Source organism: Condylostylus longicornis, unplaced genomic scaffold (assembly GCF_029603195.1).
Source record: "Condylostylus longicornis isolate FDR11 unplaced genomic scaffold, ASM2960319v2 ptg000048l, whole genome shotgun sequence".
Taxonomy (NCBI): domain Eukaryota; kingdom Metazoa; phylum Arthropoda; class Insecta; order Diptera; family Dolichopodidae; genus Condylostylus; species Condylostylus longicornis.
Window position 1 is genome coordinate 23,002,569 of NW_026578017.1, and position 72,089 is coordinate 23,074,657.

A 72,089-nucleotide genomic window follows, 5' to 3' on the forward strand; every position below is an offset into this window, starting at 1 on the left:
GACATCAAAAATTTGGAAAAAAAGGACTGTAGATAACGGTAAATTTGAACGGCCGTTTTGTTTTTCTAAAGTTTAACTATAGTATATCGCGGTAGAGGAAGCAAGCCACTGCCTTTCTGCGTTTGCAAAATTTCAAAAATGCTTATGGTTTCATTGCAACAAATAGTTAAAATAGGCCATTTTTAGTGCTTTGGGGGGGTATAACTTCTAGAAGGGGGGAGATAGGTAAAAATTTTGTTCTACAAAAATAAGGTTCTAGTAAAGATCTATGTACGTATTAAATTTCAGCTTTGTATCTTTAAGAATGTAGAAGTTTTGTAAACAGACACACGGCAGACGGACGGACGGACGGACGGACGGACAGAGTGAAACTAATAAGCACTTTTTTTCAAAAATTTTTTGGAAAAGTGCTAAAAAATTGAAAAAAAACTTAAAAACAATTATACGTAAACTGGAGCATTCAAAACTTCACACAGACACCATTTTTCTTTCAATTCTAACATTTGGAATTAATTGATTCTTTTAATTAATTTACGATATACTCAAAATTTGCATTAAAGAAAAATGTTCCTGTTAAAATTATTGTATGTTAAATATTAAAATCTATAAATTTTAACATCAATTCTTTTACAAAAAGTTTCAATTGTTTATTCTTATACAACTCGATCTCGATAATTGGGACAAAACTTAAATTTATATCCGCTTGCATATTATATTTTATATATGTTTGTACCTTATATGCAAACGTAAATAATCTCAAACTTTAAATAATGTACTTAATGTTTTTGAATTTGTGACAGAGGAAAAAAGAATAATTCCATTATTCAAGAACATTTTGTTAACAAGGAAACGAAAACTATCACATACATTTATATAAAAATAGGACATTTAGGAAAATATATGAGAATTGTTATTTTATCAGAGTGTAAATCATTAGTTTAAAATTTTTTTTGAACTATCCATTGAATTTTTGGAAAATGTATTTATAAGATACAAAAAATATTGATCAAATTTTCATGTTCACTTAAACTTGTTGCAAGGAATTTAAAAATTATTCAAATTTTGGAGGTCTTTTGCAATTTCACACGAATTTGGATAAATTTTCTTCATATAAATCTTAGCAAAACGTATTATTAACTATTGAAAATAATTTTAGAGCCTGATCATATACCCTGCTCTTTTACTCGCCAATTGAGGCGAAAATGAGTGAGTTGTTTTTGAAGGTGTGGTTTTCAGTCGATAATGTGAGAAAAAGTGCAAAAATCCAATTGATAAAATAAGTAATCTTATTGGAATATCCATTAGAAAAACAGAGAATTCTGATTTGATTGTGAATAAAAAGTGTGACGAGAAAATGCGGAATACACGTCTAGGCTGTTAGTGTTTTTAGTTGTGTAAGGTCATAGTTTTAAACATTATTATTTCTTAAAAAATTTTTGAAATTGGTTAGTGGTATTAAAATTTTTTAATTTTTACTGTAATAATTCTGTATTGAAATATTTCGAACGTCACTACAGTAATCTCTCGCATAAAATCAATTCCGATATGTAAGGGTCCGATATAATTAAGTCTCTAAAATTTTTAATACCACTTGATCATTTTGAATTATTTAAATCTCGCTTAAAAGGAGCTTTTTTTTTTAAAAGAACAACCCAGAATTGAAAAGTAAATTTTTCTTAAATTAGGTATGAACCTCTATTTCGAATCATTTCTCTTAAAGTCGTAAATTTTCGTTTCTATAAACGATTTTAAGCAACAGAAATATGAATTATGAAATTAATTTTAATAAAATGAAAATTTTAAAAAATAACAATTTTCGAAATATTTTTGTTATAAGTTAAATATGAGAAAATGCAATAGAGAATGCAATAATCATTCCTAATTCTTGAAAAATGAATAAATTTCGTGCATACAATTATATAAATTTGATTATATTCGGGTATTCCCCTATTTCAGTGAACATATCAGAAAAAACCTACATTCAGATTCAATATTATTATTAAAATTAATGACCAATTATTTAATAATCCCTAATTAATTACTGAATTGATAAATTGAAGTTGATGTTGAGTCTGCGTATCATAAATGGCAGGCACTCTAAGTTACTGGTAAAAATTAATTATATTTTTTGTGTTAAATGGCATTATAGGACCCTTTATAGGCCATTTTCTAAAAGTTAACATTGTCCAATAACTTTGAAAAATTTATTTCTATTTAAGCAAATTATAATTACATAAATACAATTATTATAATGTTATAAATAATTTTCCAAAACAATTTAAAAAATTTTCATTCAAATATAAAATCATGAATGAATTTTTGAGAATTAACCTTATGACTCTTTCTATAGTATACCTATTTACTAAATATAATTATAATTTCGATATCTATATGGTGAAAATAATTTTAATCTTTCTTTTTAAAAAGTTCAATGCGATAATCACTTTTTATACGATTATAATAATTACAATATAGAGAAAAATAATTTATATGAACTTCATTCATAGTCCTTTAAAATAAAAGTTGTTCATTTAATCATTTTTGTTGAATATGAACAAAATTTCTAAAGCTCTAAAATATACATATATGTATTTTACATGTATAAGTAATTACTGAAAATAACAATATTACACTTACGTTTTAAGCAATAAAAATTGTTATAATAAATAAATCTAGAATTGGTGGATTTTCTCTTACCAAAAAATTACTGCACTGACATTATATTGTGAATTTATTTTAAGGACCAATAGAATGATGTATAAAAATTTGTACCTATGTTTATAACATTGTTTTGGATAACTTTGATATTGAATTTGCTCAAAGTCATAGAAAGCGAAGTAAACTTTAATACCTTACTATAAATAAGTTTGTAAGAATGCATCTTACAAACTTAAACAGAATGTGCAGTCTTAATCCAAAAATAAATGAAAAGCTGCAGTTAGAAATTAAGTATAGATTTTGAAAATATCTCCAAAAACCAATATTCGAATATAATGGGGTTTTTTGCAGCATTAATTAACGGTAAAAAATATTTCAATCGAGTAAAATACACGGTTGGCGAATTTTGGTAACATGTGAATTTGGGCAACATTCAAATATGAATATCATTCAAATTACTTATTCATTTTGTCCTCAAAGCTCTAAAATTTAGCTTTAATTATGTTTTTCAGTTTTGGAATTCGATCTGTGGTGTTGTCAAGTAATTTATTGCTGTTTTAATCGCATACTTTAAAAAATTTATTTAAATTAAATTTGTGCAAGCGAATCAGATAGTATTAGATTGATGGCCATTGTGTTGTACAGAAATTTCTTTCGGTTTTAAAACATTTATTATATTATAATAGGATATGAAGTTATTTAAACAAAGTAACTTAGAGTTTTAATTATTGTACAAAAATTTATAATTTTCTATATAAAAAAAAAATTATAAATTATCGTATAATATAGAGAAAATTTTCATTTTAGCCACTTGAGGCATAAAACCTAGACAAACACAAAAAATAACAAAAAAAAAATATTAATTTTGCTTTTGTTTTCCTCTTTTAATTTTTTTATGACACGCAAACTGCAATTATTATTTTCAATGTGTGTATACGATTCAAAATAACAAAGAAAAAAAAAATACTATTAAAATAACAGTAATTGTTTTTTATTTTTCCCTGTAATTTATTAGGTATTTTTAACATAATATGCAAGAGTATTGTACAGACCATAAACTCGAATATAATAGCTTAGCCAGCCATACAAGTAGTATATTACATAATATGCACTAAGAATGTACCAACATACTTACTAGAATATAATTTCATAATAGTCGAGTTCATTAACTTTTTATTTTTACAAAAAAAAATTTTAATATATAAAATAAATAATATTATCGTTAAGTTGCATACACTTAAGTATATAAAAATATTTACATGTATATGTATATACGAAACACGTCCATATTTTATTTGAAAGTGGACAAAAAATAAATTACAATTATTCCCAACCCCTCCCCCCCCACCTCCTATTATTATTGTTATTTCTTATTTTCTTTGCTTATATCCAAAATGAGGAGGGGGGCAATGGGGGAAAGTTAACTTAATTGTCTGGTGTATTAAATTGTATTAAAAATAATCGATTACCAGATCTAATTAAACATAAAAATAAAATGAAAAATATACAATATCATTATTATACCAATATATTATATATATATATAGATATAAGTATATCACTTAAACATTTACATATATCCAAAATATATGTATAATTTATAATAGAGGATGTTAAGATAAAAGACGACAAAAAAAAATAAACTATACAGAATAAGTATATAAGCAGTAAAAATATTTTTTTTTACAACAACTTACTAGGTATTTCAAAAGAAACAATGAAACAATATAATAATGTTATACGCACACAAAAAAAGTGATTTTCTTTTTATATTGTTATCTGATAATCCCCGGAAGTTAAAGTACACAAAAAAAAAAAAAATTTCCCAGACATGGTCAAATTATTCGAATAATTTTATATATTATACTAAAAATAGAACCTAAATGAAAGCAAGTATAATAAAACAAAATTTTTTATGATTAGCTATGCAGATTATTTCATTATTTATTATACTATACTTATTTTGTAATCTCTAAGTATATCTGGATATAAGCAAGTCAAAAGATAATTTATTGGAATTCAAAATTATTAAATATTTATTTATAATTAAAATAAGCAAAAAATTTGAAAATCAGGAATAGTTTCATCCGATTAAATTATGTTAGAAGCGTTCTATATAAAAAATGGAATAGCGTGGATTTTTATTACTTTTCCAAACTTTTTTTATCTGTCCGTCTGTGCGTCCGTTTACAAAACTTCTAAATACAATTCTGAAATTTTGTACACAAGCAAATCTTTACTAGAAACTTATTTATATAATCAAAAACATGATAAAATAGCCTTTTAAAAAATTTCATATGTTTGTCAATTTTTTATCGCGCTCATATGTAGGAAAAAGAAATACTGAAGCGAACAAGATCTCTCGATTTAGTCTAAAGAGCTATTACAGCATTTTTTTGCCTTTCTTCACGGATTGCAGACACAAGAACATATTAGAGTAAAGCTAATGATTAGTCAGTTTGACAAGTTTTAGGAGTATATGAGAATCCAGGTGCGGTCCACCTATCTTTGCCTTTTGATGATTTTTAACACCTGCATTAATAATAAAAAAAGAGAAAGAAATTTCACATAATTTTTAATATCGATATAGTTTTTGACATAGTTTTGACATAACTTTTAAAAGCCTCAAAAGGCAAATATAAATCACTAGTAAGTAGTTTAGTTGATTAAATAATCTGATTAGATTAGATAAATCAAAAAAAAGTATATCTCCGTACCTTCTCCAATTGCCTCCCCTCACCATCTTCCTACCAAGTTATTGTTTATGTTATTTGTGTTTTATAATTTCATTGTTATGGTGCCTTTTAGACTGGACGGACTCATAATTATTAAATGAAACATAATTAAATGCATTCTGCATTAAGTCATATAAAAGTATTTGCGTTTGCTTTATTAAAAACAATTTATTAATTTTAATTAATTAAATAATTAATTTCAATTAATATAATTTAGTAAATGAAATTGAAAACAATACTAACATATTAAATTGATTCTAAATCTTTCCTATATAAATTAGAATTTTCTTTGAATATTTCCTTTGAAATTTCTACCAAAAGGTCTTCTCAGGTGGTTAATAACTTTAATGCATTAATTTCATTTAAAATTCATACAAATATGGTAATTTCTTATTTAAAATTATTTCTTTTAAATTATTTCATTAATATGAAAATTCTAAATTTCAAATTTTTCTTCTATTATTAAACAACAATACTAATATACATGTAGTACCAGATGCATTAGAGAAAATTTATTACTTCTGTTAAAGAAATTAGTATTCTCATTCAGAAATAAAATTAAAATTTTTAACAATAAAATAGATTAAACGTTTTTAGAATTATAAATGAATTGAAAATTTTTAAATTTTAAAAAATTGTTAACTTTATTTTGAAAAATATTATTTTTTCTAATTTTATTCTGCTGCTTCTTAGAATTTATGTGTTGAATTTGAATAAAATTGCTATTTTTTTTTTAATTTCTTTTATGTGAATAAAATTTTTTAATTCATAAATGTGTTATACAAAATTTTATTCAATTTGTAACCTCTTGTAAATTTTAACTATTGCAGTTAAATAATGCTTCATTATATGGAACAGATTTTTAAAAACATGAAAATTTTCAAGAACAATTTCAATTCATAAATCTAATTCGATAAAATTTTAAGGTAATTCGATAAATGTAATTAATAAGTGCACTTTAAATTTTTTATTAAATGGAATCTGTGAAATTTTGAATATTGTGTACCTATAAAATATTTCCAATTTTCTAGCTAGAACCAATAGTTTAACCAAAAAGTAATTTAATTTTCCCTATATTCAAAGTGTTCAAAACACTTCCAAAATAAAAACTATACATCATAATTCAGATAACAAATTAAAGGAAAATTCATTTCCGATATTTTTCTATATTTTATGAAAATTTAACAAAAATCACCCAATTTTATGCAATTCACATTAGTACACAGAACATTATTGGAATATTTTACCAAAAATATCGTGTTTTAAAGCACTCACTTCAATAATATTAAGATACACAGACATATTATTTAAATATTGTTGAACGTATAACAAATTTTAATATTTAAAACCTAAAAACTAATTACCTTTCATAATATATAACAATTATTAATTATTATTATATTTGAATTATTATACGAGGATATCTTGCGATTGATAATTTCAAAATTTTGATTTAAAGAGATAAAATTAATTTGATTTATAATATATTTCATTATAATGAATAATTAATTTATAGATACATATACCTTGGGTAATTGTAAAAAACGATAACATAAATAATATTAATTAAATATAGAAATAAATCAACTTGCCATTGACTAGCAAAATATTTTAAATTTTAATCCATATACCGGCCCAGTAAAATTCTAGTTGATTTGAAATAATTTTAAATTTTATAAAAGAAAATATAAAAATCTTGCAGCTCTGTACGCCTTATGGTTTTTCTTAAGCACTTGTTCATAAATAGTATGCGTTTAGTAATGAAGCTCTGCAAGAATACATTCATTTTGAAATTAAGCTATTATACAAGTAATAAAAAAAATATAGGTGAATTTCAATTAATAGATCAAAATAACAGTATACCGATGATTATCGTTAGACTTACCCTTCTCAAGTAATAGCTGCTCCGAAACCAAATTTTGAATTGAAAAAACGCTAAATACGTAAAAAAAAACAGGTTATTTTCTCGATGCCGTACATCTACTTCCTCAACTTTTTTGTACATAACTTTCATGGCACACATGCCGTTTTGCAGGCAAAGTGATAATTTATACAATTGACTAAAACGTTTCCGAACACAATTTTGCTCTAGATTCAACAGCTTCGCAGTTATAATAGAAATAAACTGGACTTAACTAATAATGGAATAAAAATAAGCCCCCGATGGCTACCATACTCCGCATGGTTCCGAAGTTATAAGCATTTATTTATATGCAAAAAAAAACCCTGATACTTTCTTGTTTCAGCAGTCCCTCACCCATACAATTATTTGTTAGAATTTATTCAAAAAATCATTCCCGAAGTTATTTGCCTCCTCATACGAAACACTCTGTATATTAAATTCACAATAATTAATTGTGTGGCTTAAAACGTAGTACATTTATTTGTATATTTGTATGTAAGATAACAGGATCATTCTTATATTTTGCTTTTATATTAAATTATATTGACTACTCCTGCTAATATGATCATATATATGAACTAAGGTATATATACCATATATAAATATACAAACAATTTAATGCTTGTATACCATAAGTACACCGCCATATAGTCTAATGTTAGACAATATAAATTACATACATAGTTTATCTTAAAATTCACATTCAAAATATATTCATGTTTACCTCGTTTTTAACAATTACCCAATATATATCATTAGTATATATATGCAATATATATAAATTTGATTAAATTTTTAATTAAAATATATTAAAAAATTTAAAAAAAATTCTTACCTAATCATTAATCCTTATACATTCCAGCATTATGTATATTACATAATAATATTATGTATATATATATATATAAATGTATGTATTAAAAATGGAAAATATAATATTAAAATAATTTCCCCACGTTTTCAATATTTTTCATAATATATGATTGTATCAAAAATTAATCACTAATAATGGATTGGTAGGTAGTATATAACGAACGACAAGAATAACAACTAAAAAAAAAAAAAAACTCTGTAATAACAGTAAAGAAGTCAAACTTTTTTTTTTTGTTTTTCTTTTCTGTTTTTATTATTATAATTTTTGTTTTATTATTCCAATAAAAAAATCCTTATTTATTTGTCAACAGAACGCAGGAAAAAAAAAACAACCATCAAAAAATATAAAAAGAAAATTATATTAATACATTTAAGTATGTCATCTATATTTATATGTGTATGTATGTAGAAAATTATGTATTAAATTATAATATATAATATGTATATATATATGTTTATGTACGTATATATATTTTGCGTCTGAAATTTAACTTGGCACACTTTTTATTTAACTTTTTCTTTATATTTTTCTTTATGTTTCTTTTCTTATTTTGTTTTTCTAACTTATCGGTTCTATTCTTGATGATATTTCGTTTTTTTATGTGTATATATATATATATGAATATAGTTATTGTTATGTAATATAATATATATATACAATTATGTTAATATATAAGCTTTCACTATTATTGTTGTTCATTTCAATAAAAACAAAGCCACAAGAAAAAGAAAAAAAAAAGAAAAATGAGATAAATTATATTTATTGTATACATACATACATACATACACAATTTTCATATAAAGTATATATTATGTCAAATATATATATATAAATGTGTACATATATAATGTCTAAATTAAGTTTTGCGCGATTATTTCCTTGTTTTTGTCGAACACTGATACTAAAAAAAAAGACTTGAGAAGAAAAATAATACAAAAAACTATTTGCCACCGTGTGTGTTTATATTTATATAATACGAGTATAACCCATGTATTTATTTATATTTATAATATATGATATAAGATATAATGTATAATTTTATATATATATTGATATATATACATATATTGAAATATATACATATATATATACATATATTGATATATATACATATATATATATATATATATATATATATATATATATATATTTATAAAATTATATTTTATATTATATATTTAATATTGATATATATATACTAATTTATATATATGTATAATATATATAAATATTTGTTTCTAACTGATATTATATTAGATAAAATACATATAATAAAAATTATTTTTATATAAAAAAGAATAAAATAAAATATGCGTATATACGGAATAAATGTTATATAGTGTATATATATAACAATAATAATAATTAGAAAATATATTTCAAATACGTTACTAAATCAAAATATCGCATATTACTTATACTTCACTCTTACATTTTACATAACGTCAGAATAAAGTATTCAAGTAACATACTTAAATTAAAAAGTAAATATGAGTATAACACATGGGATGTACATAGGCACATATAGATCGTAATTATTTATAATGACCATAGTATTGTATAAAACAAGAATATGGCTTAAATTTTTCTTATTTAATTCTTTCCAAAATTATTACAATTCGTCATGTGGTATACAAGAATATAACAGTTACTAATATTATATAATTTTATTGAAACTAAATAAATTTTGTGGTTTGTTTTGACCTGTTAACCAATCGTATAATTGTATAATACTCCAAACTAATCTATATACGGAAAGGCGTATTTGACAGGAGTAATATAACACAATTATTATTACAGTAGTTGGCTTCAAAAGCAGTTTATATTTTGCTGTGAATAGAGCGATATTTTCCTTATGTTCATACATTACGGATTTTGGCTTGCTTATATGTATTACAAAATTAATTTATTTAATATTAATATATTTTAATATTATAAAGTTACTTTATTAATTTAACTTTACCAGATTATAATTTTTTAAAAAATTTGAGGCAAAAAAAATCTAAACAGAATTGAAAATACCCTAAATTAGAGCATTTAAATCATTTTTTAAAATTTAATGTATTTTTTTTTAGTTTTAAATAAAAATTCCATACAATTAAAACTAAGTAATCTATAACTGTTATACAAGTGTTTTGTGTTATATTTCTATAAATTTGATCATGAATCTTGAATTAAAGGATTGAATTTAATACAGTATAAATTTTTTGTTATACTGTAATGAGGAAAGTTTTGTATATATTATATTTTACTCAAAATTTAATATACAAAGGTATAACAGTTAATAATATAACTATATTAAAACAATCAATAGATTAAAAATTTTTTTTATTTTCATTTTCGTTATAGATTTTATTGCCACTCTGTACCTAGAGTATTTACAATATATTAATTATATATTCTCTTTTTTTTTCTGTTCATTTTTCTTTTCTTTTGTTTTCATTATTTTTTTTTTCTATCAACATGCTCTACTTTTAATGTCGTTGTACTATAAGTTTATTTTTTTTTCTTTTCTTTTTTTTTAATATTTTTTATACGCTCTTATAATCGTTTTTGTCTCTTTTTTTCACATTTATAAAAAATACAATATTATAAAATTGTATAAATGCATATAATATTCTTATGGTACATATATTATTATGGGAATAACGCGACCAACAGCAAGACCACAACTATAAGAATAACAGTACAAACATTATTAACACAATAATAATAATAATAAATTTTATGTATGTACATAGATAAGTATATGTACATAAGTTGTTATTATTATATGACATAATTATTATGCTAATAAGTGTTGCATATTTGCAGGCGTTAACCTTAATTATATTCGTATAGTTGTTGCTATTTTTAATATATTATGTATATATGTATAGGTAAATATATTATGTAGAAGTATATTCAATAGAATATAATTATCTATTCATTTATTTATACATAATATTATGTGTATATTTTTGAAATAAGTATAAATGAATTTTTAATTTTTTTTCTCTTTCCTTTCGAAATGAAATTTTGAATTTTTAAAATTATAATTATGTTTATTTAAAATATGAATGTTTATATAAAAGTTTTTATGAAAAATGACTTGATAAAAAAAAAATCCACATTTATGGAAAATTTTTAAAGTGGCTTATGTCAAATTTTTAGATAAGTACATACATTAATAAAAAGTGTATAAATATTTTATTATATTCTTATATTATGTTGTTATATATATATATATATACAGGGTGTCCGAGACTCAATGGTATTCCCGAAGCAGGGTGATAGAATACATGCAGACGAACAAAAAACACCTAGTGACATTTTCCTTTTTGGGCCCTTGTTCTCGAGTTATGGGGCCTCAAAGTTGGAACATCCAAAAACCTGCTTATTTTCACATTTTTATTTATAACTCGGGAAATATGACAGGTAAATCCAATTTTGTACACTCGTTTTAAAGCTAATGAAATCCTCATTCTAACAGTTTACCAGCGGTTGCAAATACTTTTTTAGTTTCAGAGATATTCAAGTTCAAAGTCAAAATTTGTTAAAAAATTTTTTTTTAAATTTTCGTTTAACCGTCATTTACTCATAATTCCACGTTATCAACCTATCATTTTTTTTACAGGAAGACGAGCCCTATATTCTGACCTTTATTTTGATATGACATAATGTGGGAAAAATTTTAGAAATAACATGTCTATCAGGCGAAAACTGAGGCCAAAACCTTAGAAAATTAACTAAAACAACGTATTTTTCAAACAAAAACAAATTTTTTTAATCTTTATTGCGCAGTATATGCATTATTAACAATATGTACTTTTTCTTTTCCAAAACGAAAGACATTTGCATTACCTTTTTTTCTCCACAAAATATTTCCAAAAGTTTCAGGAATATCGTGACTACGGGGATCAAATTTATAAAAAACAACAAAAACGAGATTTTTCACGATAAATTAGTTATAATTCAAGAAACGTTCACCCTTTAACCTTCTTTGTGTTTTATTATTATTCAAAAAATGTAATTAGTGATCTTCACCTGTAGGTAATATAGAAAATTTTAATTTTCTTATTACTTACAAGAGTGTTTTTTATTAGGAAAGCCAAATTAAAGTGATCAAAATTATCTAAAATGCTATTTATACAAATTTTTCTATTTCATATCCTTAATAATAGTTTAAATAATACGAATCAAAATTAAAAGTACTTTTTTTAGTGTTTTAAATCTTGATGCAACAGAAATTTTGCAATTTTTTTGATACTTAAGTTGATTTAAATAAAAGCGAAAAGTGGTTGGAGCAATAGGGTCCAATGTACTTATGATAAAAAGTATTTAATTTTTTTTTCTGATTGAGAATACTAAAATACTTACTAACTCTACTTTCATGTGAATAAGAATATTAAAAGTACTAATTAAAAGTATTAGTAAAAGTATTATTATAAGGATATATGGATATAAAAAAAAGAAGTTTACTTACAAAAAAACGTTCTTGTAACTCATATGAAAATTAAAATTTTCCACATTAACTATACCTGAAGATCAACAATTGGATTTTTAGAATAATATCAAAATACGCAGATGATCAGAGGGTGAACATTACTTGGATTATAACTAATTTATCGATTATAACTAATTTTTTTATAAATTTGATCCCCGTAGACACGATATTCCTGAAACTTTTGGAAATATTTTGTGGAGAAAAAAAGGTAATGCAAATGTCTTTCGTTTTGGAAAAGAAAAAGTACATGTTAATAATGCATATACTGCGCAATAAAGATTAAAAAAATTTGTTTTTGTTTGAAAAATACGTTGTTTTAGTTAATTTTCTAAGGTTTTGGCCTCAGTTTTCGCCTGATAGACATGTTATTTCTAAAATTTTTCCCACATTATGTCATATCAAAATAAAGGTCAGAATATAGGGCTCGTCTTCCTGTAAAAAAAATGATAGGTTGATAACGTGGAATTATGAGTAAATGACGGTTAAACGAAAATTTAAAAAAAAATTTTTTAACAAATTTTGACTTTGAACTTGAATATCTCTGAAACTAAAAAAGTATTTGCAACCGCTGGTAAACTGTTAGAATGAGGATTTCATTAGCTTTAAAACGAGTGTAGAAAATTGGATTTACCTGTCATATTTCCCGAGTTATAAATAAAAATGTGAAAATAAGCCGGTTTTTGGATGTTCCAACTTTGAGGCCCCATAATTCGAGAACAAGGGCCCAAAAAGGAAAATGTCACTAGGTGTTTTTTGTTCGTCTGCATGTATTCTATCACCCTGCTTCGGGAATACCATTGAGTCCCGGACACCCTGTATATATATATATATAACAATTATGATCTTATGATATATATATATATATATATATATATATATATATCATCATTCACGTACACATTTATCACAAGAATATTATTAAATATTCTTTTTTAATTTTAATAACATCTTATGATTTTGGATTAGAATAATTTTTTATTAAAATTTTCTTTTATGTTTGATTTAATAAATATCTTATATAATGTACTAACATCTACATACACATATATATATATATGTATATATATTTATACAAATGTATGCATATATGTATGATGTATATATATATATATAAATTAATTATTTACGTACATATTTAAATGATTGTTTTGCTTAAAGATTTGTGCAAATAATAATTTTATATGTAATTTATTTGTGCAAATAATAATTTTATATGTATGTAAGATGATTAAAACTTATAATAATAAAATCTGAATGCAATGTACTAATTAGGATTTCTTTTAAATTATATAAAATATAATATATGTATTCTTTTAAAGAGAATCTGTTATAACAACAAGATACAAAGTTGATTAAAAAACATAAATTTGATTTAATATAAATGTCATATTTTATACGTCAATGTCAATATATTTGGTGGATTGGTATAGATTCCAAAAGGACCAAGTAGGGCATGAAGAAGCTTATAATATCCCCATCGCAAGTATAACACTAGAGATATCCCTAAGGGAATTAGAAGGCAGTTCCCGAACGCTAAGCAAACCCTGCTAAAGGCAATTGCGACAGTGGACAGTTATTAACGTCGAATGGGTAACTTAAACTTCATAGAAATGAAATAGATGGCAAATATTTGCTGGAATTGCTATGCTCATTTTTTTATATACTTTAATTTGTCTATTATTTGGAATCAAAACTTAAAACACAAACGGGAATTCATAAAAGCAACAAGGAATTTTTATTAAATTTTTCTAAAATATCTTTAAAATTGAGAAAAAATTTTATTTTTAAATAGGAAATTTTTTTGTTCTATTGACAGCTATTAATATTTTCTTCTAATGTTCAAACCCCTGAAAATATGCAATATTTTTGAATATTTCTTAAAATAAGTTAAAAATAATATGATCGAGTTTTAAGGTGATTCTGTAAACGAATTTTGAATTAGAATAAATCAGTGCAATAGAAACTATTTTTAAATTTTGGTAATTTTGGTAATTTTGGCATGAAAACTTCAGGAAAAATAATTATGAATAACTAAATACATTATTAATTAATATCATATTATAGCTAGATATAACTACATATTTTCATTATTATATAAAATAGTTTCCGGCAATCATTTTTATTTTTACCTAAATACAGGTATCTGATCTGGTTTTGATACAGGAATTTAGTAAAATATTAATTTAAAAATAGAAAATATCAATCTAAATCCATATTTAATGCATAGAAATTGAATAGCTTTACTCAATTATGAAAACTTAAAAAGGATAAAAGTAAATTCCAAAAGAGATCAATAAAAAATATTTACATATTTACTGTACATTTGTATACATGAACATGTACATGTGTATGCATATTTATAAATGTATTCATAAGTATTTTATTTTTATAGCTTATGCTGTCATATTTTTATACCATCATATTTTTTTTCTCTATATATTATTAATTTTCCAAAAAAGAGAAAAAAAATCCAAAACACAAAATAATAAAAAAAAGACCAGAAATTTAAGGATATCAACATGAAAATAAATAACCAGTTGGAGGAAACTGTAAAATTCTTAAAAAAAAAAAAAAGGATAATGATAGTTAAAGGGAAGAAAATGAAAGGACAAGAGCGAACAGAAAAAAAACCAAAGATGAAAAACAAGAATTTTTTTTTTAGTTTTTGCAAAATTATAAGTTTTAATATTTTTTTCTTTTTGCTTTTTAGCTTTTTTTTCTCTTAAGGATCTTAAAAAATTCCATTTTTTGTTTTTTATTATTTTATTATCCTTTTACTTTTTTTTTATCTCCAATATTTTTTGCTTTTTTTGTTTTAATTTTTTTTTCTATTTTCTGCAATTTTTTTTTTATTTTTTGCTTTTTCATTTAAGATTTGTTTTATTACTGTGTTTTTGTGCTTTTTTATTTTTTAATGTTAGAAAGTTTTTCCTGTTATTTTTATTCTTTTTTTCCCTACTTTTTATTATCCTTTTATTTTTTGAGTTTCTGTTTTTCGCTTTTTTATTTTATTTTACGTTTTGTTTTTTGGTTTTCATTTTATAACATAATTTTTCTGTTTTTTTATTGTTATGATTACATTATTATTGCTATTATTATATTATGAATGTATATATATAAATGTATATATATATATATATGTATATGTATATATATCATTATCTATGAATATTATTTTAAATTCTTCTAAATATGTTATGTATATGTGTTCGTATACGGGATATAAATTTATGTACAAATGTATATATATATATATATATATATGTGATATATATATATATATGACATATATTAAGATATATATATGATATTTAGATTAAAATATTTTATAGTCAAGTTGGTAGTAGACTGAGGTGCTAAAAAAAAATATGAAACATTAAAAATAATAATAACCAACTTGAGATGATTGTATTACATTATATTGTTATATATTGTTATATACTGTTATATGGATTATAAGGGAAGATATATATACATCTATTATTGTTTGTATAATGTTATGTTACATTATGTATAAAAATATTTTGAATATATTAACATAAAAATAGGAATTTTTCATCGTTTTATTTGGTTTTTCAAGAAAAAAAAAAATATTTTAAACTTATTTTTTGTTTTCTGTTTTAATAGTTTTTAATATTGTTTTTTCTTCTGTGTTTTTTATTGTGATAAGACAATCAAAAATAATATAATAATATACGTTTATATATATTAATATATATATGTAAATTTAATACTACAATACTTTTTTCTCCTCGCTATTTCTTTATAAACACATAATATATTTGTATTAATTTATTTATTTTTTATATATATAATATAGTTTGATTTAATATATTGCTATCTTTTCTCTCAATATATTTATTTCAATATACATATACATGTAATATATAAAAAATATACAATATATAATACCTATATTATATATATATATATATATATATATATATATATATATATATATATATTTATTTCAATATAAAATTCAATTGTTTTTATTGTCTTTCATTGTCCTTTTTTCAATAATTTAATATAGTATGTATATATATATATCTGTGTATTTAATTTTCATTTAAATTTTTATTACACAGAATATATATATATATCACACAAAAAAAAAAAAATATATATATATATATATATATCTATATATATGTAACATAAAAATAAGTGATTCTTTTAATTATTTTAATTAAGGACCTCAATGGTCAAATGTATATATGTATATATATATATATATATCATATATATCAAACATTTTATGTGTATACAAATAATACATATATATGAAGTACAAGATAAAAGAGTTTTTAAACTATTTTTTTAGTGAAATTGTGAGATGATGATGTGTTAGGTTTTAGTATAATAAATAGATACATAAAAGATTTCAATTTTTAGTTATTTATAATTAAGAGAAAATGATTTGCAATGAATCATAAAGGCAAAATATATTTGTATATTTAAATCGATAATGTGGAAATCCTAATGGGTAAGATCAAAATGTGTGATAAAAATTTTCAAATAGATTTTTCTCTCGATATGATTTTAATCGTTTTAATCATATTTTGAATTATTCAATTTTTTTTACTCGTATTTCGTATAAAATATTTTTAATTCTATTTTTATAAATTCTTGTGTTTTAGTAGTAGAATATAATTGATTCATATTATTGTCCATCTGTCCAAAAAAAAAAAGTACAAAAAATCAAAATTTAAAAATCTTAGTTGGATTTTATGAACAATTATTTTTATTTTTTGTAGTAATTCCAAATAATTTTTTGTGATTTTGTGAGCTTTAAATGTTGTGGGATGACTTGGCTACCGACTTTTAAAAAACAATTAAAATTAAATCATAAAAAAGGACATTATTCTGTTTTTACTTTTCTTATTCCCGTTAATTTTTGTTTAAAATTCTTTTTTTTTTTTGTTTTAGTACCATCATCATCATTATCAACATCATCATCATCATTACAATACTAAATCAACACTACTACTATCAAGATGTACCCAAAGGGACCATATTTTTTTTTCTTATGTTTTTCTTTTTTTTTTTTTGTTATTTTCATTTTCGTTATCTCTTTTGTTTTTTTTTTTTGTGCTCCAATGTTTTACTTCTGGTTCTTTTATAAGTTTTATAAAGAAAAATCTTTTTTTAGGTTATAAATTTATATACACACATACATATATGTATATTTAAATATAGTATAGAATATTATGTATGTATGTACTACTTCAATTTTATATAACAAAATATATATGTATATGTTAAATACAGTATAATATTAGCGCGTATGTGTGTATTTATTTTATTGTGTATGCGTATTTTTACATTAATTTATACATAGGTATGTATCCACATGTATTATATTGACATGGCTTGTATATATTAGATATATATAATTAAATATATGCTATAAAACGCGTATGTATGTATGTATGTAATATATATGAAAATTTGTCGCTGATTCCTTATTCCTTTATTGTATTCTTTAAATAATTTTTATTCATTTTTTTTTTTTTTTTGTAATGATAAAATATAAGAAAATTTTCGTTTTTTTTTTTTTTAATTGTTGTTGCAAAGTAATTCAAATATCCAGTTAATTTTGAATAATATTGCAATTATTTAAAATAAATCCTTAAATTTTCTTTAATTTAAATGAAAATTTAAAACACTGAGAATATTTATATATAGATATAAAAATGCAATTACCGTTTATATTAAAATTCATTCCCTTCAACTATATATGAGAGTATATTCTTTTTGGATGAAAAGTATGTCAAAATTTAAGCACAACCAAGTTATAAAAAAAAAATAGCTATGTATTTTTTTATTTTTTTTTTTTTTGTATAACACTTAATAAAAAGTTATTAATAATTTATTGTTATTTTTTTTTTGGTTAAGTTGGGATTGGTTGGGGGGGCGCAACAAAGATTTCAATTAATATTTTATATGTTAACGACCCAAAAAAACACAAATAAAAAAAAAAAAACAATTAAATCAAATTTTTATCAAGTACACAAACCAAAAAAAAGAAATCACAAAACCAAAAAAAAAAAAAACTTATTAATTAAATATTATCTTAAAATTTTTTTATTGTTTTCCATATTTATATTTTATTGTTTAATAATTTTCATTTAATAAAGTTTATATTTTAAAAATAATTTCTTTCTATACTAATTCTCTGGTTTTTAATATAAATTTTCGTTTTTTTTTGTGTAGAGTTATGCTTTTTCTCGCATATGAAATGAAAATTATGTGTACATATAAAAAATTTTTTCGTTTTTTTAATATTTTCTTTTGCCCCACAATATACTCTTTAGCTTGGATATTTCTGCTTGCTTCTCAATTAAATTTTATAAAATAATTTTTTATAATTTTACTGATTTTTTTTGTTTTTTTAATATAAAATAATTTTAATTAGATATAAAAAAAAAACAAGACCACCACACTGCACTGTAGTAACTTTTCGAAAAAAAAAAGAATTTGTAATATTGGTCTTATAATATTATAACAGTTATAATATATTTATGTATAAACTCCACTTTTATTTTATAACTTTTATATTTGTAATATTTTTTAAGCTCATGTTAAAAAAATTTTCTTTTTCCCTTTTACACATTTTATAAATTATGTATGTTTAGATATCATATTTTACATATATATATATATATATATATTTTGATATTTGGGGGAAAATTTTCTCTTGATTAAATTCAAAATTTTTTTTTTGGGAAAAATTTTTTATATAAATATTTTTTTTTTCACTATATTTTAAAATTTATTTAATTTTATTTAATTTTATTATTTTTTAATAAAACAATAATAATAATTTTCCTTTTAATCTTTAAAAATATTTCTAAAATAATTTTATTTATTATAAATTTTTTTGCCTCAGCAATTTTCTTGATATCAAAATTTTGTATGTGTATATGTAAACTTTATATTGTATACACATAATTTTTTTTTTTATTTTCTCTTATATTTTTGTTTGTATTAGAATATTCACATATTATCTATGTATATATACATATATACATTAATGTATATAAATATAAAGAAAAATAATGTTAGTATTTTATCTCAAATACATAATCACTGACATACAAAAGAAAAATATAAAAAAAAAAAATAGGAAAAAATAGGAAAAACGTTAACAAGAAAAGCACATAAGAAAAAAAAAATTAGGTTTTTTTTTTCCTCTATATTTAGTGGTGGCGCTGCTGTGTATACCAAGTTTTTTTTTTTTTTAATGGAAAAATGAAAAAAAAAAATAAATTTTTTTTATGATTTTTTCTTTTACTTTTCCAGCTTTTTTAGCACTAAATGAAATTTTCTTTATTAGATTTTTCATAAAAAAAAAAATTTTTTTTTTTGTGTTTTTTTTTTGTTTTTTTTTTTTTTTAATATAATATATTTTATTAAAAAAATTTTTTTAATTCTGGCAGTTTTGGAAATATTTTATAATTTTAATATTAAATTTACTTTTTTTTTTCTAATTTTTATTTGTAAAAAATGCAAAAAAAAAAGTCTATATTTGGTGAAAAAAAAAAATGTATTATAATTTTTTGCTTTTTTTTCACCCAGTCACGGTATATTTTTAATTCTTGAATATTTTTTTTTTTTTTTGGATGTCTTTAACGGAGGAAAATTTTTCTACTTCTGATTGAATTTTTTACTGAAAATAAAACATTTAAAATATAGAACGAAAATTTTTGTTTTCTCATATCCTCTTTTCTTTTCTAGATGTAGATGTGTGTAGAAAAAAAAATAAGAAAAATAGGAAAAATTTTGTTTGTATTGGTATTTATATGGAAAATTTTATTGATTTGTGTGCGTGTTCGATTTTGTGTATTTTGAGAGAGAGAATCATAAATTATAATATTTTTTTTTTCTATTTTTTTATTATTATCTTCTTTGCAAGTTGATTTAATTTGTGTGTATGTATTAAAAATTTTTTATTTGTTTTGTTTGTGTTTTTTATTTTGTTTTTTTTTCAGTGTACATTTTATATTTTTCGTTAATATAAAATTTTAATAAAAATTTTTGCATCATGACAACTATAGGATATTATTCTTTAAAAGATTTTATAAATTTTGAGGTTTTCTCTTTAAAATTAGAGATTTTTAATGGTTTTTTTATTGTCGTTTTCCTTTAAATTAAAATTAATGAAAAAAAAAAATGCTTAGTCTTAAGAAGCTAAAAATTCAAAGCTGTAAATACTAAAAATTGTATGAACTCTTGAAATATTTGGAGTATAATAAAGTACAATTTAATATAGCCAAGCAATAAATAAATTAAATAATAAATAAAGCAATTAGAGATGGTGCTGTTGTAGTTAAGTAGTTTTTATTTCTGTTTTGAAAGATGACATTAAGTTTATGATTAGTAGGAAACTGTTTTGGTAAGGGGAATGAAAAGTATGTTCCAAAAATTGAGCAAAAGTTTTTTAACAGCATTTTTAACAAAATTTGGTGGGTGTGTTTTTCAAAATATTAGAACACCTTAATATATTTAAAAAAAAAAATTTAATTAGCTCTGATATTCAATTTAATTAAAAGACATTGCCACTTTATGCCAGAATACATATCAAGTGAAGATTTCTTTCAATATTACTGCTACAGTATAAAGACAATATAATTTTTAAAGATATTTTACTTTAATTTATTCAAAAATTTTAAAATCATTCATAATTTTAAACGATTTTACTTAATACTCGTACTGGAGCATGTCTTTTGAAAATCTTTGTTCCTGTTGAGTACCGAAAAATAATCTTAAAAACATACTCTTCTTTTATTAAAATTATTCATTATTTTACTTGTTGAGTCTAAACAAATCGGTTTAATTGAATAAAATTAATAAAATTAAAATCCTGTACAATAAACGTTTTTTCAAAGTCATAATACACCGCATAAATGACAGAATTTTGTGTAAATGAGTGCAAAAGAGATCAATGAAATCATGATAAAAATTTACAATATGCGTCGACTCCATGACAGTTTTACTATTATGAAAATTTAAAAGAAAAAAAAAATAGCAAAAAAGAAATAAAAATAAGAAGCAAAGAAAAATATAAAAGCATTTGAACTGGTGTTGTTGCTTTCTATTGTATTTTTTTTTTTGTTTTTTTTTTTTTTTTGTAAAATAGTAGAAAAGGATAGACGAAAGTAAAACAAATTAAAAGCTTCTACGTATTAAAGCTTCTTATTTCTGTTGTTTTTTTGTTTTTTTTTTTTATTTGAAAATAGGCATATATTTTAATAAAAGTGTGAATTTGCTGTCATTGTCAAAAAAACAAAGTTTCATTTGCAAAAGAAACTTGATTAAGTTTAATTTTTTAGAAAAAAAAAAATAGGCAAATGGAAAATAAAAGCATTTTTTCTATAAATTAATGGTTTGTGACTTTGCTAAATTTCAATTTTAAAAGGATTTTTAAGGATGAAAAATTTTTAATAAAAAATTTGGGACACCAACAATGAACAATTGAGAAAAATAGAACGCATGTATAACGCACATACAAACATACATATTACATAACTTCGTTGTACCCTTAAACCTCCATATCAAATATTTCATAATTTTAAAGAAAAGTGATTGTTTAATACTCGTATATTTTGAAGTAGAACGCTTTATTTTCCTGCTCGTTTCATATTTTTAAAAAAATTTTATATATTTCCATCTTTTCTTAATTCGCTCTGTTTACATAAATACTATATACAGTAACTTTAAGAAATCGACTCCACGTACAATTTCTTCTTTTTTTGAAGACTAATAAATTTAAAAGAGTGTGGCATTCAGTTATTATAAAATATATTTCTTGTATTTATATGTACATTACCGAACTCGGCGAACGAATTCGAATATAACATTCCTAGTGGTCGGTGTTTGAACTAAAAAATTACATACAAATAACAACAGACCTATACCGGCGTACGGTAAAGTTTTGATATGTTACACAGGCAGTTCAGTTGATTTGATTCACAAAGTAATACACAAATTGATATCTATATAATAATATCTGTATGAAAGTGCTAACAATTCTATATACATGTTTTATGAATGTTTGTGAATCTAAATTTAATTTATGGTACCTCTGAAAATATAACGTAGAACTGGTTTCTTATTCCTGTAGAGGTCCTGTGAGTGTAACCACGTTTACCGAAAAGGTTTTTCATTTCTTATGTTTTTGCTTTGTTATATTTTTAAGTCTTATACTATACATTGAATATTATTAGCTTAAAAAAATTGTTAACATAACTGTATGGGTCATCTATCAAATACTCTGAATTCAAAAGGTTTTAATGAGTATATTCCTATTAATTCGAAAAATATTACGAAAACTAAACGAAACCAATCAGTTATCTAAAATTACTCAAAATTGAATTTTTCAAGATAACCCAATATCATACGAAAATTCGTGCAAATTGGAGAAGCATGCTGCCTAAAACGTGACTAATTTAATATTTATTTTCATAAACACATGAACTTACACACTTTTATTTATTTTTAAGGTTATTTTATATAATGTCATAAACTTTTAAATTATTCAGAACTATAAAATTTTTCCGTATATACAAAAAAACTATGTAAAATTGTTGGCTTATTATTTGATATTATAGAGAAGCAATATCACAAATTAATTCAATATAAATCATAAAAAAAATATTTATTTAACATAAAGTTGTGACGTCACAGCTTTATGTTATAATTTTCATGCAGTTTTCTCTTAAATATCACTAAATTGTGAACTTTTACCTTAATTATTAAGATTTTCTACTGTACATAGGAGCAAAAGGTTTTAATTTTTATTGTTATAAAATTTCATTATCATTTATTATTATATTTTTATGAATTAATTGACGATAATTTCGGTATACCTCAAAAATATTTGTGTTATTAATAATTTATTTTTTTTGAACACCTAACCCAAGACTTCTTAACACGGTGTGAACATTGTACACGGTGCAAGACACGCTTTATGTAAATTTGTTTCTTGTTCGATATTGGAATTTAGTTATGGACTTTTATTTCCTTTAAGGTTTTTTTCACTATTTTACACCCTATCCACAAACACACTTAAAGAAAGAAAGAAATTTTTATTATAGCAAACGAAAATACAAGAATTTTTGTATATGTTCTTAAAAATAGCCAATTTCAAGACAAGTGACATGAAATTCTGTCACTTATACGACACACACGCATAGTCTTACTTTAAATAAACTTTCTGTATATATTGTGTCTACGTTAATGATCTATTATATGTATATTAACGTCCTGAAAAACACAGTTGTTAATGAAAAAATATAAATTTATCTATCACTCTTCTCAATTACACCTCTGACCTAATGTATAATGAACTATATATGTTCTTAAAAGTTATTAGGCATTAATTATGCAATTTAATGACTAAATAAAGCAGTGTGTGCCTTAAACATATTATAATTTCAGAAGGAGCCAGAAACAAAGGGTTGTAATACTCACTTGAAACATTTTTTTAATTCTTTAAGCATAAAGAATTAAAAGTCATATCAACTCAATATTTGCAACGAGGGGGTTAAAAAAACGTTATATGTTACGAGTATAGTACTATAACAAATTGAAGTATAAGACATAAGGGTTATAAGCGTACAGTATATGCGTAATTATTTTACATTTTTAGACAAAAACAAACAAAAAAAAAAATTTCGATTATTACTAATGTTCACGTGTCAACTAATTCCATTTGAATGATTCGAAAAATCACAATTGCTTACTCTAACAATATTTTAGAAAGTAATATTTATTGAGAATTCGATACACTAATGTTTACAGAACACTAAAAGGAATGTAAAAAAAATGTTTCATTTAAAAAATAATTTAATTTTGTCCTTCCTAACATTATTTGTATTATTTTTGTATTATTTTTGGGCTCTGCGGCGAAGTCAACACATAAAGCGAAGTTTCGATTTTTTCGATCGAAATTTTCATAGTTTCATATTATATCGACATTATGTAGATATTCGCCAATTTAGATGAACAAATTTTTGTTAGTATGTCACGTAAAAATTTCACTAATTGAGCCATTTGTAAAACTGATTCAATTTATTTTTGCAAGTTATAAAATATAATAATCTACAATAACCTTGCGCTCACTACAAATTGCCAATTTTTCCTCTATGAGTTACAAAATTTAACAAACATAACTGCCAGCGATTTTAACTGCTTTCTAAAACAAATTTTAATTAGTAAAAATCAGACACTTTAACAATAGACTTATCTGATTTAAACGTACTTTTCAGGAAACCGCGTCAACTTTTCTTTTCCAATGATTTGCCACAGTTTTTCGAAATGAAAATGTGCTTTCATTTAATCCTTATTATTTTTAAATTAAATTTCTCATTTCTTTTGACGTCAACAATAGTGGAAACTCCAGAACGTAACATTCACATACGTGCACACACAAACACACTTAGGTGTTTGAGTGAAATCCAAAAAAAAATCATTTCATCTAAAATTCTAATATTACGTGAAAATTTTTACCGTTTTGGATTAATTTGCATACAATAATAATAATACTTGTAGAATTTTTTTGATTTATTCTACATACAAACACACATACATAGAATCTAATAGTGCAAAACAAGTATATTGTCAATTACAATTTATTGATGGATTGAGATAACCAATAAAATTTACGTTCACATTTTGTAGTCACAATAGAATGAAATATAAAATGTCACGTAAAACGATAAATTGATATTTTTTTTTTTTTTTTAAAGTAAACTTTTTTGAAAGAGTATCGTCATTTGCCTTGTCGATTGTATAAGGCAGACAAAAAAAGAGTATCGGATTAAATGTATAACAATGAAGAGAAAGTAGATAGATAAACAAGAACAATTTTCATTTTATCAAATCAGATTTACTTATTAATTTTTTTGTTTCTATTTAATTTCATTTTATTGAAATATCTAGTTAGTATATTAACAGTGTTCCTAATTAGATTTTTATAAATTTAATTTGTAGATTCGATTGAAAGCGGTCGTTCTTATTATTTGTATATCGGGTGAATAAAATAAAAATATTTTTAATATTAAAATTAAAACTGTTATATAAAACTATTAAAATGTGTTTCGATCAATTATATTCTATGGAAGAAGTTGCTTTAAGGAATGGTAAAAATGGTGCTAGAACATGGTTAATTATCAAAAATTCCGTATATGATTTAACAGAATTTTTAGACAAAGTAAGTTTTGTCAAAATAAAAGTAAAAAATTAAAATTATTAAAATAAAATAATGATTTAGTTGCATGTTTAAAAAAAAAAAAATTATTTTTGAATACTTATGGTAGTAGATGGAAAACTATGTAAAAATTTAGCCGCGAATTAAACCAAATTAAAGGAAACATTTATTTTAGAAGAGTACATAAAAATTATTAAATATTTTTTTAAATTTTAATTGAGATTTGATTGTTTCTTAGCTACAGTGTTCCCACTCGGTAAAAACAAAATGTATCCAATTTCGAGAAAAAAATGTATCCAAAATGTATCCAACCTCGTAAAATAGCATTATTATAATAAGTCGTCTTATTTTGTACAAATTAACCCATAATTAATATTAATTTGCTTTATTCCACAATATGAGTTTTGTTATTTATAGTAAATTCTTTAAGAAATCACATACAACTTCTATTATATTTTAAATGTTAAGGTCAGAAAAAATATATGCATATATGCCTTCTGTAGTTGTTGAACTATGCGGTAAAGACGATTGACCATGAAAACGGACAAATTTGCTTAGAATAGTCAGCAAATAACATTTATTGAAGATAAAGCAACTTCGCGATTTAATATTAGCAGCATTTCAACTGTTTTGTAATATTTATTTCGTGTTTGAAAAAAAAATGTATCCATATTTCAGCAAAATTTTAAAATGTAGCCAATTTCGGCATTTTAGCAGATTTGAGTATCTTTGTATCCAAGCTCAAATTTCAAAGCAAAAATGTATCCAAATGGATACAATTGTATCCAAGTGGGAACACTGCTTAGCTAGTATTTTTAAGGCAGTATAAATCCTATCAATGATTCATATTGTGTAATTGTACTGCTCCCGCCTTTAGAGGAAATATAATTGTGCCTCAGTGAATTTCAATTGTTGAACAAATTGCTAATGTTTGTAGCTAAGATTTTCTTTTTTTAAATCTATTAGTTTTCGTGAAGAAAGTTATTGTTAATGCTAAAAAATTAAAAAAAATTGTTGTTTGAACAGAATTATTGAAGATGATAAATTAATATTTCACACTCTAAACGACTGTAGTTACATGATAAAATTTTGTGCCGTAGCGGAAAACGTTGTGGGTAATTGGCAAGACTAAAAATTAATGTCATAATCGTTAAAGTATATAATTTTGACTTTAGATTTGTTGTTCATATAAAGCAGCTGTCGGCAAAGTGCGGTCCATTCAACATTAAAAGGCGATTTATCATTCTGTTTGCAAGAAAAACAAACAATATTCGATTGCAATTATTAAAATTTGAAAAAATTTTTTCAATTCAAAAATTTTAAGAACTCAATCATTGATGATATACTTAGATATTAGGCAGAGGAAATTTCATATATATTTTTAAAAAAGAACAAAAACAAACAATAAAATCAGTTGAAAATGCCATTTCTTCTTATAAATAGGTTATGTAAGTAATTTTAAGCGATCCATACTCATACTCACATAATTGCCCATAACCCACAAAAATTTGCCGACGATTGATATAAAGGATGTTCAAATTTAGGTTAATTTTTTATTATTGTCGTCATTTTTAGATTTTTATATTAAAATAATTTTCATTTAATGACAGCTGTCAAGAATAAGTATTCGCGATTTGCAGAAATTAATAAGTATACGATAACGACAACAGCAATGAACAACACATTACTAAAAATTATTGTCAAAAAGGGTAATACTTCATCATTTCATCAAAAAAAAAGTTATTGGATTCTCGTTCTGTTTTTGACAATTAAATATACAAAATTTGTAACAAATTTAGAAAAAAATTAATTGAAATTTGAACGGCCACAAATACTTGAGTATTTTCAAATTCAGAAAACCTAAAGCGACCGCTTTCAAGAGTCTTTTAAAGGAATTCTGTTAATTGCCTATATTTTACACAGTTATTAAAATATTACTCACATATGCTTCCAAAAACTAATATCTCTATATAAAATATTACTCATGCTAGACAAACATACCCTATTTTTAATAAAATATCGAATTACACGGCTATATGATTCAGTTTTCATTCAAGGTCTATTGTTATTAAACACAATATTGTAGATCAAATATTTTTTGAATTTTTAACTTAAGTACATGAAGTGTATATACGTAATAGATCACGTAAAATATTTACAATCTGATTTCTAGAAGTGCTTCCGATTCAAAAAAAAGATTCAAAATAAAAAAATTTTAATCAGAGTCAATTTGTAATCTGCACTATAACTTTTAATCTATACGCAATAAAACCTCTTCATATATAGGTTCCCATACTTAATAAGAATATTTAATATTAGTTTTACTTGCAAATATAATCAATCTAATCAAACATTATTACTAAAGTAAACATACCGTAATATCTACAAATATTAAATATTTTATAATATAACATAATATACGCGACAAAATATTAAAAGGGTGAATGTATTCTTTCATATCTAACTCAGTTTATTTTAATATAAATATTGAATTTCTATAATAAACTTCAATTTATTAATTAATATTTATCAGCAATCTAAAATATTAATTTATTAGAATAATATTTTATGTAACATACAAAAAACGAGAATAGATATAATTGACCGTGTCAACTCTATGATTCCCGAACGAATTAATTTCGAAGATAATTAACATACAGTTTTATACAACTTCTTGTTTTTATGTGTCTAATGATATTTTATTCATATAAAATAGTTACCATATAAACTCATACTCTCTTATGGCAATATTTGAGCTTTGTAGTCTTAATATAGTCTGAGCTATGAACAAACAGCTTATGAAGTTGTATAGCAGTCACCACAAGTAGTCGAGAAATTGCAACGAGTTTTATCAAATATAATCGCCCCACCAATTTATTTGCTTGTGCAAATTTTCAAAACTATATGCTGAATAATTTCTGTGGTAGAACCAACAGCTTTATAAACTAATACCTCGATTATAACTAATTTAAATAGATTGTCGGCATTTACTACTCCCAATCACTTGTCAATATTTGGTGAGGTTAACTCAATTAGTTTTTGAAACATCTACTTGAGTCTATATCTCAGATCATTATCTTTTAACGTTACAAACGAAATGGCAAATCTAGTATACCTTTCGAATATACGTTTGTACGTGTATAAAAAAAAATTCATATTAGGGATTATAAGATTTTCAATATGAGTACTTTATGAAAAGAAATTTGATAACACTCAACGTTTAATCGATAAGTAATATGTGTAATGAAAATGATGGTTGATGATAAATTGTATCTTAAGTATTATGGCGCACATATCACAAACAAAAACAGAAATTGCCTGTAAAACAAGCGCTCGATGGCTACTCTATGTCGCACGGTTCCGAACTTATAAGCATTTGTTTACATGCAAGAAAAATTTGTTTGAATCGGCTGTAGTAAAAGATAAGTATATCTGCACCCTCGAACCCCTAACAAGTTCTTACTGGAAATTGATCACAGAAGCATCCCTGAAATAATTTTTGCCACCTTATGCAAAACATTATGTATACAAAAGACCCTTGTTATATACAAAACACGTTTACAGAAATTAAAATTCACCTGAATTCACCTTCCTTGAAACGTAAGTTAATTCAATTTCACATCCATATTCTTGAGAAAATATGATTTGTAATATATTTTCAAGAATAATATAGTTTTTTGAATAGTCTCATGAAATTTGATTTATATATTTTCTGAAAATTCTTAAATTAATCCTAATAGGTTTAATGCAACTAAATAGAATTCCTACCATACTGCAAATTGCTTATTAAAATTAACTATTATTTCTTTTATTATAAATTTTGCAATAAAATAATTTTAATCACGTATTTTTAAGCATCCCGGTGGCAGTGATCTTATACTTGAATGCGCTGGAAAAGATGCAACAAGTGCATTTCGTGATAGTGGTCATTCAATGGATGCTAATCAAATGTTAAAAACATATAAAATTGGTGAATTAGCAATTATGGTAAATAAACAAAAAATTAAATAAAATAAACAATTTATAAAAATATTTTAATAATTTTTAAATTTTTCTATTTCTAAATTTTAGGAAGAAAGTTCTAGAGCTGGTTCTTTTAAGTCTAATCCAGGTGATTCAGTACATAATGCCAATGAAACAACAACAAGTCGAAAACATAAAAAACGTGTAAAAATGTTCTTTTGTATATAGAAACATTTTTATTTATATTTTTCACTTTTATATAGAATTTATTATAATTATAAAAATTGATAAATATTAAGGTATGAAATACTTTAATTGATAGTTGTACTAAAATTAATAAGGAAACTAAATAAACGTCGTATTAGATGTAAGGAAATTTTTTTAAGAATAAAAAGTAATTTGTTAAAAATTTAATTTTCAAAAAAAATTAAGAATAAACTCAAAATATTTATAATTTCTTTAAAAAAAAAAATTGAATTCTTTTTTAGTGTAAATGACTGTTATCTGTATAAGGTTTCTTTAAATTATTTTAAGTAGTGCCTCTTCCCAACATCATTCACAGGCTTATGTAGAACTTACTCAATAAACATCTGGCGAGGGATTTTAACTTTAAATTTACGTATTCAGTTTTTAGCACTAATATTAAATGATTATGTAAGTAGTCATTTCTACGAAGACCCTATAATAGCACCCATCTCGCATGTTCGCTCTTCCAAACAACACGATTATAATTTACATTTTTCTTATGAATCCCTGATGTTAATAGACGAAAGAATAATATTTTTATAATACAACAAAATATTGAATTTAACAATGGCTGTATGGTGGGTGTCACATACGAGTATTTAATCGTAAATACTATTTATGTATAAGGTATTACATACATATCTGATTAAGAGGATTAGTTATTATGTAAGAAGTTTAAATAAAAGAAGTTAAGCAAAACAAATTATAATAATATGTCGTAGTATTAAAACATAAAAATTTTACCATTGCTGAAAAGTTATAGTATTTTAATAAAATTGACCAAAAGATATAAAATTTTTTATAATAATTTTTGCTTTTTTTTTATTAATAACATTTTTACAATACATATTAATTTTATTTTCTTTTTGATATTTTATTTTACATATAAAAAATACGTTTTTTACAATAATTTATGTTCAATCTGTAATATTATTTTGTACACACCATAGTTTTTTTCCCCTCAGAATATTTCACCTCAGCACTTATATGTTGCCATCTATTATTTTTAAGTAAAAACTATGTTTAGTTTATGTTATGTAGATAAAAGATAAAAAATATGGGTTTGAGACTCTACTAAATACATTATTTCACCAAAATATATTATTTCTATCAAAAACCCTCTTTTCGTATGTACGCCATCTTTTAGCTGAAACTAAAAATTTTACAAAAATTTTTTTAAATTTTTTATTACTTTTAAAAATAATAATTCTTATAATTAATATTAATTTATCAATAAAATCGGGTTGAAAGTTAAAAATATTGTAAAATTATAATATTTTATTTAAATTTACATAATTCTAAAATTAACAAATCTATTCTACATAATATTTATAATTTTACTGTACAAATTTAATTTACATACTTACCAAATCAGGAAAAAGAATAGCATTCGAAAGATTAGAGAACTAATTTTTTAAATTCTTATATTTAATCAAATATTTAAGAAATGGAATATTTTCGTGAAATTTCAAGAAAACATGCTGTTGAAGTCAAATTTAGAAATATTTATTATATTGACCAATTTATTAGTTAAAATTTAGCCAAAGTGCTTGTTTTATAAAATGCCCCCGACCCCCTTCCAATATGTTATTGCTATTTAAATCTTAAACGCAATTAAATGAGTAAAAATAAAACAATACATTTTATTTTTTTTGAGTTTTCTAAATTCTTCATCTAGTAGGTATTTTAAAATTTTAATCGTAAGAGTACTTCAATCTATGTACATATCTCTCTAATAATTTATTTATGAAGCTATAATTAAAAATAATGACAAGAGTTACCATACAGAAAGTTCAGCTCTACATTGTCTGGTCAAATTTACATAAATTATTGTTTTATGATAATTAATATTCTGAAATAAGTTCTGTTACATAATATGTACATTAAATATCTACATTTTATTCTATAATCTGCAAATTATAATTGCAATTCAAATTTTTTTAAACCCGGAATATTTTTATATAAATAAAGCATTCTACAATTCCCACATACCATTTAAAATACCATCACATAAATTAATCTACTGAATTTTTATTGTGAGTTAAGAAAAAAAACATGTAGGCTATATGTACAAAAATAACATTTTTCAACATAAAATGCAATGGCGTTAAATTATTCCACAATTATTATTGAAATTTAAATAAAATTCTGTACCAATTTAATTTCGGCTTTAATAATATTACTTCTTGCTCTACAAATTGTTCTGAATTCAGAAATTCGTAGTCCTAATTATCTCTAATTGCATAATGAGTAGTCAAAAACATTGAGATTCGAACGAGAAAACAAAAAGTTAACCTAAGTAAATCAAAATATCTTTTTGTTTTTTATTAAAATTCAGTCTTTACTTTTGTTTTTTGATTTTCTTTTTTTTTTTTTAACTAAATAAAATATTTTTTTAATTAATTTATTTACAATTTATATAAACATTTTTTATAAACAATCTTTGTAATTTGATTTTTAATGATTTTATTTGCAATTTATTTCTTTTCTTTAATAAGATTCATAAATTTTTTATAAAAATAATTAATTTATATTCGAAAATAGTTCAATTCATAAAATACAAAATAAATAATTAATTTTGAAATTTTTACATTCTAACTTATAATATTATACTGTAAACACCTTGTCTATTTTGAATTCTACATAAATACAATCAAACATTTTTAAAATTAAATACAACAAGTATGAAATAAGTTTTAGGTTATATTTTTCATTTTCCTCTAACAATAATACTACATACAAGTTACAATATGGAAAATTAAAAGAAGAAATTATAATTATTGTTTGCATTAAAAAATTTATTATTTACAATAGAATAATTTATATTTTCTCTCTTTATATAATATGTATGTATGTTTATGTAGGTACACTACTAATTGCTACTTAATATTAAATTAAATAATATTATTTACAATAACTCTCTTCACGTAATCTATGACAAACGTCACATTTAACCGAACAACACCATACAAATTTACAATTGCATTTAAATGTTGAATAAATTATTTTTGTATTATAGCCCCTTCCACAACATATTAAATTACAACTACCAACATCTAATAAAGTATGATTACATTTTCTTCCATGTGTACCATGTGAATCATATTCTAAATTTATATCACAAAATGTTGGTGATGAATTAAGAAAAACTAGATCCATGGTCTTTGGTGGTAATCCAACCCGATAATTTTCCAATCTAAAAGAGACATACATTATATATAAAGAATAAAAATAATAAAAAATTAATATTATGATTTGAATGAATATTAATAATAAAGTAGTTTATTTGTCAGATTTATAATAATTTATCTTTTGACATTTTGCAAATTTAATTTGACAGCTGAATAATAAAAATAATAAAATAAAAATATCAAAATATAAAAAGCAAGTTTTAAATGACAGTATGTGCATCATAGTATTAGAGTAATAAAAAAATAATAATTATACAAACCTATGAATTACTAAAGTTAATTTATTTGTTTTTTTATCTATTACAGCTCTAACTTGTCTAGCATTATGATATCTTTGCATAATAGCATCTCCAATTTCTCTAAAGGATGGTAATTCTTTCCAACATGTTTTTACACCACATGCTCCATAACGACATCTGCATTCAACTTTTAAGCGATTTTTAACTATCTAAAATTAATTAAAACGAAAGCAAGAACAAAAAAAAAAATAAAATGAAATAATATTAATAATAATTTATATTTTCACAATATTTTAGAAATTATTGAAAATTTAAGGCATGCTTATTCATAATCTTGAAATTTAAAAAAAAATAAGTCATTAATGAATAAAAAATGCTCTAAAATATAATTCTGTGAAGATTTTTCAAGGTCCTAAACCAATTTTTTGACAAAGTTTGGTTAATAATGAAAATAGAGGTGAACCCCTACAAAACCCGTTGAGACTGTGATTCGAAAACTTCCTATAGTTAAAAAAATATTAAGGATGCCGTACTTTTGGAATATCCACAGAATTATTTCATTTTATTTAGTAAGAGCTCAGACAGACATGTAATTTTTAGATTTTCAACTGTTTGATTACTTATTTGTATTCCACAGATTTATAATCAAACGCGCACACAAGCAACTGTATGATCGCATGCAATTAAGCTGCAATTGCTCAAGAACTATAAAAAATTCATGTCTATCTGAGCTCTTAAAGTATAAATTTATTATTCTTACCTTTCTACCAACTTTATTATTATGTAAATTCATTAAAGTTCTAGCATCATTATCAACTTCACGTGCATCAAAAAATTTTTTAGCAAATCTCATACCAAAACCAACATCATGAGAACATCCACCCCATGTCCATGGTTGATCAGCATCTAAAAATCTTTCTGGATTATGTCTATCACGATGTTTTGCCTTTTGATAATATGTACCAATATAATCCGTATTATTAAAAGCGTATTCAGTATATGGTTGATCATCGGTTGCAAAACCATGCGGTGCATAAATTCGATAATTTTTATATTCACTACTTAAATGACGTTCTGGATGATCACAGCCACATGAAGATATTTTACCTTTTGCACATGCTTCTGCTATAGCATATACAGCTCCGGCACTTGTAATTGCGTAAGTATATGCAGTTTCTCTTGTTCCTATAAAAATTGAAATTAAATTTTATATTAAAAGTATTGGGATTTACGTATAAGTTAATAAATTTAGATTGCCAGTTTCGTAATGCACTCTTCTACAATGCAGTGCAATGGATCAATACAACTTTTCTAGCCGAAATTACTAGTTTAGGTCCTGAGTCTATCTAAAATCATAAAGTCAATTACCAATAATATTACTATAACGAAAATTGGAGTGAATTTCGAATATAGGTGCTGTATTCTATTTCTGATAGAATCCGGTTCACAATCAAAAAACATGAATCAATTGAAATCATAAAAATCACAACATTTTTGTACCCACACAAATGTGAACACGCGTTTAATGTAAAAAAGATAACAGAAACTATTTTTACTCAGTCTATAAACCATGAAAAGTTTTTAATTATTTCATGACTTAAAAATTACGATAGCATGTAGTCCATGCTTGTTAAACAAATTTTTACGAATTAAAAAACAAAAAATAACAAAAAAACAACAAGAAGAAGAAGAAAATCAGATCTTTTCAGTAGCCGTGTAATATGTTTTACATCTTTTGAACAAAAAAATTCCAACATACATGCATACGACACTTCCATTGCTTATAAATATACGAATATATTTGAAAAACTTGTCACGAGTTTTTACTTGAAAAAAGAAAAAAAAAAAACAAGTATTGAAAGTGCGTGTGCCATCAAAAAGGATCAGCAGAATACATAAATCAGTGTAAAAATGTAGAACTGTTTCGTACCTAATCATTTATGAATAGGAGAAAATGATATACTATATGTAAGAATACTAGCTTTCAGAATTATTTCAGAACAAGAAGTTGAAGAGCTATAGTGTTTTGCATAATGAATGTGATGTTTGCACTAAATAATACTAACCGCGTGTAATAGATAAATTACAATTTAACCCTTTTACAGATAACTAGCGACATATTTTACATAACGTTCTCAATGGCTCTGATAAAATGGTTAGAACAAAATCACATTCAAACAAAAAATTAAGACGAATAAGTGTGTCAAAGGAATGAAAGATCTATTGGTTAGGGACCGTTAGATTCATTTTTGCAAAAAGGTTTGTGTTCTAAATTGAAATTCAGAAACTTTGTTTCATATTTTACTCACGTTTCTTTTTGTTGTCGCGCATAAAGTCAATTCCCTTTACATTGCTCTGACAAGAGACAGATAATATTCATCAGTCGTAGGAAACATGAAACTGTTTGAATTATGAATGAAATAAGTTTAAGTTTAAATATTAAATTTTAGTATATAGGCATAAGACTAAACCAAGGCATAAGAGGCATAAGAGTAAACCAAGAAAAAACCCATATTCAATATAAATTTTCAGTCTAAAAATTTAAATCTAAAAATCCTTTGCAGAATTAAAATTATGCATGCAGAGCATGTTCGTTAAAATAAAGAAAACTTATTCCGCGATCGGGTTAAATAAGTCAAAAATAAAAAACTAGAAAAACACAAAATTTTTACAACATTTAGAAAAATGTTGGTGAATAACTATTTTTTCCGTGTTGTCCAGACTTGTGTTACAATTATTCAAAAAAATTTACAATTTATAATATAATTTTTTGAAATGAACATTGTGATTGCATGTTCCTTGTTTGTTTGAATCTAATTTTTTTCTTAATCAAACAAAATTTTCTGCATAAAGAGCAAGGATATTTTTTTGAATTCCAATCTATTAAATTAAAGTTCCGTCTTACTATGTTTATAAATTTTAAAAATTACTGATCAAGTACAATTATAAAATATTGATTTTTTACCTATAGATATAACATGATTGAAATAATTTTCTTTCCAAACATGTGTACAATTCCAACGGTAACCTTGAAATTGATGATTGCATTCTTCTGCTCCCATATGATAACCTGTACTTAAAGCTATTGTTGCATCTGGGACTCTTGAACATATTTTGCGTTGTGCAGGTGTAAGATCCCGTATTGAACCACAAATTATACTTGATGTATTGGCTTTGATCATTCTAAAACGAAAAATAAAATTTATATAATTAGTAATTAGTATGAGGTTTTTGTATGGTTAATTATTGACATTCTTTATTATATAGTAAAATTAAAATAATAACAAATTCAGGAATGTGAGGTTTTATATAGAATACTTTTTTCCGTTAAAACAATGGACAGTGTGAAAGTTTTCCTGTAAACTTAAAATTGAAATTTGGGTCTCCATACAATGATAATTTACAAAACGGCTCCTATTATATGTTCCTACTCCTAGATATACAAAAGATATGTTGTTTCTATAGTCCGACTACAAACTCTTTTGTTTATCATAATTATAAGCATATTTTTCCTATAACTAAAGCAAATCACAGAAGTATAAGCAAATTACATGAAAGTTGTATGCAACAATAAAGTAAACTATAATTTTAAATTGCTAATTATAAAAACATAAGACTGCAATAAAAGAAAACTCTCTTTCAATTACTTTTAAATTCAATTTATTTTTACGATTTTCAATGTTTCCGCTCCTCTATATTTGATTTTATTTATTTTCTTTAATTAATTGAATAAGTATATATACGAAAGATTGTATACAATTTCAATTTATAAAAACAAAAAAAATTATTAGGTTCTATTTTATTACTTAAAACGCGCCTCTACCTATCAAACTAATCATCAAATCTATTATATTACAAAAGTGTATAGTAGGTACCTACTTTCCTTTTTTTGTAAATCGAATTAAATAGTTCAAATCTTTAAAATACTTATATTAAAAGTTTAAGAGATAAAATTATTTCAATAATAATAATAAAAATAATAATAACAAAAAGAAAACGCAAATTGAAATTATAAAATATGTATATAACCACATCCTTTCACAATATCTACCACCTCTTTAAGACACTCGTTTATATATACCAATATATTGTATATACATAAACTGCTTAACTGCGGAAATAAAAGGTATTTATACAAATCGCACCCTCCGAACAATACCGTAAAAAGATTACTAGCAATATACTAGCAATTAATAAGTAAAAAGAATTAACTGGTTGTATAAACTTTTGAAAAAATTTCCATCTTTTTAATATTTATACTCAAAATTTTGGAAAAATTAATGTAACTAGATTAGAAATTATGAGAGGAACCTTTAGTATAAGTATATTTATGGAGATTCCGTATAATTATGCTGATGAAATTTTTATAAATTTTATAAAAAAATAAAAGTACATTCCAATTATAGCAATAAGTTTTGTTCTGTCGTTCATAGGAAAATTTCATAAAAAATTTGAAAATGAGGAAGAATTCGGTATAGTGGTTTTTAAAGAACAAGATATTAATGCAAAAACCCAAATATCAATAACTTCCACTACAATTCCAAGCTGCGATCAAGTATCTTTTGAAGCTGTATTTCAACCACCAGTACTATAGCTTCAATAATTTCTGAAATATAGCCAAATAGTTTGCCTTGATAACATCCAATTTCAATAAGGTTCGGGAATTAACTACTATAAATCATTTGTGAAAATTCGGTGATTTTATGGTTTTTGACTTATCATTGAGACAGACGGTTAGAAATGATTGAGTCGACTCAGAATTCGATGTATGTTTGATCAAAAACATACACTTATGTTTATATCTCAGATCACTATTTCTTAGCGTATAAGTTTATTATACCCTCCGAACATACATTCATAAAATTAAATTTTTCTTTTCATTAAATTCAAATTCTTTAAATAATGTTTTAATCTTTCATTGGAGCTACAAAATTTTTAACTACTTATATAAATTTTAGTACATTTTATTACCATAAATTATTATACACAATATTGTGAATTAAATGAAATCGCACTCATATAATATAAAAGATGAAAACATTTTATTAAAGGAATGAAAACAATATAGCATATTCACATATACTCACAATATCTACATAATATATATAAACATATAATATATAATATACCTATATATGTAAATGTATGTGGTATATTCATTTAATAGAAGGTAAAATCATTTCAAGGTTTAATATTACCTGAATGATCATGATTTCAGGTAGATCGTGGATCACGATGAAGATGGCTCCTATTTTTATGAACTATACTCAAAAACAAAAAATAAATAAATAAAAAAAAAAACAATTCTTTTATTTTATTTTTTTTTTCTTTTTTTTATTATTATTTTATCCTTTATGCAATTTCAGTTATAACTTCCATCAAATTACAATTCAATGTCGGTAGTAAATGGTAGTAAGAATATTAGTAGTTTTATTTTTTATACATTATAATGTATGTACATATGTATGTGAAAATAATTGAAAAAAAAAAGAATAAAAAATTAAATTGGGGCTAAGTGTAATTGTACCAACATTTTATTCTTAGACTCTTAATTTTAGGGTAAAAATACAAAAAAAAAAAATTAAATTAAATTAAAAAACTATTCTTGTCAACTAAAAGAAAATTGAGCTAAAAAAAAATTTTTTTGAAAATTGTTTGTGCTTAATAAATTTAAGAACAAAAGCGTGTCTATCAAAAGTTGAATTGAGAATGGGATTGCTGAGTTGATTGCTGAGTTGATTGCTGAGTTTCAATACAAAATATTAAAGATTTGCTGTTCAAAAAGCAGGAACAAAGTTACGTCACAAAAGAAAATTCGATTCCGTGACCAATGCCGAACTACCGAAAATTTCCGGATTTGGGCCCTAATTTCCTGCAACCTAATATGATAGAATAAAAATGCTTCTTCTTTACGAGAAAATATTCATTAAAAAATTTTTTTCCCAGAAATTCATAAAGTGTGAATTAAACACATAATAATTTTATTTGAAAAATTGGTTCGACTTGGTTCCGCAAGGTGGCTTGATTTCCCCTACATTGGCAGTCTTGTTTGTGACACTTCTTTCAATTAAACACTGTGCATTATTAATTGATATTGAATTGTATTAGAATTTTTCATAATTTGATGAGAGTAAACATGTTACAATCGGTTCCTTCCATATAAAGCAGAATGATATAGCAATTGAATCGATGACATTATAATGGACAGTATGCACCAACTTTTTTCGCCTGAACGTATGCAAATTAATTCCTGTTTCAGTATGTATGCAGTACTAGCAGCTCAATTATTGAACGTATGCACTACTAGTAGCTCAATTAATTCCTGTTTCAATTTCGTGCAGAACTCTTTTGAATTATTTTATGTGAAACATAATGTGTTTAACATATGTCATATTTTTACACTTTTACATAAAATGAAATAAATCATTAAGGCAAATAGAAGACACCCCTAATTTCGATTCGAAATTAATAAGTTTAAAAATTAACCATTTCCAAGTTTTATAAACTCAGGTAAACAAACCAAATGTAATATAATTAACGATATTGGTTTACTGGGAAAAATCAAAGATAGCGGCTATTACTCGTATGAATATATGGACAGGTTGCGAAGTAAAGACTCGATTATCACCATTAATACATAGTTAATTAAAAACAAAATCTATTATAATTTTTCTATTGTGCATGGAAGAAGAAAACTTATATACTCTTCAAATCAGCCTTTAACGGATATCATAAAAATAAAAATTCAAGAAAATCAACAAAAGTCATGTTCTTTCTGTTCCAGTCCTTTGTAGTTCAACATCTGCATCATCAGAGTTTTTTTTTTGTTTTTTTTTTTCGTAATAAGTAATTGTGCTTTTGCAAAAATGTTTTATTGTTTCGTGAGTTAAATTTTTTACCTTTAATAAAATAAAAATAATGAAATATAATAAAGGCACAAAAAAGAAAAAAAAATTCAAAATAATCGACAATACTAGGAGGGTGGGCAAGAGAAACCTATTTTACCTTGCACAAATTAAAAAATTGTTTTTCTTTTCCATGATTATTATCATACCAAGACTTATTCTTATTTTAAACCAAGCCAATTTCAATTGTAACATTGAAAACAAAAAAAAAAAACTAAGAAGAGCACACAAAACCAAAACAATAACAAAATGAAAACCTTTCCGAGGCTTCCATCAAAATAAAAATGTGATCAATGATAAGAGCATGTTGCTTCGTACGTTATTAGCTGTTTGAACGTCAATACGCGAGATCTTTAGTAAATATTACTTGTATTCTGAACGACAGAGACTGAGTAATGAAAGCATTATTAATTCCCAATAAATAATTTTCTAATCACTAATCAATAAATTCTGATAGTGAATTTTTATATACATATTTTTAAAAATATCGAATTTTTTCTGTAGCTTTTAACATAGCAGACGCGTTTTATAATTTTCTTTATGAAACAAACTTTTTCTTAAATTTTATTAAATATAAAAAGAAAAGCTTGATAGTTGCAAGGTATAGGTTTTATTTTCTGCAGACAGAAATGAGCAAGGGTCAATTGTCCTCCTTTATTACTGCAACTTTCTATGGCCTATTGTATACTTCTAAAATCTCTGACATATATTCATTTCGCTACCTAGTACTAACTAGATTTACCTAGCAGAAGGTAGTACTTTCATTACTATATAATCCTAAAGAAATCCCGCCTAAATTATTTAAACCAGCAGCAGGCAGTTGTACACAGAATGTCTGCGCCCGCGACCAATACCCTTTACAGGACACTATACATCAAAGAATTTAGCAATAGCACGAGTTATATATCCATTCATCTTCAATAGTACTGAGAAATTTTTTTAAGCATAATAAACAAAAAAGTCCAGTGTAAATTTGACTCGGGCAAAACACATTCACTACTAATTTGACAAACATAGGGAACATATAAGTAAAGAAGGGAACGGAATGCGCGAAAACATAATTAACGCTTTAGAAATTGCATACTGTAAAAACCATTTTTTGAATCTTAATTTCCTTATAACAACTAAGTTTCTTAAAAACGTAAACAAAAAAATATTTTAAAGAGAAAAGTCTTAAATTTTCATATAAAATATAGATAAATTAATTATTTTTTTCAAAACATATTAATAATTTATAACAATATTTTATATGACATACGTTCTTATCTTTGAAGACCAACTCATTAAATTAATTCAATGAATTTTAATATAATCTAAAATGTCTTAATAAAATTTTTGAATAAAAGTTATTTTTTCTTATTTTTAAGCACTTTATGCCTAAGTTTATTATTTATTTTGGTCAAATATGTAGTCAAAATATAGATTTTCTTGAGATAAGAATTACTGACATATATGCATTTTGCCCCCTTATATCATTCATATAAATTTCCGCTTATTTTTTCGTGGGTTTTCTATAATTTCACATTGTTTACAACATTTTCTTTTTATTTACATATTTTTTTCATTCAAATAAGCTATTTTTTCTCGGACAATCATAAAAAAAAATAAATTAATTTTTAAATCAACATTATTTAAGATTATGAAAATCAAAAAATCAGACCTACTTACATGATCATAATGTGATGCAATAAAAATTTATTTTGATAGCATTCACGCATTTAAAATAATTTTTTACTTTATAAAAATTTAATTTTTATTTACATTAATTCAAAATTGCATTTGTACTAAATATACACTCAGTTAAGCTATACTACATATAATTAATTTAATAAAAATTTATTAATGTACATGAAATTTTGCGAAATTTAAGGTAAGTATTTTAATTGAAATTGTACGTTTAAATTTACAAAAATTACCTATTGCACTTATTAAGTCCAATGTTGTTCATATTGAGTATTTTAACTTGTTATTTAATCGTATACTTTTCATTTAAAAAAAAAATTATTGATCCAAAGTAAGCATAGGAAGCATAGCAACAACAGACAAAGCAGCTATAAAAATTTTAAAGCTGATTGTCGTAGGAACAAAATTATCATATATTTGAAAATAAGTAAATCTAGCAGTAAAACAATCAGAAACCCTGACATTTTTTAAAAATATCACAGGCTTTTATTTGAACACTATAAACGGATCCATCAAGTCCCCCAATTTGGTAGATCCTGCAATTTGATTAAATTTTTCGAAACTACAAGTAAACTCAAAAAATTTTTTATTCATCATTTACGCCTCACGGTGTAAGTTTCGAAGATTATCTCAACTCTGTAACCAAATAGAGAAATTATCTATCAAGCTCCTCGAGAGTAAGATAATTTATTTGCAAAGAATGGACTCATTACGAATTGGATCAGTAGTTCTGAAGAAATTAGCGAACATATAAGTAAAAAATACAAGTAAAACAGTTAACTTTGGTTTTTGTCAGAGTTGAATATCTGCATTTTTGAAATTTTTAAGAGAAAGTTTTCCAATATTAGACGATTGTTTCGAAGCTCCTGGTCTGATGACCTTGTGTATGAAGTATTACTTCCAATCTTTTCTCAATAAGCTTAGTCTGTAGAGTAATTTATTCTCAACATGCTTATTTTCAATACCAAATTGCGTACAGTAAAAATATTTATTTGTGGCAATGAATAATGAACAATATTTGTTTTGAATGAACTACAAACTGCGGGCAGATAGACAGCTAGATCAACTTAGAACTTAATCCTGATCATGCTTATATTACGTATGTTACTGCCAATATTTCCTTAATAATAAGGCATTAATTAAGTAATGCCTTAAGTCAAAATTATAAAACGTAAATATCCTATAGTCTTTAAAACATTGAACAATATATTTTACTTATGTAACATTTTCGCGAATTTAAAAGGTACTCCAAATAGCAATATCTGTTTTTACATCCTATCCCATTAAACCCATCCATACACGTATGTACTCACAAATATTCAATCACAAAAAAATTTGAATTGGAAATATCATAATATTTCAAAAGATACATTCAAAAATTTAAATAGGAATTTTTTAACAAAACCAATCACAATTTTTATTAATTGTTAGTTATAATTTAATTACGAATTAATTGACTTAAAAATTCAATGTAAATTGACGTAATACATAATAATAAAAGTATCAGTAGTAAATTTAAAATTTTCCATATAAATTAAATTAGTGCCAACGAACTGTCTATATAACACAAAATACTAAGTAATTAAATTTACTTCAGTCATATTCATTATTTATTCCTAGAAATAAAAAAATAAATTTATAACTTTCAAAAAAGAAAAACAATTTTTATTACCTATTAATAATAAATTATCGATAATTATTATATAAAATTTTATTTAATAACTGTTATACTATATTGTATTTTCCATAATATAATTAATGTGAAATATTAATATTATAATAAAAAAACTACTTTAAAAATTTTACTACTTTAAAAATTATTGGATCATAACTTATAATTTGATTACTAAATATCAATAAAAGTTATAATTTAAGCAATTTTAATAGTATAGAATTATGTTTTAGAGACCATAATAAGGTGGTAAAATTTCTAACAAAATATTTAGTCAGACATAAAAACATGACATTAACAGTTTAGTGATAAATTTATTATTAAAATTTTAGACACACTTTTAAATTTAAAATTTAATGTTTTTTTTTTTTTGAACGATTTATAGCATTTAGTAGCTACTCTTACAAGTGTTAATTTTAAGTGTCGAAATATATTTTAATGTCGCAGTTTGATTCCATAAATAATGTTTAATTTTGTAATAATATTGTAGAGAAAAATTTCTACATAATTATTATAATTATTTTAATATTGATATGAAAAAATGTTGTAGACTTTCATATTATAATTACAAAATTACACTTTTATGACTAATCATATTACAACCGATTGCAACGATTCCAATATACGTTCCTATATTTTAATTTACTGCAATATAACAGATGTAAAAAATACGATTGTGAAAAGATTTTCAACTGATACTGGCAGATTAACAGCCTAATCGAGAATTTCGGTTTTTTACTAATTTTTCATTGATTTTCAAATTAGAATTCTCCGTTTTCCTAATGAATATTTTAGGTTTCCAATAAGGTTACTCCTTTTTTCAATTGGATTTTTGGGTTTTTTCAAAAACAGAGTGAATAAATTATGTAATTATTTTAGAAAAAAACAAGATACGTAATGCCGAATAACTCGTCTTACTTGTTTAATACATTATACAAATATGTATATGATAATTACTCACTTTCTTCTCACTTGCAGAGTAAAATAGTGTGATAGACGATCAAGCCCTGAGTATCACTTCGGTAACCTTAAGAAATTAATATTTTCGATTTTTATGTACATAAGATCGCAATATAATTATGTGTATTCCAAAACTTTATGCTACAATATTCATACTTGCAGTATATTCGATTTTAATGCATGAAAAAAGTGTATTCTTAAACGTATTTATTGTGTGATTCCAATTGCTTTATAACTAAAACCTACATAATATTCTCCGTACATAGATCAGTTAGACTATAATACAAGTTATGTATATCATGGAAATGACATTACAAATCAAAGTGTTTTTCTACAACATTTAGAAATTGGGAAATTTTCTCTTAAAAGTTAATAATGCTGCAAAAATGAAATACACAAATTTATTAATGCTTGTCTTCACATAATTTTAAATTCAAGTAAATATTCTTGAAATATAGTGTTAGTCGTCATAAAAGGGGATGTATAACAAAAAAAAAAAAACAAATCACTGTTCAATATAAGTATGTATATTTTTCTCAAAATATATTAATATTTTAAATTGAACTATAAACTCTAATGTGGTACAAAACACTTGTTTAACAAAATTAGGTTAAAGAAACAATAAATAAACTTTTATACTTGTATAAACGTTCAGCTTTTTAAGAATAAGCAAAAATTTTACTGCAAAAATTCTTAGAAAATTATGTTTTTTAAACAAAAAACTTATTCATTAAAAAAATTTTAAAATAAATATAGATTGAAAAACTTGTGTTTACAATAAACAGAACGCTCAACATTGATAAGCTATCCATTTAAAATGTGTAGTCATATTATATACCTACACGATTGGCGATTGCCTACAAGGAAAAAGACATTAAAATGACTAAATAAAATTTCATTCCCTGATCATATTTCAATTTGTTATTAATGCTCTCTGACATTTTAAAATATCATATAAGAAATTCCAAATAAGGATTGCCATTCTATATCAATAATATTATATGAAATTAATTATTTTTAATTAAAAACTTGTTCAGAATGTGAAGTTTTGAATAGATACGCCTAAAATATCTTTCTAGACTTTAAAAATCAGACAAAAATTTAACTAACAAAAGTGAATTATTAAAGATCCAAGTTCTATTAACTTAAATGAGGCGCCTAGCGCATTAGTGGCCTACTCAACATTTTTATAAAAATGAGTTATTATGCAAAAATGGGCTGTAATGAGCTGTAATTTTATGTTTTCAAAATATTTAGTTTACTTCTCTTTTTACTCTATTTTGACATATTAAGTTCGTTTTTGCTTTTAAAAATTTTCTTAAAAATTAAAAATTTAACATTTCAATCGCAATTTACTCAAAATGTAATTTTTTCAAGTAGGACACTAATGCGCTGAGCGCCTCAAATATTATATCGAATATATTTGAAATTTAGAATCCATCATCAGCAAAAATGAAACATTCTTAAAAAATTAATGAGTCCGGAATGTTACATTGAATGCTATTTGTTAAATAATGTGAAAAATTTCAAAATGTTGCTAGCGTATGTCATGGTGTAATGACGAACTCGACTATTCAACTAAACTAAGTCATTCTGATATTGATTTTTTGAATAGTTTAGTTGTGCAGAAGTCAAATTAAGATTTCCGGTAAAAAAATTTTATAAAATGTGGCAACTCCAATAAATTTTCAAATCTTTTATACATATTACAATTACATCCATAGATGCATATTTAAAAAAATATATAAACCATTCGAAGTTAAAAAAAAAAGAACCTTAAAATGACATAATTGAAAATTAAAATGGTAATATATATAACTATATATTTAAGAAAAAAAACAGAAAATGAAATATGATTAATGAATTCCAGAGATTTATTGGTTATTTGCGATTATAACTTTACTTTTTTTTTCTCTCAAATTTAACTTCAAAGTTAATCGGTTTATAGGTGAATTGTAAATATCTCTAATGGGGTTAAAAGATATCTGTACTAACACAATATAATAGTAATAGAAAACGATAGGTTCTTAATAAAACATTTAAATATATAGTGTACCTACATATAAGCAAGTTCTATTTTGAATACATATATATGGAACATTATACGTATATATACGTACATACTTATTTTGTACACCATTTAAGTAGTGAGAACAGCAATCAGTCGGAACGAAAAATCATTATTTTTATTTTTTTTAATTATTATAAATCAACTTTTAAGTGTAACTTTAATTTAAAATTAACTTTTATTCAAAATGAGTAAATTAAAAAAGAAAAATAGAATTTGTGTAGGTTTGGAATTTTAAAATAAATCAAAATAAAAGACTAGCAAAGATAAGAAAGCTTTAAAACTTATAGCCCTAATACGTATATATAATATAGCCCTGTACAAAAAAAAAAATATTTAAAATTTTTTTATGATTTCGATAGCTAATAAATTTTTAATAGAACTAAAAATAATTTTATAAAGTTTGTAAAAGATCTTGTATCTGATAAACCGCGCGCATATAAAAAAGCATATAAAATAATTAATTTATTTATGCAGTAATTAATTATAAATTCAGTGTGAATAGAATTTATTGAATAATTTTGAATAAAATTTACAATAATTAAGAATATATATGCAAGTTTTTGCCTCTTTGATTTAAAAGAGCATAATGATTTATTTCGAGAAAATTAGTTATTAAACTTCAGAACATTTAAAAGAAAATTTGATATTAAAATAAAGACTTTAAAAACAATTGTAACATTTATTTAGATCGATTTGATCTAGTTAATTGTATTCTACATTTCACAAACCTCAGCGGTAGGTTCCTGTATACATGATTTGATGTTGGTGTATGTAGAAAAATTTTTCTTTCTTCATATAATCGAGCTAATTTTTTGAGTTCTTTTTAATAGCTCTTGTAGTACATTTTGCTTTCAAAGAATTTAAGTAATTATCATGGAAGAGATACGAGTAATCATAAAATTAAAGTCGTATAAAGTCAGATGTGTAATATATATAACAGTAACAGTACATAAATATAATGAATATTATAGTATAATACAATTGAAATCGGTTATGAATAAAAACAATTACAAAGTTTACTTCATTACGCTTATAACGAAATCGGTCTTTACGAAAAGTTGGCTATAGCGTATCTTTCAGCGACATCCCTGTTAATATAGGAAATTAAATTCATTATAATGAATACTTCTGTTTAAGCGATATCTGGTTTTTTTACATAATGTACGTATCTAAAGTAGTTTTTGACGTAAAATTTTTCCCTTCATTGATTTTCCTTTTGCTTGAGAGAAATTTCTATTTTGGCAAAGTATTAAAAATGTCATATTCATTTAAATTTCATTTTAATTTTTAATTTTAATTTCAAGAGTAAATAAAACAATAATAAAACTTAAAAAGTAAATAATAAATATTTTTTATTTGTATAACGGTTATAACGAAAATTGGTTATACGGTTAATTTATTCTTGTCCATTGAGTATACGTTATAACCGATATTCTACTGTATATAAAACGATGTTTAAATGTTATTCTTATAATTACAATTAAGGAACGTTTTTCTTATAAGAAACCCGGTAAATATGAGTCCGATAAGAAATTGATATTAATTCAATTCTTATGTTTATTAATTGAAATTACAAAATTTACTAAAATAAATAATTTATGAAAAGTACACAATATATTCGGCTTCTAACAAATATTGGAAAATTGTTAAATTTTAGAACGTTTATTCTTTTATATATCTAAATATTCATTTCATCTAATGAGATTTTTGTCTTTTTAAACAGAGCTCTTCTAAATATTCAACATAAACCCATATTTAATAATAAACTGATCAAATATACGCGATTTATTTATATAAATTTTAAACAACAATATTATTCAACTCTAATTTGAAAATGGTCAAAATTTTTTTTTTCTTGCGGAAAATTTTTGCCAATCAACTAACCAATCAGTTCATGAATATATGAATTATATTGAATGAAAAATTTCTGTTACCATAGTATGTTTGGAATCAAGTATTTTTGAATCCCGATCATTTTGTTTATAAGAAGTATGTTGGCTTGAAATCATTAATATTCATGCATATTATACATAATGAAGGATGAAATAATTAAGATTTTATATAAAATTATAAACTTACTGTACTTTGTTTATCCATATTAATAAAATTAAAATAAATGAAAAATATAACTTCATATTGTAATAATTTACTAACAAAATGAAGTTTTAGCAAGTTATCGCTTGTGTTAACATTATTTTGCATAATTCTATTTTGGAATTTTTAAAAAAATAAAAATTTTTTATTAATTTTTTTTTATATTTTTAAATTTTAAAATCGTCTTCTTTTTTTTATCTCTTAATATAAAAATTAATTAATATTGTCATCATTGCTCCCGTTCTTTATTATTATCCATTTTGTATGGTATCTTTTCGAAGTTTCACCGACAATATTGCGTTTACCATCAAGTAATTATTAATTTATTGGTTTCTTAAAATATTTTGTAATAAATTTCATTTTATTAGTACAAAATTACATATTTTGATGCTTATCCTTTATATACATCTGCTATAAATAATGATCAAATTATATTTACATGTATTATGAATAACAATATTTTTAATCATTTCATGTTATCAATTCATGTTAAATATTTTTTTTTTTTTTGAACAAATTCCAGAAAAAGCGAAAAAAAAATTATTTGAAAAAATTTTTAAACAACAAAAACATTTACATTACAAATTTTACATAATTATTTTTTAACTATAGTTAAAACTATAGTTACACGCTATGCACATATAAAATTATAGCGGTTTACGCTCCATAATAATATTTTTTAAAAGGTAGTACCGAAAGTAATAAATCGCGTGACCGCAACGAAATATCCTTTCGTGAATATTAAAAACGAACGAACGAAATATACGCAACACAATTAACGTAAAAATTATTTTATTTTCCTTGTTTTTTTTTTTCACTTTTCTACTCTTTTCTTCTTTTAACTCTTTTTATTATTAAAAACACAAATATTTTTAATTTTTCATAATTTTCCTGTATTTAATTTTTTTTAATATTTAAAAAATATTTTTTATATTCTATTTCATAAATTATTTACAAATATACAAATTAAAATTAAAAGGAAAACAAAAATTAACAATTATTATTAATCCATTAATTCAAAAGTAGTTATGAACCACAAAAAAAAAAAAAAATTTTACCGATATTCAGTATAAGAATAAAAAAAGAAAATAATCCAAAATTTTCTTTTCTTTACATAAAAAATTTATTTCCGTTATTCTAAATAAAACGATCATAACGATTCAACAGTTAAAAAACTACTGGACCAAATATGAGAAAAATATTTACAGGTAGTTAAAAACGTTGGATATACAGGTAACATATCTGCTCTACTCTTATTTTTAACATTTCCGTTGTTAAATTACATGTTTTTCTTTTTAAACCAAAAATGTTGCTATAAAATGTTTATAAACTTCACTAACTTTTTTTGTTTTCTTTTAAATGTATTCTGTTATTCACGAAATTTTAAACCAACCTGTTAAATGTTAATAAAATGTAGAGTTTTAATTATAACAGGTTAAAAGTGAATTAACAGCATTTTATTTAATTTTTAAAGAATTTTTAACAGTAAGAAAAATATGAAGAAAATATTCCCAAATTGTTCAAGTAAAGTGGATAAAAACGGATTTTTATATACAAAAATTTTATATACGCAGAAAAGAAAATGTTTAGCAACAATGTGCACGGAAAATTTTCTGTTTTGGACAATGTTTATAAAAATAATGTTAATTTGTTAAAAAATTTTCTTGAATTTTGAATTTTAATTTAGTAAATTTTTAAGATAATGATACCCTAAATACCAAAAATGAATTGTTTGGTATTATAAAATACTTGTGTTCAGAGATAACAGGCTCTTAATTTTGTTGGTTCACAATCAAGTTTTTTCTTGAGAAATTTTTGAAATAAAGAATAAGAGAAAACCTGCTACCTGTTTGTTATGCTATTATAAATCTGTTAAGCATAATTCATTATCCCAATGCTAAAATGTTATTTTTTACAGAATTATCAATTAAAATTATATTCATTGCTTTAATTGATGATGAAAATTATCAGTAATTATGGAAATAAAATTGAATTATATTTTTTTTATTAAATATCTATGATTTTTTCTTAAATTAACATAATTATTACTAATTTGCATTTAACAATTAAAAAATTTGTCTCTCAAATTAATAGATGTGCCAATCAAGTAATAAACAAATAAATCGTGATTAAGAGATACCATTTTTTTACATTTTCTTAAATATGCATGTAATATGTCAACACAATTTTTTAATGACAATAATGCATTTATGTTAAAGGAACCTTTTATTATAAAGATTCGTGTTTTAAATCAATCAAAATTGAAAATTTTATTAAATGAAGTGCAAACACACATATGATTTGTTTCTATATAATCGGATGAAAACAAGATTTTTTTTTTATAATAAAATGACCAGTGATCACAATTTTTGAAATGTACAAATTCTAGATTATAGATTTAGATTAATAATCTTCTTACAATTTTCTTTAAACATGCTCTCTACATTATATTTAAAGGATGTAGCTCCCCGGAATTTCGACATGGATTTAAAGCAATTTAAGGAGAATATAGTATTTATAAAATTTACAGAAATGTCCAATTATAATTTTGTTTCAAATTGCTTTAAGCATTCATGTGTATGACAATAATTTTAAAATTTTCTTTATCAAAATTTAACTTAATAAATTATACTGGAACACAATATTAGACAGTATTAAATTTAATTTAGTTCAACTTAATATGTACAACATGAAAATATAAAATTTTTATTATGCGGCATTATGCATTAATCTATTAGAGCATTAATCCTAAAGTCAGGGTTGCCATACACTTTTGGTGCTTTCACGCAAAAATTGTTTATTCATTTTTCGTTTAATTACATGTTTCTTCTTTTTTTCTGTTTTGGCATTTGTTCTCATTTTCCTTACAGACAGAAGTACTATTAGTAAAAATTTAATTTAAAATGAAAAAAAGTAGTGTTGATCGTGTCAATTATATGTTAATCGCACAAATCAATGATTTTAAGAGTTGTATGATATGATTGTTACACTGACACATACAACTTTTTGTTTTTTTAATATAAACTTATACCATCTCAAAAACTTTTAGCAAAAAATAATGGCCATATTACCATAAAACATCACTTAATAACGAGTCATCCAATTTCAACGAATTTTAATAAATAGTTTAAAAAACTAAATATGCTTTCCCGGAATTTTAATACTACTGGGTTCAATAAATATCTTTGAGACAGAGTCAATTGACTTTCGAAATGCAGCATCAGTCACATTCAATCAAAATAGCTTTGTGGCATTTTGTTGAATTAAACTTGTTAGTTTTTAAGTTATCGCAAGGACGAACAGACATACATTCATTTATACGGGTATAAACGTGACAACAATGTATTCTTATTTATTTTAGTTCCTTTTTTCTTTATTTGGTAAGATTTTAATTTCGAATAGGTTACAATTCTGCCTTTAGTATATTAAATGCTTTACTTTTCTTCACAAAAAGGACATTAAATATAAATAATAATATAGAATATCAAATTACAATTTGCGGTGGTGTAAATTTTTAATTAAGATCATTTAATAAAGTCATCATTATTTAATTTAAAAAAAAAAAAACCAACTTTCTATTTTATGCTTTTATAGAGTCACGTTTTATAATATGATATCATGGCCTAAGTATGTATGTATACTTATAAGCATACATAATTAAATATGTATTTCCCTCAGCCCAAATGAATATTTTAATATTTTTAAAGAAGGCTTTTATTATATAGGATAACATTTTGCCAACTATGATCATAGATATTTAAAAAAGTAAAATAGCTAAAATGTAAGATTACGATTTTAATTTTAATTTTTTAAGAAAAAATTGAATTAATTTACGGTATAACCATGTGCATATACATATACATTTAAAAATATAATATTACTAAATTATCATGATTACCAAACAGATCATGGATCACGACATAAATGTTTATTTTCATTTTAATGAGTCAACTGTAAATTGAATTGCTTGAAGCAATTTTTTAAATATTTAATTAATATACGAATAATAATTATTATAATATATTTAACTTTCAAATATTTAAGTATAACATAAGAAAATATTATACAAGAATTAGGTTTAATTTTAATTAAAAACAAATTGAAAGCAAGTCTAAGCATGTCTAATGATTTAATCTAATATTAAATTTCAGAAAAATTAAAAAAAAAAAGAGAAAGAAAATTTAATGATTTTATGGTATTTTCATGGTGAATATGCGGGAATCTTAGATTTGCAATATCTATAGTTTAAAAAGCAAATGCTTAAAGGCTATTATAAGATTAAGTAAAAAGTTTTAAAATTTAGCGGAAAAAACTAAAGTATATGCTCCTCACCTACATAGTAAAACTTAATGTTTCAAGAAACCTGTTCATGGTTGTCTACAATATCATCCACCGGCCCTATGAGGTTTCTCCCCTTGTTCCTGTTCCCTTGTTCCTGGAAGGATGAAGTTGGATAAAAAAAACCAAAAGCAAAATTTTTTATTTTGTTAAAATTCTTTTTTGTGAATAAATTTTAAACGCAGTTTGGTATAGGCTATTAGACAAAAGAAAGGAAACTGTATTAATTAATTTATTTACTTTTGATAAAGTTGTTGGTGTTAAACCCATGATAACAATAGAATTTGCTTACAATTAAAATGTTGGCTTGCATGAATATTGTAGATTCATTTTCAAAATAAGTGTTCGTTATAATTTACGTCTTCAATTCAAAATCTTATTCTATATTACAAAGCAGATCATATACACTGTTTAAAATCTACTTTGTTCCATACTATTTTACACACTTTTATTTACAATGATTTGTAAATTGTATATACACACATAGGTAATACACAAAATCCATTAACATAATCGCCTAAGACGTAGCATTCCTTATGCCAAATATTTTTTGAAATTATTAAAATAGTAGTAAAATCTAACAAATTTAAATTGGTAAGTTGATGACCGTTCACCGTAAATAATTTTATTATGAAAATTTTAATGATTTTTTTTTTAAATTTAATTTTTTGTCAAAACAAAATTTTATAATTGAATGGTTCAAAAATAATGATATTATGATGGTAACCAAAAACAAATAGAAAATATAATATAAACGTAATACAATTGGTCATCTTTAATTTTGTTAATTTCAAAATATTTGATTTTCTGCGAGATTAGAAAAAAAAAATTCAAAAGATATTTTGTTTAATTACCATGCTTCTCAGAAATAAAGTTGTGTGGGCTTTAACGATATACTTTGTTTTAATAAACATTAGCAAAAATTTTAGTTTCTCGAATTTTAAGTTAATAAGCGATTTACGTTATTACCAAATTCACTGAATTCATAACAGTTTCATTTATTAAATAAATATTTACAGCAATTTTATGTTAAAATATAAGGTTTAAACACTAAGAAATGAAATTTTCAGCAGTGGTATATCAAATTTTTTGTCATTTTCCAGGGTGTCATGCAGTTTGCTGATCGTCTCTTATAATTAATTATATTTAACAACTATTCGCTTCAATAATATAAAGCAGTTTAGAGTAGAAAACAGGTAATGCAGCTAATTATATTTGCAGTTTTTTTAGAATTTTCATTTCATTTGTATTAACAAATGAAAGCTATAGTCAGTGCTGCTAAATAGAATACTCTAAATATTTTCATTTTCTTAAAATAAAATTTTCATTTTGAAGACACGATTAAAACAAAATCTTCACTAACCCTTCGACATCTCTATATTCTTGCCCGATTTCCTTCCAGATGCTGTAGGATTGTCACAGCAAGCTCGACCGGTTGGGCCGAGTTCAATCGGCTCACGTTGTGCTCGGTGCCAGGATACCTTGGTGTAGAAAGATATGAGGAAGGCAGATATACTGGCAAAGTTGGGGGCCAATTCCTGTTATTTATTATTTAATATCGAATCAATAAAGAAAAGACTTCGCATATACCTCTATGCTATAAAATATCAAAAATAATGGCAAGTACATTAAGTTTAACAACACTGAATTTTTACATACTTAAATGCAAGTTAATAAAGTATTTATATATTATTATTCAGTAAATGAAAAATTTAATTTTTTTAATCTTTTGCAGAAAACAATACAAATACTTTATATGTGTACACCCTTTAGGCTATAAATTGAAACTATGTATTACAACCAGGTCTCAATCAGTTTATTTTTATTGTGACTTTATACAATTTTAAGAAAAATTATAGTTACATAAATTAATACTAATAAAATGTTAACAACCTTTCACATAATACATAAGTACATATATACACTATATGTATATATATATATATATATATATATACATATATATAAAATTAGTTTTTTGAGATTTTATAAAAATCGCCTTAAGACTTTTTTCACAAATTTTAAAAAGGAGTTACGTAAAACTAAAATTAGTTGTCCTATCATTCATTCTATACTTATTTATAACTTTTCGTTAAAAATTTAAAGAATTTTTTTAATATATTCTTATATAATAATATATTGTTGAAAATGAATTGATTATTATAAGTATAACAACAACAAAAAAATCCTAATTAGCATGAAATTTTCTTCGACTCATTCAATAAATTTCAATATCACAATCGACACAGTATGTTACTTGTGTGTTTACTGTTAATAATATTATATACATACTTGTATAACAATTATGTATTGTTCAATCTCTCCTTAATATACCTGTATATGTATGTATTGATACAACAAAATTCACTTGTTTTAAATTTTTAACTAATGTATCAACTTCCGTCCAAAGATTCACTTAATGATTTTAAATATTTCAGCACCTAATAATTATATATAGAAGATATTATATTTTTGGAATTACTTATACATGTTTATACAGGGTGATGCATAAATTTAGAAGGTATACATATGAAAAGTTACTCATTTCAGAAGTCATCTGAATTAAAAAATTATTGTTGGCTTCATTCAGTTTAATGTTCAAAACTATAAAAGGTGAAATTACTATATTTGGCTAGTAACTATTTGGAATATTTGTAATTTTGTATAGAAAAAATAATTACCTGCACTTATTTTCATTGAAGCGTTATAGAATTTACCCTCTTAAATTAACATCTCTGGAGCACAAATCAGAAGAAATTTCAATACTCCATATTAATCGATCTTTTAGAAAGTGTACTTCGGTTTTATTCGGTTTAATTTAAGTTCTGTATTGAAAAGTAAGTTATAATAATAATACAGTTTTTCTAAAGTGAAAGAGATCTAAAACTTTATATGTGTATTGGAATGTTGTGTTTAACAATGTTGAATAATTTTTTCATTTACACAATTTATAATAATTATCTTAAGCTTAAGTTGATAGGTTTCGTCGATCTACTGCGAATAGAAAAACATTCAATTAAACATTGAATTAAATTTCTATTTCTTCACTTTTGTCACTTATATCCAGACCCACTCTGTAAGACAGCATTTCTTTCATTTTATTACGATTAAAGCGAGAAAAAACTTAAAAATAAATAAATACATTGATTTCGCTGTTTTGCCCCCAAAAGTTTTTATTTTTTTTTCTCTTTCAATCTGATATTTTTTTTTTTATAAATCTTCTGAAGTCATCGGCGAACATACTTATATAATATACTATATACACTATAGTTTACTTATATAAATGTAGACTATAGTAAATTAAACAACATTGCTTTTAACTTCCTTCCTTGATTTAAAAATAATCTTTTGTTTATATTTTATATAAAAATTTTCTCTTTATCTTGAAAATATTTGGCGCTAACATTATATTCAAGCTAAGCACATAAGCTACAAACATCTTAAAACGGTTATAGTATACATTGGAATTATATAAAATGTGCTGGTTGAACAAATTACCTATACAATAAAAAATGACTAATTCCTTTTCGATCTCCAAGGTAGTAATTTTGTAATTTTTTATTTTACTTTTTCTTTTTTCTTTTTTTTTGATTTAATGAACGTAAAATCAAGATCAAGCGATATCTATGTATTTATAAACAATCCAACCTAATAAGAATGGTATACACTGATACAAAACGGACTTTTACATGTCTCTGTCACTGGCACGATATGATATTCTCCGGGCCATTAATTTTGTTCAAATGTAGGTAAAATCTGCAAATGTAAAGGAAACTCGGTTGTTAACTTGAATAGTTGAACGTAACGAAAGAGAAGCACCGATTTGAACGATTGTTGTCCATTCTTTTAAGCCATGGAAGAAAAAAATTTGGTATAAAATAGGATTTGCAGTACTCTATTTTTCTCGCGAACTCCTAAACTAGATCAGGTAGCACGATGACTCATATACCAAATTAAACCTTAGTTGATTAGGTTGTCAGCTGTGCTTAAGTTCGAGAAAGTTCCAATGTTGTGTCGCATAAAAAAATTAACGTTTCTTAAAAGTGAAAATTTAAAATTTCAAATTTTTGGATTTTTAAGGTCATGTGATTTTGAAATTTGAATAGATTATAACTAATGTTGATATTTTATGAGAAAGATCTTATTCAAGATTTCTAAATCATATTTAATAATGCGTCTGTCTTACACAGGCACGGAGTTATACGAAAAAATTCAAAAATCCTGTTACTCCGAATCGGTTGAGCTGTGAACATTGTGTTTATACAAAAGCAGTGCAGTTAGATGCGAGATACCCTGTATATGTAGTATCTTAATTTTCATTTATATATTTATCATTATTTGTGATGGTTTCTTAAAATAAACTTAACTATACATATTATCAAAATTAAATTAATCCATTACGTTATCAGTATATTGAATTAAAAGGTATGCATTTAAAAGAAAAAGTCTTGGTCAATTAACCATTATAGTTTAAATGAGTAGGTTTACTGAATTTTTAAATACTCGATTCCAACTGTATAACAATATTTAAATCTCCCTTTCATTCCTTTTTGTTAGAAGCTCTAAGTTAGAAATAAGAAATTTAGGTTTATTGGCATTCAAATTATAAAATTCAATTTTGTAAATATGGCGAAGCGTATAAGAAATTCTGGACTCATATACTTTTCATTATTTCACTATTGCTGTATTTCAATAATGTAATTAAATACTTATAATATACTGAAGAGGATTACTTTCTGTACAATAACACTATTAAAGTATAACCAGTAATAATTTCGTATATCTACGTGTATATAACCAGGCTTAACTATATTATTATTGTATGATCAAACTTAAATAATATGTTTGAAACCATTTATTATAAATCTTCTAAAACATGTACTCTAAATTGATTTTTAAATTTTTTCATTCTTTAATTTAATAATCGAGTTAATACATAATCATTTTAGTTTGATTAAACTGTTTTAAAAGCATTTCAACTACAATTATATTATTTCTTAAATTATTAATCTATAATAGATTAATATCCGGCTAATTGAGAAATTGTTTTACGCCATTATGTACTATAATAAAATCTTTGTATAGTCTTTTAATGATGATTTTAAAAAATCAATTACGCTTACAATACACATTGTACTTATTTTCAGCTCACAATATTATGAGAAGTAAAGGTTGTTTTTACATTATATTACATGATGTGTTCATACAGATATATAGGCCAGTACTCAGATATAGCAATTTAATATATAAAAAATTAATAATCCTACACTTTAATCAAAGATAATCATTGAAATTAATTGTAATAATAAGATGTTTAGAAATATTTTAACATTTGCGATAAAGATGGTTGTATGTAGGTAAAACTTAGCATTGCGATCTTCAAACTAAATCAAGTACATCAATATGTACACCTTCATTCTAACTTATTACCATAGAAAGGGTATTTGTCGGAACTCAACATTAAATAATTGATTATAATACTAGATTTGTAGATTAGTAGTGCAGGACGTTCACTCCGTGACACTGCAACAAAACAAAATCTGCACAGGGAGGAGCCCGATCTCTCCAGCCTATGCAAATAATACTTCATTGGGTAATACCCTGCGAAGATATTCGCAATAGCGCGAACCCGCTTTCTATTTATTCCCAATAAGCATGCATGCTTAAGCCCACGGCGGGGGAAGGCAGCCCAGAGAAAGGCAGCAGCTGTGCTTAATAATAATTCTTGTTTGTAATTTATTTAACTCAAATATTTGGAATCCGAATTAATGATCTTGAATTATAAACTTCTGCAAACAGATTTCTTATTAAACAACTAAATTCCCTTAAACATAATTTCTTTAAAGTAATAATTATCAGTCCAAATAATAAACAATATTTTCCTATTATACCCTTTCTAGACCCTATAAACAGTTTTACTTATATAAGTTATATGTAATATTCATATTGTGTACATTCGTGTACTTGTACGTATATATTAAATTAATTTGTAAAACCTGTTATTTTAACAATTGAAATATGCAGTTTTAATTTTAATTTTTTTTCATTAATTAGCTTGTTAATAAGATGTTAAACATGGTAAGGATAAAAAAAAGCTAGCAAACTAACTAGCATTATTATTACTCTTCTGTCATTACACTAAATGTACATTAAATATCAGGGAATATGTTGTAAATACAGAAATACAAGGTTCATATTTACATCATGTTAAACACGAATTTTAATGTAAAAAAATATGGCACTAAAAAAAAACGTTACAAAACACCGCCCCGTTTACATGAATAGAATGAAATTTTTTTTGCTTTTTCATTTTGTTTTTTTTTTTTTCTGTATTATTTTCAAAACATAAATTTGTTATTACAGAGCGTTAATCACCTGGAAAATGAATATCATCTTATACACATATTCACATGCATACGAGTACAAACGTTGTGTTGACGGATTAATTTATGACGCCGGAAGCTATACACACATTTGCATACCTGATATTCATATATCTAGATACTTTTACTTTAAAACTTATGACACTTATATAAATTTATACATGTATTATGAAATAAATTAGAAATGTCATCTTTTTGACATCCGTTTGTCAATAATTATCAAAAAGATTTGATCATTTTTAGTAAATGACAAATTTTTGCAACTTGTAGAGAGAAGAAAAGAAAAAATGATTTATATTTGAAATTTATGATTTAATGACAAGACAAATGACGTGATACTGAAATTAAGCTAACATTAAAAATTATGATTGATTATCAACTTAATAAATAATTTTATTTTGTAGTGTTAAAATGCTCAATCATGTTAAAGAAGAAAAACATCTTTCTTAATCACATCATCGCCATAATATGATTCAGGATTTTTTTTAGTAGACATATCACAGCTGAGTTGACATATTTTTTGTTATGTCAAGGTACATACATACGCAGGAATGTTTATTTAAAGGTGTGCATTTACATATGCACCCATATATTAAACAGGTTGTTGTTTTAAGTGTTATAAGGTGAGCGAAACCATTATAATTTTGAATATAAATAAGCTTATTATTACAGCATTATTTCACCTGTTTTATCATAAGCTTGATTCTCTACATCATTAACTAAAATTTTGTTTGCATACATTTGATAGATCCTTTCTAATTTAAGCTTAAAATTTACTAAGGTAAGTGTGTTTATTTTAAACTATCTTGATATTATGCACTAACTTGCAATTTAACTTAATTTATTTAGTACAGAAACTATGATATTTTTCAAAATGTTATAATTTATTGAATTAAAGTATTTTATTGTATAGATTTTGAAAACTGATTGTTTCGTAAATTATTAATGGTGTGATTAATACACTCCTACGAATGGTGTGATTATTACACTCCTAAGTTAATTCGTATAAAATTATTAGAATGTTTACAGAAATGCAGTGCTTCAATTCTTTTAAAATTAAACATGCGTTCTATCAAAAAACTATTAAATATTTTATTCATGTCAAAATTGTAGAATAGTCAAAAATGGTCTCCACCTTATTCCTTTTCGTAGCACCTGCGACACGTTGTGTTGAAGGACAATCCCAGCAAAAATTCCGTACACAAAAGTTGATCACATTGGCCAATCACATTGGCCGTTCCTGCAGGAAGCGACCTATAAAAACTACCGTAGCCGTAAGACCTCGGGTTCTAGCACCCTGCTTTTCTGAGTTTGACGGCACAGCTGATCGCAGAGCTAACGATATATGATTCCGTCGGAAGCGTCAAATTTAACACCCCACTAATAACAATACACGCAGCCTTCTGAACCCTACACATCTTGGATATATGCCTTCTCCATCGCTGGCCCGGCCATATACTTAATCGTATAGTTCATATACTTATTGTTATTTTAACAAAGATAGATAAATTGATCTATGTATATTTTTCACGTTTCTCTTATGATGTCCTATTTGTATAAAAAATATCTTTTTCCTCCCATTTCAGTTTGGACATTATGGTCATTGTACACACGTATCTAAGTCAATGACTCATTTTGAGATGAATGAATATGTTAAAACACCTTTAATGATTATTATAATATTTTTCACAGTCTCAGTAAAAAATTTCAGTAAAATCAGTAAAATTTTTAGTTTAAAATTCAAATTATTTGAAGTGTTTCATATGAAATGATTAAAGGTGCTTGAAATTTTTAAAATTTTCTGGAAAATTACAATTATTTATAGTATGTACCATGTAATCATTGTAATCCACATATGAATCAACTAAAAGGCAAAATATTTCATTTTTGTTATATTTTTATATGCTATACAATATTTATTTAGCAATTGAAGAAATTTTTTTTAATCTTACGTTAAATAAAAATTTTCACAAACATTGTTATCCGAATCGAATGCATCCGATTAACTTACATTTAATATTTTTGCAATTATACGATAGAAATCTATTCACTATCAAAATTGAACTTACATCACATATTATTATGTTTGATTTATTGTACAAGGTAGGTTGTGTAGAAAATAAACTCATAAATTTTATTTGAAACAAGGATTCATCGATTTGTAGTTACCATGTACTTACATTTTATATACGCGGACATTTAAACTATATGGGTTTATAAAATATTACATAACATTTTGAAATTAAAATAATATAAAAATTATATTCAAAACAAATTTTCTTGGAAATCACCATTTAGCTTCACACCATAGCTTTTGGGATTTTATATTATATTGCTACATAGATAGACATCATGACTTCCAATATCCATAAGATAGTAAATATTTCCGAGTATGTTATTCCACCTCATATTTCCAATAGGAATGAAGTCAAAGGTGATCTTACTTCTTAACTCTTCCCTCTTATACTATCTTATATATAGTGGACAATATTCTACAATTGATCTTGAAAATTACAATATAATGTCACAGAATATTACAAAATTTATTCAATACCTTACATAATTTATAATTTCAAGTGATTTTCTATTTTTTCTTTTTATTTTTTAAGGTGAATCGTACTATGCATTTGAAACCTACAATAATTTTTGGTACCTGCTGATTGTATACCAAATTATCATATATGCCATATTGAAATACGGTAGTACAAAAAAAAAAGAAAATAATAATGTTTGCACATAAATAAATTAATGAAAATCAATTGACTTTATAGACGTATATGGACAAATATTTGTACTGCATATGATCGTAGCAATGTAAAACTTGTTGCTATATGCATATCACTTTTATAACATGTAGAAAATTTCAAGTCATACACAATACCATATAGGATACCATAGAAAATTTTTTCACTAAACTCTTACAAAACAGTATAAAGGTACATATAATCTGAAATCATATGATGTATATACACAGATATTCCCGTTTATTTATATAAGTATATAGAAATTTAACAGAAATGATGAAGGTGTTGTTTATATTTTGCTAACGTTAATTTCCTCTTTCACAACTTAGAGTAATACTCAGCATGATATCGTAATGATTTAAAGTTAGTTGATTTTTGATAATTCTGTTATGTCAATTTATTATGTTAACAGCTCAATTAACCTATACATACGTCGTATACATATAATATAGGATTCAATAGGTTAGCATAATATTATGTACACATATGATATTGAATAGATAAGCTGACTTTTATATTCACAATTATTACTCGAATATATTTATAATTTAATTCATATAGAAAATATTGTAGGAGTTAAAAAATAAATATATACAAAAAGAAAATTAAACAATATAACGTTGTGATTTTTTAGTGCAAAAAAAAAAAAAATTTTATCTTTGTATATTATTTTGATTTTTTTATCTAAAGTTAATATTTATGTAAGAATGCATATATGCACATATGCACATGCTTACATATTATATGAGAGCTTCAAGCATTTTTATAATTTATAAAATTTGTAAAATAAAATGCATTAAATGCTAAGAAATTCATTGTTTATTGTATCATAAGAAATTTGTATCTTCTATACAGCGTTTGGTTTCGACCAATATTGAATTTTGTATAGCTTTAAATTTTAAACACGAATTTAAAATTCAATAGTAAATCTATTTTAATTGTATATATCCAATTTGATTTTTTTTTATAATTTAATACAAAAAACACAATCCAATGCCTGTATAACCACTTCTTAACTTGAATAATTCATAACGTTATTATTAAATTAAATTCAATTAAATTGGTTACTATATGCGAAAATCTTTTTTTTTCATTTCCGTACAATTTTCCAAAATTTAAAAATATCAATTGGAATTTTATCATTTTTACCGACCGCATTGCATACAATAAGGGAGGTTATATGATGGGGCCCAATTTCGGATGTCGAGTTTTTGGTGAGAACACACTTTTCTATAGAAGGAAACGTAAATACGAGTAAATAGTTTTTAGCACAATGTCGGTCTGTTTGCCTGTCGGTTTGCGTGTACACGCATGTATCTTCGGCTAAAAATCGATTTTGACGAAGTTTTTTATATGAGTTTATTTTGGCTATATAACGGATTGATCAACTTTTGGGATATATTAGGCCTCGAGAACTGGACTGGCCGATAGATATTACATTTTTGCGCACATAAAGAGAATTAAAAATTTTAATTCGGGGTGTTAAAACAGTGAAACTGAACAATGATCCCAATTTACATTTTTTACCACATCTACGGAATGAATCGATGGAATTTCTTGAAATTTAATAGTTGCACAAACGAACGTCTACCAAGAGCCAAATTTGTACAATTATAAACTAGTAAGCTTTTAGTCTTTTGTTTAGTATATAAGAAACTAAAAGCTTGCTAGTGTCCTTAAAATTAGAAAGAAGTGCTTAACAAGTATTTTCATAATCTTCTATATATAACTTTTGTTAAACTAAAGAACATATATTGTGGTCGGTACATTGCTAACTGCATCAAATTTTTTTTTGCTATTTCGTGCTGTTTAAATTTTCCTGTCGGTGAAATAATTTTGGAATTTAAAAAAACAAAAGCAACGTAACTAAATTAATTATAAATGAATCCGGTTCATTTTAAAATTTATTTGAATTGTAATTACAATACCAATGTACAGTATTCATTGACAATAATTTTTCCAATCATTTTTCAATATAATTGCAATAAGCTAAAATTAAATAAAAATCATAATAATGGACATGCTTAATTTATTACTTCAAAATTAGTTTAGATTGCAATTTGTTTACGCTGTTCGATATACAATTATAATATTACAAAGCTTATAATCTAAGGTGTTTCTTATTATGACATTAAATTTTGTATGAAATACCTTAAATGAAAATATAAATTACATACATATGAACCTACCTATATTAATTATAATTGTTTGTTTAAAAATTAAATTAAGTGCTTCAAGTTAATATTTCAAGATTATTTACAAAATTATTTAGACTTAAACTTATTACAATGCCAATCAATTATTATAAAAATATAAGATTTATTACAAATATTCATTAGTATATTTCAAGTATAATGGGAATAAGATAAGGCAAAATAGGGTAACTTTAATATAATTTTGAATTAATTTCACTATTAAACTTGAAATATTAATAATTTTGGATTAAAATCTTATAGTTGTATTAATCGGACTATACATTATAATTGCAAAATGATAATTATAAACTTAATCCTTAGCTTATATGTTAAAATAAACCTCATTCTACAGTTTACAAACATACATACATATATACAATTTTGAATTTAAAGCTTAAACGCAGTAATATTTTATTTTCTGAATGAAATTTATTTAAATCAAATAAATCAATCATTTCTTATAAAATATAAAAGATATTAAGCTGGTTTGTTATACATAAAGTAAGAGAATAAAAAAAAGTAAATGTAAAATATTTTATGAATGATTTTATAATACCATATTTACCAGTATAACCAATTGCAAATTTAATGCCTGCTCTGCCTGATTATCTGTAAGGAACAAATAATCTAAACAGCATGACATTTTCAAATGTTACCATTTTAATTTAAATTAATTTTTTTATACAGCATTTTAAATTCTATACGGCATATTTATGTTATTAATGCTATATAAAAAATTAATCAACACAATATAAATAAACATAACCTTTAAATGTATAATCAAGAACTACATATAAATCATATGTACATACTTACTATAATGTGTATAACAGTGAAACCAATTAAAAAATAAGTTTATAAACTGTTGTTGTTCTGTCACCATATAATGAAATATAATGAAATATAAATAATATGTGTGTATGTACATCTACATATAAAAATTGTATACCAGCAATTCTCAAACAAGTGACTGCGACCACAGGTATGGTCGGAGACATATAAAAATGGTTTTGTGATAATAAAAAATTAAAATTTAATAAGTGTGTTCGATAAAGGAAGAGCACGTAGGTATGTTGGTTTAGGGTCATGAACAACATAAAAGCCATTAAGACTTAAAATCAAGATATAAAATGTAAATGTAATTAGTATTAGTTCTTCTGAAAACACAATTTTAACTTAGTACTAGAATGTAATGTGTATATTTTATAAGAACCGCTTTAACTGCAAAGCAGTGATTTTAAAAATGTATGTAAGATATTTAAGAAATTCCTTGCAACATAGCATTTTTAATTCAGTAACTGCAATAGCTCAATTTAATTTCAAACAAGATGGAGAATGATGATAAATGAACGAGAGTAAGTTTTTATTTTTTTTTAGTTTTGGTAAAAATTAATAAATATTTATAATTTAGGCAATTTACAAAATGAAAAATATTGGGACTTGGCCAAAAAAAAAAACGATTCGTTCAAATAAGGTTTAAAGATGAATAGAGTTTCAGTGAAAAAAAGAATATGTTATTGCGCCTACACCTCCAGAGAATGAAAAATATTGACGAAAATCTTTCTCTTCACTGTAAATGAATGTAGTAAAAAATTTAAAAAGTTATTTACTACTTATAACAGGGTAAAAAGTTGTAATCATACAGTTTAATGTATACGATAGCAATACTGTGATACGTGATTAAAGTTTTATCTCTATTTGCTTGAACAAGGTATTCAAATTTATAATTATTAAGGCAATTTTTTCCTAATATTCATTTTTTGAATTATATATTTCAGCCAAATACAAAAATTACTATTAATAACCAAATACAATGTAATATGTAAGACAATGACAATACTTCAATTTAGTACTAGAACTGCAGTTTTAAAAATAATTTGGCTAAAGATCTGCAAAAACTTTCTACTATTATAAAACAAACGATAAGTTTTTGCAATTGTCTTAATTCAATGAACAATTTTTGTTAGTTTTAAATTAGAAATGCGTACGCACGTTGCATTTTCGGAAGAATCATGTATTATGTATTGTAATAAAATTAATTTGAACTAATTTTCATAGTTTTAATGCTTTTTTAATGTGTGTAGTATTTGCATATTATCGTTTTCTTCTTAATAGTATGTATATAAAAAATAGTTTTCTAAATATTAATCAAAAAATTTTGAAATCAATAGAAAAATTTGGTTCACGAAATCGTTGCCTATTAATTTTTGTGATTGCGGTGTGATGAATTTTGAGAAACTCTGGTGTATACCACTCTAATCTTAATTCGGGCGTTATAGTGTTTGCGGCTTTTTAATAATTATTATTATGCTGAATGGGTGAATTGTTGTTATTTTTATGCATACAATATAATATTGTTATTTTATTTGTAGGTATTGTTATTATTGTTGATATTTTTATTACAAAAATGTATTGTGGTTTTTAAAAATGAATAAAATTAAATTAAGATTATATTATTATTGGAAGCGATTTTCTTTATAAAATCTGATTATGAAAAATTAAGACATTCATAACTCCGCCTTATTATCTTTTCTTGAGGTTTGATTGTTTTATTGTTTTTTTTTGTTAGTTTTTGCAATAATATTTTTTTCTTCGAATATAAAGTATGTGATCTCCGACCATTCCAAAATACGTTATTGTTGTCTAATAATACCACATAATATAGAAATTACAATACAAAATATGTTAAACAAATATAGTAGTTTATAACGTATATAGGTAAATAATAGTGTATGTGAGTGAGTAACAGAATTTACGTTATTTATAATTCTATATGTATATTTGATAATTCTAATTTATGATATTTTCTACAACTTGTGAATTTAATTTTGTCTTAAAGGTATATATAATGTATAATTAAAAATAGGTAAAAAACAAACAAGTTTAAAAATATCAGGTGTAACAGCATAAATAATTTTTTTAAATGAATGTTTTCATGGAGATTAAAGATTAAATTACATACATGACATGTGCTGTACAAATATACGCAGAGTAAAGTGAAATCTTCAAATTAGTACTCATTATAAAACAGAAATATTTCAAATTAATTAGAATAAATTAATAAAACTAATTTAATAGTGTATAATTTTATTGTAAACACCAATAAAATATTTATTTATCAAATAAATTTAAGTGATATTTTTAATACAAAATCATTATGCTTCAAGAATATGACTAACTATAATTAGCAATTTTGTTAATCGCTGATCAACCGCATCCTAATCAGCACATTTTGCTATCGTTGCTTCCACTCGGTTTTTTTAAGGAATCTATCGTCGTCACACATATTCTGGCCCATGTGATAAGTCTGGCCATGCTCACAGTCAATCACTAAAATTCATATTATCCAACTATAAATTTTTATATTTCTACAATATTAATTGCTAATGGTATATAAATGAATTTTTATTATGTAACTATTATGTACAACGAAAATTTATTATAATTCCAAAAATAGTAAAAAATCACCAAATTATCTAATATTTAAATATAATAGCACTAAAGTTTATGCAATTTACAAACTAAAATAATGCATACATCATATATTAAAGCACAAATATTTTGTACAGAAGTTGTAAAAATTAAATTAATTTCATTAATATTAAAATGATTTTGTATATACCAATTTGCAATCATATACATACAGCGCCGGATCTATTATATATGCAAAGTAAGCATTATGCAATGAGCGTTGGAACATAGGAGCGCAATTATTATGCGAAATATGGAATAATTATTGCATATTCTTCATTTCTTTGAAAATAGGAGGGCGCATGTTATGCAAAGCGCGTAGAGCGCCGAACAAATCAGAAACGGGCCTGTATACATATACCATTGAATACCTTATATATAAATAGGTACGTTATATGTATAGAATGTTAAAGGATTTTCAACCAAATTCAAAAATGTAAATTCATATATCTGTCATTTTAATATCTAGTAACATAAATCAACTGTGACCAATTTAAATTTTACATATATATATATATATATATATATATATTTTAATAATATATAGTATTTTAATATGAATAAATTAGCATAGCTATAAATAAATTTTTTTTTTTTGTGCTACTCACATTTATTATAATATGAATGATGATATTTTAATAAGCCTATCAACACGAATTAAATTTTTAAACTATGATAATTCTTAATTTTAGATTTTTTTTTTTCACATAAAATAGCTTGCTATATGTAAATTCAATTTTCATAATATACAGAATATGAAGAATTTTATATAGTTACGAACCTGTTGATTGCATATTATTATGTGTGATTGCAAACCACGTCATTTTATTAGGTAAGTCTTAAAATGAGCATCTTTATTAAAATTCAAATAAGAATATAATTTTAAATTTAAAAAAAAAAAGCAAATTAATTTTTCTATTTTATGAACAAAAACAATAAGAAAAAACTTGTACAAGTTTTATTTAATGAATTTAAAAAAAAAAAACAAAAATTTTCGCAATAAATTAATGAAAATGTACACACGCATGATATATTAATCGCCATTCTAATTTATAGAGTGTGTCATGAATGTTTCTTATATAAAAGACAAAGATTTACTTTTTAAAACAAAATTTTTTTTTTTTAAATTTTGATGCTGGTATCTTCATTGATTTGAAACCAAAAAAATAGAAATCAAAAATGATCTTCAATAGTGAATGAACATGCATGAAAAGCATATTTGAAATGTTAAAGATTAGACATATGAGATTAATTGCATCATATACAAAGTTAGAAATTCTTGATTTACCCTATTAAAGCTTTTAATGTTAAATTTTTTTTTTACATATATTTGCAACTTTATATTCCAGAAATTAACACTAACCCATTAAAATCCCATTCACACATATTCTTATTCGGTATGCAATAATAAGAAAATACGATAATATTCCATTTCCTGTATAAACAATAATGGAGTATATTATAGTTTTATTTTCCTAAAACAATTTACTATTTTCGAAATTTTTGCAAATTAATTAAAATCTTCCAAAATTTTCATTATATAGCTTATTATGTTATACTACCCACATTGAAAAGGAGAACTACTCTTCATAATTAGCATTCTAACAAAAATTTAATATTCACTTAATAACTCAATTAAACTTAACAAAATAATTAAAAAAAAAATTTTTATAGAATAACCAGTTTATAAAATACCACCCATAAGAAAAACAATATATTTTAAGCTTTCAACTCATTGAACTAGAAAATTAATGACCCACGTTTTAGAGAATATTTTAGTATCATTTTAAATGAAGTTTCAACTTATAGAGGATCATTTTAAAAGTATACTTGGCCATTAGAGTATTGTTAAAAAATTTTATGATATAAAAACTAAGAACAAAAATTATAAATTGTTATGATATATTATATTTTAACTAAACTTAGGCATATGCAAGTAAATTAATGTATATACACACATATATATATGAAGTTGTAGTTACTTTCAACAAAATGAGTAACTACTAAAGTAAATATGAGGAACAAAAAAGGTGTCATAATTCGAGCTCAAATGACCATAAAAAATTTAATGACCTATTGTTTTTAATAAATTTCAAATCGTAATATTGTGTATACATTCTATTTTAAAATGAAGTTATACAGAGTGTCTATTCGTAAATTTACGATATATTTAACAGAAGTATCTGTTACGGTATATTAATTTAAGAATAAAATAAATAATGTAGCATATATATACTCATTTACAAAAGTATAATTGAAAAGTTTATAACACTTGTTTTCAAAAATATCGTACGCAATATCGTACATAACTTACGGTATCCTGAACATTTTAAAAGTGAAATCAGAAATAAATTTAAAAACACCCTGTTAATTTAGTCAAAATTTAAGTATTAAATAAGTTTGTATTGTAAGTATGAAATTAGAGAACTTTAAAGCTTGACAATAACGGTATTTTATATGGTTTAGTGCTTTTCTCTTTATAACAGTCGTTATAAAAGTTTTTTTTTTATGAATTTTTTAAATGAATTTCATTTTAATTTATTTTCTATTTAATTATTAATATGATATTTATTCAACTTGTTTTTCGTCGAATCTGTCATTTAATTTGTCAAAAAAAAAATATTTTAATTTTTAAAATTTTTAAATTATAATGACTTAAGATTTCTTTTTGTACATATTTTTATGTTTTTAATTATAATTAGATATGTATTTGCGTATAAAATACATTACATATAAGGGACCGGAAGCTATAACTACTTTAATTATTAATTGTTAAAAAAAAATATAGAGGATTAATTTTTGATTTAAAAGTAGTACGAGTATATAGCGCACCTGGCTGTAAGTCTGAAGCACAATATACTTTGAAAAACTCTTCATAACCATTTTGATGAAAATTTAAGTAAATTCCATTGGTTTGCTCATTTATAAAATGTTGCTATAATATTATGGCAACACGTTATACTGATAATGTTGATGTATGATCGTGTGATCGTTATTATACATACTTATATACTAATTTTTTAATCGTAAAATCTCACACATGTAAAATTAAATAAAATATTAAAAGAAGCTTGTAACATCACTCTATTTCTTTAAAAATTTTAACATCTTTTAACGTTAATAACAACAGTGAATTATATTACCTATGCTAACAATTTTTTTCTTTATATACATTGGTAAGTGTTTAGTAAGCGATTATAACATTACAACCAGTACAAGAACTAATAAAATTCTAATATTTTTGTTGCCTTGAAATATTTTTTCTTCATGGCCAACAACTACATATGTACGTACTTACATATTATTTATTTTATCGAGTTTTAAATTTTGTAAAAATTGAAGTATGCGCATATACCTAAGTAGGTTTCTGCTTGTTTTCTACTTAATATCGAGAAAAAGTCTCATCATTCACACCATTATGATTATTATTAGTAAAAAATCGCAAACAATTTGAATTTATTTTAATTTTTAAAAAAAACACTACAAGTATAATTGAGGAATGTTTTTTTTTAAAGAAACTAGGTACAGTCTATTTTAAAAGATAAAAAAATTTCAAGTAATTTCCGCCCTTTCTAATCAGTGCCTATTTCCTGACATACATCACTATTGTATACTATTGTAATCAACTACAGGTGGTTTATTTTGAAAAAAAAATCGGTAAATTGCAAAATTTATTATTGTGACCTTAAAATATTTTAGGAGGTATAATTATTTTATAGCAAATTTTAATAAAAAAATAAAGTTTTATAAAAACCCCATTTCTTATTTTTTCTTACATATTTTTCATTTCCAAATTGTTAATAAGTTTTTGTAATGCAAATTCTATAGTACTCGTAATGTTTTGTTTATTGTACTATGTTTTCATTTGTTCATGGGAATAGTATAGAACCTGTTTCTTACAATACTATTATCCCCATAAAATAATACTATAAAACCATAAGAGTTTTGAATTTATAGCCTTTGAATTTCTATGGTGAAAATTATATTTATTTTTATTACTTTTATCCTTTATTTTGAATCGGAGTGATCTAATAAACCACGAATATAAGATTTAAAACTTTATTG

At 23.7% G+C, this 72,089-nt stretch overlaps 2 protein-coding genes across 4 annotated transcripts; one reads left to right on the forward strand and one right to left on the reverse strand.

The window, feature by feature from the left end:
• Positions 1–25,752: 25,752 nt before the first annotated feature.
• Positions 25,753–30,137, forward strand: LOC129611141 (cytochrome b5). The gene is made up of 4 exons (XM_055524106.1): positions 25,753–25,872; positions 29,725–29,856; positions 29,941–30,036; positions 30,132–30,137. The coding sequence occupies exons 1-4, from the start codon at positions 25,753–25,755 to the stop codon at positions 30,135–30,137; spliced, it is 354 nt and encodes a 117-aa protein (XP_055380081.1).
• Positions 30,138–32,739: 2,602 nt separating this feature from the next.
• LOC129611086 (protein Wnt-2) lies at positions 32,740–50,047 on the reverse strand. 3 transcript variants are annotated; one of them, XM_055524028.1, is made up of 6 exons: positions 48,879–49,368; positions 36,474–36,691; positions 34,472–34,693; positions 34,269–34,414; positions 33,530–33,717; positions 32,740–33,274 (listed from the first exon to the last, which is right to left on the reverse strand). In XM_055524028.1, exons 1-6 carry the CDS (start codon positions 48,932–48,934, stop codon positions 32,983–32,985), a joined length of 1,122 nt encoding a protein of 373 aa, XP_055380003.1. In that variant the 5' UTR covers positions 48,935–49,368; the 3' UTR covers positions 32,740–32,982. The 3 variants fall into 3 exon arrangements, with proteins under 3 accessions (XP_055380003.1, XP_055380002.1, XP_055380001.1); XM_055524027.1 differs by lacking the exon at positions 48,879–49,368 and adding an exon at positions 49,952–50,047 and having other exon boundaries at positions 32,741–33,274; positions 34,269–34,693; XM_055524026.1 differs by having other exon boundaries at positions 32,741–33,274; positions 34,269–34,693; positions 48,879–49,365.
• Positions 50,048–72,089: the final 22,042 nt, after the last annotated feature.

What these genes read in the sequence shown, in the direction of transcription:
- LOC129611141 (XM_055524106.1), top strand. Translation starts at nt 25,753, where the DNA reads ATGTGTTTCGATCAATTATATTCTATGGAAGAAGTTGCTTTAAGGAAT. An exon ending in TAACAGAATTTTTAGACAAA is followed by an intron (nt 25,873 to 29,724) that starts GTAAGTTTTGTC and finishes CGTATTTTTAAG; the next exon opens with CATCCCGGTGGCAGTGATCT. An exon ending in TTGGTGAATTAGCAATTATG is followed by an intron (nt 29,857 to 29,940) that starts GTAAATAAACAA and finishes TCTAAATTTTAG; the next exon opens with GAAGAAAGTTCTAGAGCTGG.
- LOC129611086 (XM_055524026.1), bottom strand. Translation starts at nt 48,934, where the DNA reads ATGAAGTTATATTTTTCATTTATTTTAATTTTATTAATATGGATAAAC. An exon ending in ATAATAAAGTTGGTAGAAAG is followed by an intron (nt 33,718 to 34,268) that starts GTAAGAATAATA and finishes AATTAATTTTAG; the next exon opens with ATAGTTAAAAATCGCTTAAA. An exon ending in TTAACTTTAGTAATTCATAG is followed by an intron (nt 33,275 to 33,529) that starts GTTTGTATAATT and finishes TGTCTCTTTTAG; the next exon opens with ATTGGAAAATTATCGGGTTG.